Here is a 72,089-nt window from a genome sequence, read left to right on the forward strand (position 1 = left end):
CCTCGAGAGAACCCTATGAGCCATCCAGTATTACCATCAAAGAATGCACGCTGAAGAACCATGTTACATATTACACTTCTAGGCAATGAAGTGAACCATAGATTGTATAAAGCCAGTAGTTATTTTGGGAGACTGTGTGTGAGGTTGAAAGGGACATTAATCTAGCAACAAAACTTTTTAACCTGCCAGGGCGGGACAGGCGTCACTGTACGTGAAAGTTAAAGAAGCAAAAAATACCAGTGGGTCAGAAACCCGGCAGGAACCTGCTGACTTCTGCATTTAACTGGTGCGTGTTTCTAAGCGTGCGGGAACACCTGCCCCATGGGACAGGCAGGTGTGAGATTTAAATATGTGACAGACCAACTGACTGCAGCTTTAACCTTGAATTCTGGTGTTAACTAACAGCGCAAGATTTTCTCAGGCTGTCTGAAACTCGCCAGCCTCAACAGGGCGAGATCATAGTGGGGATTGACAGAGCTGAGTAATTGACAGGCTGGAAAGCCTTTAAAATACAGAGTTACGACAGCTGCTTCTTTGCCTAAGTGAAAGACTTTGGTTCATGCTCCTGACTGTGTGCTTTCACTGCTTTGGGTGATTTCCAAGACTTTGGGAGGTCATTTCTGCTAACTTAGAGTTTTTTTGCCTTTGACCTGCGCTTCCTAGCAGTCAGCATTCACAGCAGCATGGAAGTCATCCTTCTCCTGCACTGGCTCCTGCATAACTCTGTGCAGCTCTACCTTAGACCTCTGATGAGGAACAAGAGGAGAAACAACAGCAACATCAGCAGAAGCAGGAACACCACCAGCAGAAGCAGCAGTTGCCTTCTCCTCAGCCACCTGGCACAGCAGAGAGTTGAACACAGGGCTCTAGCTCGTAGAAGATGATATCCCCAACACAGGGTCTGCAGGCAGAGGAGCAGCTATCAGTACATGACTGAGCACCAGTGACTCAGGAGGCTAAGACTTTCAGTGAAATTCATTGCTGATATTTGCAGCCTCCTGCAACAAGACCTTCTTCCAATAGGGCCAGGTGGGCTCCTTCCAGGGATATGCATGATTTCACAATCTGCTACACACAAGTGCATCACCCACGTGACTGATGCCATGTTTGCCAGAGCCGTCAATTCATCCACTTAGCCACTGATAAGGCCAATCAGAATAATAGGGCTCTTGGATTTACTACAGTGACTGGATTCCCACATGTACAGGAAGTCATAGATTGCACCTACATGACAATCAAGGTGCCTGCAGATCAACAAGCAATCTTTGTCATTCGGGAGGATTCTACTCTGTTAATGTTCAGCTGGTATATCACCACAGGAAGATGATGCATAGCTTTGCAAGATATCCTAGAAGCTGCCATGATTCCTTCATCCTGCACCAGTCAAGTCTTCATACCTCCAATCAGCCAGCCGATGGTTCCATGGAGGCACAGGCTACCCTCTAAGGACATGGTCAATGGCACCAACCACTGAGTAGCCCTACCATCGCTGCGCAGGAAAGGTGCAACTGGAGCCACATGATCACGAGTGGTCATTGAGCAAGCCGCTGGGTTGCTGAAAATGCGATTCAGGTGCCTGGACAGATGTGGGGACATCCGTCAACATGCACCAGCAGGGTGTCCAGAATGATAGTTGTCTCTTATGCTTTCTACAACATACCGCTGCAGAGAGGACTGGAGCTGCAGGAGGAAGTAGGTAATGGTTGCTCTCCATCTTCAGAGAAGGAGGTGGAGGAAACTGAGGAGCAACCGGGAGAGCAGGAGGATCTTGATGCGACCATGCTCCCTGTAGTCGTTCACCTCGCTACCAGAGATGGACACATACAGGCACGATTCAGCTACTGGTACACCAATACTGAACCCACTGGATGCCCTCCCATCTCCAACACACAGCATTCCCAATCCTTCCATCCCACTGACACCCACTGCTCATCTTCTACTCTTGCCATACCATTTACCTCAAGGCTGATGGCCACTTGGCAGGTGAGAAGTCATGATGGAGATGACTGGACACTGGAGATTTGAAATAAAGTTTATGGTGCGTAAACATTGGCAGTAAAAGTGACAATCAATAACATTTTTAACTGTCCAAATTATTTTCTCTGTGAAACTACAAATCCTTTCATTTCCTTTTCCTATAGCTCGAACATGATGCTACTCTTGTGGTTTCAGCAGAGCTGGAGGCAGGCTGCTCACTCCCCTGCTCTAACTGCTCCAATGCTCATGCCTGACCTCCTCTGGGAGTTGGAGCCTGTGAGGGTCCCATCAAAAACTGCCTCACTGCAACTGTGCAGGGGCACACTTGGTCATCAGGGCAGGAGAACCATGCTGGGCTCTGACTGTGGTAGAGAGGAGCAAGGATGGAGGAGTGGGAGTGCCTTGAGAAGAGATTCTACTTCCATGTGCCCTTTGTCCATCTTCCCTCTCATGGTCCATCTGCACATCCCTGCTGACCAAGAGTTGGAGAGCAATTTGTTGCACTTCAGTGAGGCTCTGACGACCAGAGAACCAGGGTAAGGCTTTCCTCCATCCTAATTAAACTGGCAAACTGAGTGTGCAGGCTATAGGTGACGGCCAGCATGCACTTGATTGCCTCCTGCAAGTGAAGCTCCATGCAGGTGGCCAATCTTTCCATGGAGGCGGATATCAGCACAAAGGTCTGAGACATTATGGCACTGATGCTAGAGACGGATCCTTCCAATCTCTCTCCGATGGTGTGCAGTGCCTCTGGAAATACTAACAGAATCTCACACATTTTCTACTCCTTCTCCAGAGTAGTCCTCTTTGTGGATGGCCCCGAGGATCAGCATCTGTGTCCAGCTGAGCAGAGCGGAGGGTCCTGTGCCTTCCAATGGGGACTCTCCACTGTTGTCCCTTTCGCTGGCACCTGCTCCTGTTCAATTGTGATGTGTCACTTACCATGTGACAACCAAGCTACCTGCTTTGAAGGTCCCGCCAAGGTGTGTGTATTTGAGAATGCACATGAGTCATGTGGCAGTGCTTCCTCAGAGTGCCTGGCCGCCTCTGAGAAATCTTCACCATCCTGTGTGACGCTTGAAGGAGAGATGAGAGATAGAACATAGAACATAGAACATTACAGCACAGTACAGGCCCTTCAGCCCTCGATGTTGCGCCGACCTGTGAAACCATCTGACCTACACTATTCCATTTTCATCCATATGTCTATCCAATTACCACTTAAATGCCCTTAAGGTTGGCGAGTCTACTACTGTTGCAGGAAGGGCGTTCCACGCCCCTACTACTCTCTGTGTAAAGAAACTACCTCTGACATCGGTCCTATATCTATCACCCCTCAATTTAAAGCTATGTCCCCTCGTGTTTGCCATCACCATCCGAGGAAAAAGGCTTTCACTATCCACCCTGTCCAGCCCTCTGATTATCTTATATGTCTCTATTAAGTCACCTCTTCTCCTCCTTCTCTCTAACGAAAACAACCTCAAGTCCCTCAGCCTTTCCTCGTAAGACCTTCCCACCATACCAGGCAACATCCTAGTAAATCTCCTCTGCACCTTTTCCAAAGCTTCCACATCCTTCCTATAATGCGGTGACCAGAACTGCACGCAATACTCCAGGTGCGGCCGCACCAGAGTTCTGTACAGCTGCAGCATGACCTCGTGGCTCCTAAACTCGATCCCCCTACTAATAAAAGCTAACACACCATATGCCTTCTTAACAGCTCTATTAACCTGGGTGGCAACTTTCAGGGATTTATGTACCTGGACACCAAGATCTCTCTGCTCATCTACACTACCAAGAATCTTCCCATTAGCCCAGTATTCTGCAATCCTGTTACTCCTTCCGAAGTGAATCGCCTCACACTTTTCCGCATTAAACTCCATTTGCCATCTCTCAGCCCAGCTCTGCAGCCTATCTATGTCCCTCTGTAACCTACAACATCCTTCGGCACTATCCACAACTCCACCGACCTTAGTGTCATCCGCAAATTTACTAACCCACCCTTCTACACCCTCATCCAGGTCATTTATAAAATGACAAACAGCAGTGGCCCCAAAACAGATCCTTGCGGTACACCACTAGAAACTATACTCCAGGATGAACATTTACCATCAACCACCACCCTCTGTCTTCTTTCAGCTAGCCAATTTCTGATCCAAAGCACTAATTCACCTTCAATCCCATACTTCTGTATTTTCTGCAATAGCCTACCGTGGGGAACTTTATCAAACGCCTTACTGAAATCCATATAGACCACATCCATGGCTTTATCCTCATCCACCTGTTTGGTCACCTTGTCAAAAAACTCAATAAGGTTTGTGAGGCACGACCTACCCTTCACAAAACCGTGCTGACTATCTCTAATTAACTTATTCTTTTCAAGATGATTATAAATCCTATCTTTTATAACCTTTTCCAACATTTTACCCACAACCGAAGTAAGGCTCACAAGTCTATAATTACCAGGGCTGTCTCTACTCCCCTTCTTGAACAAGGGGACAACATTTGCTATCCTCCAGTCTTCCGGCACTATTCCTGTCGACAATGACGACATAAAAATCAAGGACAAAGGCTCTGCAATCTCCTCCCTGGCTTCCCAGAGAATCCTAGGATAAATCCCATCTGGCCCAGGGGACTTATCTATTTTCACACTTTCCAAAATTGCTAACACCTCCTCCTTGTGAACCTCAATCCCATCTAGCCTAGTAGTCTGTATCTCAGTATTCTCCTCGACAACATTTTCTTTCTCCACTGTAAATACTGACGAAAAATATTCATTTAACACTTCCCCTATCTCCCCCGATTCCACACACAACTTCCCACTACTATCCTTGATTGGCCCTAACCTATCTCTAGTCATTCTTTTATTCCTGATATACCTATAGAAAGCCTTAGGGTTTTCTTTGATCCTATCCGCTAATGACTTCTCGTGTCCTCTCCTTGCTCTTCTTATCTCTCCCTTTAGATCCTTCCTGGCTAGCTTGTAACTCTCAAGCGCCCTAACTGAGCCTTCACGTCTCATCCTAACATAAGCCTTCTTCTTCCTCTTGACAAGCTCTTCAACTTCTTGAGTAAACCACGGCTCCCTCGCTCGACAACTTCCTCCCTGCCTGACAGGTACATACTTATCAAGGACACGCAGTAGCTGCTCCTTGAATAAGCGCCACATTTCGATTGTGCCCATCCCCTGCAGTTTCCTTCCCCATCCTACGCATCCTAAATCTTGCCTAATCGCATCATAATTTCCTTTCCCCCAGCTATAATTCTTGCCCTGCTGTATATGCCTGTCCCTGCCCATCGCTAAGGTAAACCTAACCGAATTGTGATCACTATCACCAAAGTGCTCACCAACTTCTAAATCTAACACCTGGTCGGGTTCATTACCCAGTACCAAATCCAATGTGGCATCGCCCCTGGTTGGCCTGTCTACATACTGTGTCAGAAAACCCTCCTGCACACACTGGACAAAAACAGACCCATCTAAAGTACTCGAACTATAGTATTTCCAGTCAATATTTGGAAAGTTAAAGTCCCCCATAACCACTACCCTGTTACTTTCGCTCCTGTCAAGAATCATCTTTGCTATCCTTTCCTCTACATCTCTGGAACTATTCGGAGGTCTATAGAAAACTCCCAACAGGGTGACCTCACCTCTCCTGTTTCTAACCTCGGCCCAGACGACCTCAGTAGATGAGTCCTCAAACGTCCTTTCTGCCGCTGTAATACTTTCCTTGATTAACAATGCCACACCCCCCCCTCTTTTACCCTCTTCTCTGTTCTTAGTGAAACATCTAAATCCCGGAACCCGCAACATCCATTCCTGTCCCTGCTCTACCCATGTCTCTGAAATGGCCACAACATCGAGATCCCAGGTACCAACCCATGCTGCAAGCTCACCCACCTTATTCCGGATGCTCCTGGCGTTGAAGTAGACACATTTTAAACCAAGCTCTTGCTTGCCAGTGCCCTCTTGTGTCCTTATAACCTTATCTTTGCCCTCACTACTCTCAACATCCTGTACACTGGAACTACAGTTTTGGTTCCCATTCCCCTGCTGAATTAGTTTAAACCCCCCCAAAGAGCACTAGCAAATCTCCCCCCCAGGATATTGGTACCCCTCTGGTTCAGGTGAAGACCATCCTGTTTGTAGAGGTCCCACCTACCCCAGAAAGAGCCCCAATTATCCAGGAAACCAAAACCCTCCCTCCTTACACCATCCCTGCAGCCACATGTTCAACTCCTCTCTCTCCCTATTCCTCACTTCGCTGGCACGTGGCACAGGCAACAACCCAGAGATAACAACTCTGTTTGTTCTCGCTCTAAGCTTCCACCCTAGCTCCCTGAATTTCTGCCTTAAATCCCCATCTCTCTTCCTACCTATGTCGTTGGTGCCTATGTGTACCACGACTTGGGGCTGCTCCCCCTCCCCCTTGAGGATCCCAAAAACACGATCCGAGACATCACGTACCCTGGCACCTGGGAGGCAACACACCAACCGTGAGTCTCTCTCGTTCCCACAAAACCTCCTATCTGTTCCCCTAACTATGGAGTCCCCAATGACTAATGCTCTGCTCCTCTTACCCCTTCCCTTCTGAGCAACAGGGACAGACTCTGCGCCAGAGACCTGTATCCCATTGCCTACCCCTGGTAAGTCGTCTCCCCCAACAGTATCCAAAACGGTATACCTGTTGTTGAGGGAAACGGCCACAGGGGATCCCTGCACTGCCTGCTGGTTCCCTCTCCTTCCCCTGACGGTAACCCATCTACCTTCTTCTTTTACCTGAGGTGTGACTGCCTCCCGATAACTCCTCTCAATAATCCCCTCCGCCTCCCGAATGATCCGAAGTTCCTCCAGCTCCAGCTCCAGTTCCCTAACGCGGTCCTCGAGGAGCTGGAGCTGGGTGCACTTCCCGCAGATGCAGTCAGCAGGGACACCCTTGGCGACCCTTACCTCCCACATTCTGCAGGAGGAACATTCAACTGCCTTAACCTCCATTCCCACTATTCTAAATTCCCAAGTTTTTAACCAATCACACGATAAAACAAGAAGAGAAATAGAAAAAGCCTTACCTTACCTACACACAACCGAGTCCTTTTTTTGGTAAGAGGAGGAGGGCGGGTGGGAGACACTACAAGAGTAGTGTCTCGGGTTCAGAAACAGCCCAAATATATAGGTTTCTACTTACCCAGCAGTCCCTGATCCACCGAAACTCCCGATGCAATTGACTTCCCAGCTGTTCACTCCTCGCTCGCAATGCCTGTGCTCCTGGAAAAGCTGCACAACGAAAAGGTAAGAGAATTTACACAGCCCAAATATATAGGTTTCTACTTACCCAGCAGTCCCTGCTCCACCGAAACTCCCGATGAAATTGACTTCCCAGCTGTTCACTCCTCGCTCGCAATGCCTGTGCTCCTGGAAAAGCCAGCAGTCCCTGCTCCACCGAAACTCCCGATGAAATTGACTTCCCAGCTGTTCACTCCTCGCTCGCAATGCCTGTGCTCCTGGAAAAGCCAGCAGTCCCTGCTCCACCGAAACTCCCGATGAAATTGACTTCCCAGCTGTTCACTCCTCGCTCGCAATGCCTGTGCTCCTGGAAAAGCTGCACAATGAAAAGGGGATGAAAGACATGAATTAGAACTGACAAAGTGAAAGGGGTTAAAGTCATCATTGTGCAGAGGATCATATTTCATTGGCTGCTGACATCAAGTCAACAACAGTGAGTGTTGTGTGCCATATAGTTGTATGATATCTAATTCTGTCACCAAGTATCTGGGAGACCCCCATCTCTCCATAAGAACATAAGAACTAGGAGCAGGAGTAGGCAATTCAGCCCCTCGAGCCTGCTGCACCATTCAGTACGATCATGGCTGATCTCATCTCGGCCTCAACTCCACTTTCCTGCCCGTTCTCCATAACCCTTAAACCCATTTCTAATTAAAAATCTGTCTATCTCCTACTTAAATTTACCCAATGTCCCGGCATCCACCACACTCTGGGGTAGTGAATTCCACAGACTCACGACCCTTTGAGAGAAGTAATTTCTCTTCATCTCTGTGTTAAATCTCCTACCCCTTATCCTAAAACTATGACCTCTTGTTTTAGATTGCCCCACAAGAGGAAACATCCTCTCTATGTCTACTTTGTCAATCTCCTTAATCATCTTATATACCTTAATTAGATCTCCTCTCATTCTTCTAAATTCTAGAGAGTAAAAGCTTAAACTTTATTTATTTATTTAGAGATACAGCACTGAAACAGGCCCTTCGGCCCACCGAGTCTGTGCCGACCAACAACCACCCATTTATACTAACCCTGCAGTAATCCCATATTCCCTACCATCTACCTACACTAGGGACAATTTACAACAGCCAATTTACCTATCACCTACAAGTCTTTGGCAGTGGGAGGAAACCGGAGCACCCGGCAAAAACCCACACGGTCACAGGGAGAACTTGTAAACTCCACACAGGCAGTACCCAGAATCGAACCCAGGTCTCTAGAGCTCTGAGGCTGCGGTGCTAACCACTGCGCCAGTGTGCCGCACTGCTCAATTTCTCGTCATAAGACAAGTCTCCCATCTCTGGAATCAATCTAGTGAACCTTCTCTGAACTGCCTCCAATGCAACTACATCCTTTCTCAAGTAAGGGGATCAAAATTGTATGCAATACTCCAGGTGCGGTCTCACCAATGCCTTGTACAATTGCAGCAACACTTCCTTACTTTTATACTCTATTCCATTAGCAAAAAATGCCAAAATTCCATTTGCCTTCCTTATCACCTGCTGTACCTGCAAACTAATTTTCTGCGATTCATGCACGAGGCCACCCAGATCCCTTTGCACCGAAGCACTCTGAAGTTTCTCTCCATTTAGATAATAATTTGCCTTTCTATTCTTCCGAACAAAATAGATGACCTCACACTTATCCACATTATGCTCCATCTGGCAAATTTTGGCCCATTTATTTAATCTATCCATATCCATTTGTAGATTTCTTATTTCTTTATTGCAACTTACTGTCCCACCTATTTTAATGTCATCTTCAAATTTAGCTATAGTACCTTCTATCCCTGCATCCAAGTCATTTATATAGATTGTAAATAGTCCACCTTCAATGGTATTGCAATCACCACTCTGCTGATCTCCAGTGTGTTGTCCTCCACAGCGATCAGGTTGGCAAAGACAGGAGAGCCACCTTCCAGTTATCTGTCTCTCCCTGGTGTTCTGCGCTATGTTCTACTGCAGGGAAAGAAGGAAGAAAGCCACGAGTGTGAGAAATGGAATGTGCTGAGAGGACAGAAGGACAACATTTGTGAACGGTGACTGTGAGGGAGGAACGTGAGATGTCAATAAGATGAGGGTCAGTGTGAGTGTTGGCTGTTCAGATGGAGATGTGAGGAGGTGCCTCAAGAAAGAGGAATGGATGAAGCTCGAAGGTGTGTTGGTTTGAGGAGTGCTGTGCAGAAGAAGGCTGGGGAGGTCAGTGTGAGGGGGTTGGCACTTGAATGTGGCATGCCACTCACCTTTCCTGCCCTGATGAGGTAATTGAATCTCTGGCTCACCTCCTCTGCCACTTCCAGCCATGGCTGCTTGGTTTCAAAGATGGGTCTCTTCCTTTCATTCATTGGGAACAAAGTTTATCTTTGGGCCCTTACAGCGCACAAAGCAATCTTCAAGGATACCTCAGAGAACTGCAGGGGGAGCAACCTTCCAACAATTAGAATCCATCAGGACAATTGTCGAATGCATCAATTCTGTGCCTTACTGGGGTCCCTTTAAATACAGAGGTTTGAGCAGTCAGGTGCAGGTTGTGATGAACTGATTGGAAAACCTGGAAATGGAAAGCTAATGCCGGGGCTGAGTTGAAGAACCATAGCAACAATGCCAGGCATTGAGGCAATGATACTGCAGGCCTAGCTAAAGTGGGCCGGTCACTCAGTCCGAATAGTAAACCCAACAAGGTATTTTATGGTGAACTGTAACTTGGTAAATGGTTTCATGGTGGGCATTTCAAAAGATAGAATGATTGCCTTATTTCAAAAAATGCAGCATCTTAACTGACAAGTGACGCTTGTGACTGGAAAGAGCGGGGGAAAAAAATGATTCACAGTGGCAGGATAAAGCTGGAAGCAAATCCCATCAAACCAACTGAAGAAAGGAGAGCCCATCTGACATCCAATGTCCTGTGTTTGGAAAAACATTCCTTGCCAAAATTGGACTTTCCAGTCATATGAGGAATGCAGAAGAGCAATAGTTATAGGGGATTCTATAGTCAGGCGCACAGATAGGCACTTCTGTGGACGTGAAAGAGACTCCAGGATGGTATGTTGCCTCCCTGGTGCCAGGGTCAAGGATGTCTCTGAACGGACAGGGGGCATTCTGAAGGGGGAGGTTGAACAGCCAGAGGTTGCGGTACACATCGGTAACAACAACATAGGCAGGAAGAGTGACGAGATCCTGCAGGGGGAGTTTAGGGAGTGAGGTAGAAAGTTAAAAGACAGGACCTCTAGGGTTGTAATCTCGGGATTACTCCCTGTGCCACATGCCAGTGAGGCTAGAAATAGGAAGATAGTGCAGCTAAACACATGGCTGAACAGCTGATGTAGAAGGGAGGGTTTCAGATATCTGGACCATTGGGATCTCTTCAGGGACAGATGGGACCTGTACAAGAAGGACGGGTTGCATCTAAACAGGAGGGGCACAAATATCCTGGCTGCAAGGTTTGCGAGTGTCACTCGGGAGGGTTTAAACTAGTGTGGCAGGCGGATGGGAACCAGAGCAGTGGAACAGCAAGTGAAATAAATGAGGGGGAGCTAGTAAATAAGGCCAGTAAGACTAAGAGGAAGAGCAGGCAGGGAGATGTTGCGGAGCACAGCAGGACTTGTGGTCTGAAGTGCATTTGTTTCAATGCGAGAAGTATAACAGGTAAGGCAGTTGAACTTAGAGCTTGGATTAGTACTTGGAACTATGATGTTGTTGCTATTACAGAGACTTGGTTGAGGGAAGGACAGGATTGGCAGCTAAATGTTCCAGGATTTAGAAGCTTCAGGCGGGATAGAGGGGGATGTAAAAGGGGTGGGGGAGTTGAATTACTGGTTAAGGAGAATATCACAGCTGTACTGCGGGAGGACACCTCGGAGGGGTCATGCAGCGAGGCAATATGGGTGGAGCTCAGGAATAGGAAGGGTGCAGTCACGATGTTGGGGGTTTTCTACAGGCCTCCCAACAGCCAGCGGGAGGTAGAGGAGCAGATATGTAGACAGATTTTGGAAAGATGTAAAGATAACAGGGTTGTAGTGGTGGGTGATTTTATCTTCCCCTATATTGACTGGGACTCACTTAATGCTATGGGCTTGGATGGGGCAGAATTTGTAAGGAGCATCCAGGAGGGCTTCTTGAAACAATATGTAGATAGTCCAACTAGGGATGGGGCTGTAGTGGACCTGGTATTGGGGAATGAGCCCGGCCAGGTGGTCGAAGTTTCAGTAGGAGAGCATTTCGGGAACAGTGACCATAATTCCGTAAGTTTTAAGGTACTTGTGGATAAGGATAAGAGTAGTCCTCAGGTGAAGGTGCTAAATTGGGGGAAGGCTAATTGTAACAATATTAGGCATGAACTGAAGAATTTAGATTGGGGGCGGCTGTTTGAGGGTAAATCAACATCTGACATGTGGGAGTCTTCCAAACGTCAGTTGATTAGAATCCAGGACCAGCATGTTCCTGTGAGGAAGAAGGATAAGTTTGGTAAGTTTTGGGAACCTTGGATAACGCAGGATATTGTGTGCCTAGTCAAAAAGAAAAAGGAAGCATTCATAAGGGCTGGAAGACTAGGAACAGACAAATCCCTTGAGGAATATAAAGACAGGAGGAAGGAACTTAATCAAGGAGTCAGGAGGGCTAAAAGGAGTCATGAAAAGTCATTGGCAAACAGGATTAAGGAAAATCCCAAGGCTTTTTATACGTATATAAAGAGCAAGAGAGTAACTAGGGAAAGGGTTGGCCCGCTCAAGGACAGAGAAGGGAATCTATGTGTGGAGCCAGAGGAAATGGGCGAGGTACGAAATGAATACTTTGCATCAGTATTCACCAAAGAGAAGGACTTGGTGGATGATGAGCCTGGGGAAGAGAGTGTAGACAGTCTCAGTCATTTCATTATCAAAAAGGAGGAGGTGTTGGGTGTCTTGCAAAGCATTAAGGTAGATCGGTCCCCAGGGCCTGATGGGATCTACCCCAGAATACTGAGGGAGGCAAGGGAAGAAATTGCTGGGGCCTTGACAGAAATCTTTGCATCCTCATTGGCTACAGGTGAGGGCCCAGAGGACTGGAGAATAGCCAATGTTGTTCCTTTGTTCAAGAAGGGTAGCAAGGATAATCCAGGAAATTATAGGCCCGTGAGCCTTACGTCAGTGGTCGGGAAGTTATTAGAGAGGATTTTTCGGGACAGGATTTACTCCCATTTGGAAACAAACGAACTTATTAGCGAGAGGCAGCATGGTTTTGTGAAGGGGAGGTCGTGTCTCACTAATTTGATTGTGTTTTTTGAGGAAGTGACAAAGATGATTGATGAAAGAAGGGCAGTGGATGTTATCTATATGGACTTCAGTAAAGCCTTTGACAAGGTCCCTCATGGCAGACTGGTACAAAAAGTGAAATCACACGGGATCAGAGGTGAGCTGGCAAGATGGATACAGAACTGGCTCTGTCATCGAAGACAGAGGGTAGCAGTGGAAGGGTGCTTTTCTGAATGGAGGGATGTGACTCGTGGTGTTCCGCAGGGATCAGTGCTGGGACCTTTGCTCTTTATAGTATATATAAATGATTTGGAGGAAAATGTAGCTGGTCTGATTTGTAAGTTTGCGGACGGCACAAAGTTGGTGGAGTTGCGGATAATGATGAGGATTGTCAGAGGATACAGCAGGATTTCCATTGGTTGGAGACTTGGGCGGAGAAATGGCAGATGGAGTTTAATCCAGACAAATGTGAGGTAATGCATTTTGGAAGGTCTAATGCAGGTGGGAAGTATACAGTAAATAGCAGAACCCTTAGGAGTATTGACAGGCAGAGAGATCTGGGCGTACAGGTCCACAGGTCACTGAAAGTGGCAACGCAGGTGGATAAGGTAGTCAAGAAGGCATACGGCATGCTTGCCTTCATCGGTCGGGGCATAGAGTATAAAAATAGGCAAGTCATGCTGCAGCTGTACAGAACTTTAGTTAGGCCGCACTTAGAATATTGTGTGCAAATCTGGTCGCCACACTACCAGAAGGACGTGGAGGCTTTGGAGAGGGTACAGAGGAGGTTTACCAGGATGTTGCCTGGTCTGGAGGGCATTAGCTATGAGGAGAGGTTGGATAAACTCGGATTGTTTTCACTGGAACGACGGAGGTGGAGGGGCGAGATGATAGAGGTTTACAAAGTTATAAGCAGCATGGACAGAGTGGATAGTCAGAAGCTTTTTCCCAGGGTGGAAGAATCAGTTACTAGGGGACATAGGTTTAAGATGAGAGGGGCAAAGTTTAGAGGGGATGTGCGAGGCAAGTTCTTTACACAGAGGATGGTGAGTGCCTGGAACTTGCTGCCGGAGGAGGTGGTGGAAGCAGGTACGAAAGCGACGTTTAAGAGGCATCTTGACAAATACATGAATAGGATGGGAATAGAGGGATACGGTCCCCGAAGTGCAGAAGGTTTTAGTTTAGGCAGGCATCAAGATCGGCGCAGGCTTGGAGGGCTGAATGGTCTGTTCCTGTGCCTTACTGTTCTTTGTTCTTTGTGTATTAATTGGAGATGAACCATAGCCTGTCGTCATCGACAACAAAGGACAAACCATCATTATCATATATCTCAGGAATCTGATGCCAACAAATCTTGGTGGCCTTGTTTAAGATTTACCTCCTCGTGTGGTGATGGTGCTATGATGTTTCAGTGCTGTATCTCTAATCTAATCTAATAAACAACTGGGCATGCAAAATTCAAACAAGACAAAGAAGTGAGTTGGAAGTATAAGCAGATTTGCTTGAGCTTTGAAAGCTTGATTGTCAAGTTGTTCTGAGATTTCAGGTTAAAGCACATTCTTCGGAGAGTTGAATGAAGCATTCACTCCACATTAAAGCTGCCCTTAGTGTCCTTGACGTTGACAGTAAGCCAAAATTAGAAATAAATGATCTACTGGTCAGCATTAACACCCCTTGAATGTAACATGGACATGTTTTAGTTGATAAAAAGGAATTCAGAGGTATTCTACTTTCAATACAGTTATTGTTTTTTATGTAAGAGCTTAGTCATTAAAAATCACAGCAATACCATTTTATTAAGGAGAGCTGGGCAATAAGGTGAATCATTCTCCTTTACCCCAGTTCCTTCATTCAGATCAAAGGAAAGCTAAAACATGAATTCCACAGTCTACAGCTTTCTGCGCTCAATATTGAGTTCAGTAATTTCAGACCATGAGCCTCATTATTTTTTGTTAATCTATTTTTTCTATATATTCTTATTTATTTATTTATTAATCATGTGCTAGTCTTAAACTTATTTTTCATGTTTTTGCTTTCATTCAGATCTGATAATTATTCTGCCATTAGCGCTCTCTCTGGACTCATGCTTTGTCTTTTGCTACAACTATTTAGCACACCATTTGCATTCTGTTCCATGACACCTGTCATTTAATCTCTACCCCCTCCATCCTTTCACAGCCCTTCCTTCTTGTTCTTCTTCCCCCTTCCCCCTTTCACTTACTCAAAGACTGTTACATTTTCAACTTTTGTCAGTTCTGATGAAGGGTCGCAGACCTGAAACATTAACTCTGTTTCTCTCTCCACAGATGCTGCCAGACCTGCTGAGTATTTCCGTCGCTTTCTGTTCTCATTTCAGGGTTCCAGGATCCGCAGTATTTTGTTCTTATTATATGAATTCCTGAATTCCTACTTGCTTTTGGATTTTCCCCACAGATTTCTGAACCACACTAATTGGTTTTAAACATTAATTATCTATGGATTTACCTTATTAAACCATCTTGAAGAGCTTCACACAATTATGTTCTTGAATCCCCGGTGACTGTTATGTAGTCAGATCAGATAGTGTAGTCTATAAAGCGTTAACAAAAGCAGTCAAGAGTTAATCACCATAGGACACAAACAATCAGCTTCTGGCTCAATTCATCTGCAAAGTATGTAAATAAAAAATATTCCAAGATGATACAACAGGAAGTCAGTATTGGAACGGTATCATCAAGACTCTCACATTATTTCATGAAGGCCTATCAGCCACTGGCACCTGCTAAAGTTTAATTGCATAGCTGATACATGTCTCTCAGGCTGCTAATAAAACCAAGCTGGGGGGATGTTTTCATTAAGAAAATTGGCCCACGTATTTCTATATATCTCTGTGGCTGGCTCACACACATTGGCCCAGTTAGTGCTTTCTGACTGTGACTGCAACCTGATTTCTTTATGTGCTGCTTATCATCAAATTAACATATTAATTACAGCAACCAACTTGCAGTAGCTGCTGTCTATTGGACACCCTCCTTCTCCCACCAGCCACGTTCCACTCCCCACCGTCCAAAAGAAATCCCCGGTGTGGATTCATCAGCATTAATCAGATACATGGATGACCTGTCACAAACTGATTAGGCTTGATTATAGCGATGCATTTTTAACTCCTGGTGTTACCATTAAAGTGATATATTATTAACATTCTCTACATTTATATTATTATTGATGCTATTGATTACCACAGAATACAGCCAGCAGCCTGCTAGAAGGTCAGTTAGCTTCAAGGCCTAAGGAACCTATGTTAGTGTCTAATAACAACCTATACAAACCTATTACCAACACAAAATTCAGGGCCCACTCCCAATTCTGTTCTGTGCAAGACAGAAGCAAATCAATAACAGCAACTTACATTTATACAGCACCATTATCATAGGAAAATGTCCCAAGGCTCTTCACAGGCATGCAATCAGACAAAAATGACAGTGAGCCAAAGAAGCAGATATTATAACATAAGAACATATGAAATAGGAGCAGGAGTGGACCATACGGCCCGTTGAGCCTGCACCAACTTTCAATACAATCATGGCTGATTTTCTGCCTCAACTTCTGCCCATTTCCATATCCCTTGATTCCCCAAGAGACCAAAAGTCTGACTATCTCAACCTTAAATATACTCAACGATGAATCATCCACAACCCTCTGGGGGTAGAGAATTCCAAAGATTCACAACTCTCTGAGTGAAAATAGTTTTTCCTCATCTCAGTCCTAAATGATCAACCACGTATCCTGAGATTGTGTTCTATATTCCCTAGCCAGGGGAAACAACCTCACAGTGCCTACTCTGTCAAGCCCCTTCAGAATCTTGGATGTTTCAGCGAGATCACCTCTTATTCTTCTAAACTCCAGAGAGTAGAGACCCAACTTACTCAGCCTCTCATACCAGGAACCAATCTAGTGAACATTCGCTGTACCACCTCCAAGGCAAGTATATCTTTCCTTACTTATGGAGACTGAAATTGTGCAAAGTACTCCAGGTGTGATCTCACCAAAGTCCTATACAATTGTAGTAAGACTTCCTTGTTCTTATACTCCAATCCCCTCGCCATACTGACCAAAATGCCATCTGCCTTCCTAATTGCCTATTTACCTGCATGCTAATTCTTTGTTTTCCTTGTATGAGTATACCCAAGTCTCTCTAAACATCAACAATTAGAATTTTAGCACCTTTTTAAAAAATTCTGCTTTTCTATTCTTACTACCAAAGTGAATAACCTCACACTTCCCCACATTATAGTCCAACTGCTACCTTGTTGCCCACTCACTTAACCTGTCTATATTTCTTTGCAGCCTCTTTGTGTCCTCCACAGAGCTTACATTCCCACCTAGCTTTGTATCATCAGCAAACTTGGATACATTGCTTTTGGTCTCTTCATCTAATTCATTAATATAGATTGTAAATAGCTAAGGCCTTATCACATTGCTGTTTATGGGAATTTACTATGTGCAAATTGGCTGCTGCATTTCCTACATTACTACAGTGACTACATTTCAATGGCTGTCAATCAATTTGGGATGTCCTGAGCTTGTGAAAAGCACTATATTGAAAAAAAGGAAGACTTGCATTTATATAGCACTTTTCAGAACTATCAGAAGTCTCAAAACGCTCAGGGATAAACAGGGCAGGCTGTAACTAGTGGAGTGTCACAAGGATCAGTGATGTGATAATGATCTGTTCTTTTGTATTGGTCAGGGTGAACTCCTCTGCTCTTCTTTCAAACAGTGCCATGCAATTTATTTTATGTCCACCTGAGAGGGCAGATGGGGTCTTAGTTTAACTCCTCATTCAAAAGACGGCACCAAGAAGAAGAAGAATAGTGATAATTAATAGGATGAGACCAAGGATAAATCCTTGGGGGACTTCAGAAGTAACAGTACTGAGGCAGGAAGAAAAGGCATTGCAGGAGAATATTTGGCTACAAGTAGATAGAGGACCTAGGTAAGAGCAGTTCCACTCAGCTGGCCAAAGGAAGAGAGACATTGAGGGAGGATGGCCTGGTTGACCATGTCAAAGGTTACAGAGTGGTCGATGAGGTGGAATACTGTATACAATTTGGTCTCCTTACCTAATGAAGAATATATTTGCCTTTGAGGGGGTGCAATAAAAGTTCACTAGATTGATTCCTGAGTTGAGCAGGTTGAGGAGAGATTGAGTAGAATGGGCCGATATGCTCTGGGGTTTAGAAGAATGAGAGGTGATCTCATTGAAACTTATAAAATTCGTAGAGAGCTTGACAGGGTAGATGCTGAGAGATTGTTTCCCCTGATTGGAGAACAAGGGGGTCAAAGCCTCAGCAATTTAGAACTGAGATGAGGAGAAATTTCTTCACTCAGACCGTTGTGAATCTTTGGAATTCTTGACCACAAATTTCTTCACTCACCACCCCTCCAGTTAAACCAAGGGTCTCTTACTCCCTCCTATTACCACCGCCCCTCCCCACCCACACCTTCAGCAAGCCATAATCGCAAGCTTCCTCACACCTCCCGATTGTCAATGACTATCCCCAAGGATCAGTTTAGCCGGTTGCCAGGCAGGAAACAGAAGAATTATAATGTGGTCCTGCCTTTAATTTCAGCAGCAGCTGTTCTATTCCTTATAGCCAGGCAGTGAAAGTTAGAACTGGAGCCTAATTTATTGCCTTTTGTTTACAGAGATACACATTCCAAATATGCACCTTCAAACCCAACCAGCACAGTTTCAGTCTACTACTTTATATAGGAGCACAAGTGAATCTCCAGTTAATGCCCCCACTCGAATACAATTAACAGCAGCTCCACCTTCTGGCCTTGTCATGTTTTCACCGTGCTCTTGCTCATCCGTCATCTCCCCACCTCCCTGTAAATATTGGAACCCATCCTTGGCTGAAGTTGCCAAGAGGAAGCATGTAGACGAGGATGAGAGATCCAATAATACTTAACATGCTAAATGACTCCTAAGTGAAAAAATTAATTCAAGAAGAGGCTAGTAGCATTGTACCCATTATTGAAGTGTCTCCAACTGAACCTTGATTGCACTGGCCTAATACAGGCCTACTGACACAATGGGCTGGATTTTATAGACTCAGGATCTGTGGTGGGGCAGGAGGGCCTGAAGATGGCCCCGGATGCGACCCTCCACAGACCTCATCGCCAGCAATGCCTGGCCCGATATTGCCGATGGGACGAGGCCTTGTGGCAGCTCCCCCGCCACTTGGTGATGGAAATGCAATTTACATATTTAAATAAATTTAAATATTTGCATTAATGAATCTCCCATCTCCTCCTGACATCCCGCTGTGATCGTCATCCTGGCGGCCGGCACTGCCACGCCTTCGGATCCCCGTTCAGGGAAATGAGGCACAACACTGGTGGGGAGGGAGAAGGAGATAAGTTTCGCAGTATGGAAGGGGGGGAATGGGGTCAACTTAATGTCATGGGTGTAGGAGATGATGGGAAGGGTTATAGTGTAAAGCTTCTGCAGTTGTGAGGGGGAAGATCAGACAGTAAAGGTCAGTCAGTAATTTGGGGGGGAAAGGCAAATAAATAATTTAATTGTTATTGGGGGGGGGCGGGAGAGTGACAAAGGCAATGTATCTTTTTAATTTCATTTAACATTCTTTAAATATTTAAATTTGTTAGTAGGGCTAACAGCCCTTTAAAAATGGCATCAGCGCCTGCGCACAGGCAACGTGCGTCCCGCCCCGGCTATTTAAATTTTATTCAAATTAAATTTAGCTTGAAATCGCGTGGCTCTTTGGTGTGCAGCCTGCATGGACGGGCTGCCATTTTTTTTCGGCAGCAGGCTTATATAATTCAGCCCCAAGTCTACTCCAAATAATTCAGTCATTTTTTTTTTGTACTGAAATATTAGAATTATGCAGTAATTTGAATTCAGAAAGCTAAATAACATAGAAAAGTGGACATTTCGCAAAGTAAATTTGAATTACTTTGGATTGAATTGGCTTTGGAATAAGAGAAGTTAGCTGTGTACCTGAAGTGTTAAGTGACGGGATAAAGTTACGATGATAATCATGAAGGAGTCAGTGAATGTAGCTACCAAGCCATCTGGTATCTATTTTCAGGAAAGGCAATAAAGCAAGTCTGTTATTAGAAATAATAGAAGAAAGGAACTTGTCTTTTTTAGGGTGAAATCTTTCACCAAGCTGAGTGATAATGGAGCTTGGAACATTTCTCCATTCCATTAGCACCATTAAGCACTCTCAAATCAGGTTAAGGAGCAGAATTAAACTCCCTCTGCTCTATCCAACAGTATGTCAGCCCCACTCTCAGAAGATTACCATTCATGCACCTGTTTGACATTTGCTTTATAATTCCATATGGGCTCCCTCTTAATGGCAATTTAACGTCCATGTCCCTATTGGACTAAGAAAGGCAGTGATTAAAGATACAAACCAAAAATAAAAAAATAAACTACGATATTTTACCTGCTCCACAGCAAATCAAATTTTTACATTTCTCAATTTCCCAATTAGCTTTTTACTCAGTGAAAGCTGTTACTTGAACTTCAAACAGTGACAGTTAATCTTAAAGAAGCATAAAATCCTTTTGATGTAAAGAAGGAGCTTGGAATTCTTTTCCCAAACCCTTGTTGCATCTCTCCCCACTTTCAAAAAACCTTCTCAGAACTGCTGGACCTTCATAGGGTAGGCTTCCCCTAGGGACTGAGATGAGGAGAAATTTCTTCACTCAGAGGTTTATGAATCTTTAGAATTCTCTACTGCAGAGGGCTGTGGATGCTTAGCTGTTGAGTGTATTCAAGACTGAGATCAATAGATTTTTGGACACTAAAGGAATCGAGGCATATTGGAATATGCAGGAGAGTGGAGTTGATGTAGAAGATTAGCCATGATCTTATTGAATGGAGGAACAGGCTCAATGGGCCATATGCCCTATTTCTTATCTCCTTATGATTGCCTGATCTTCCAGTGTAACTGTACAACTAACCATTGGTGCCGTTTCTCCAGGGCACCTGCCAATCTCCTGCCAAAGTGATGGCGGGGACCAGCGGGGAGGGAAAAGTCCACAGAAATTACTGGCAGGTATTTATCACAAACTGGGCAGTTGCTTTGTCTCTCAGCCCTGTGCACCACTTCTTCAATAATATTTTATCCAGTATATGGAGTCTTGGCACAGTTACAGTGCGACAGTGATTATGTTACCAGACTACTAATTCAGCAGGCACGGACTAACACGCCAAAGAATGTGAGTTCACTTTTGAGAATTTTAATTCGGTTTGGAAAATATCTGGAGATGTAAATATGGTGGTACTAATGCCCTTGAGGGAAGGAAGCCTGCTATCTTTACCATTCTGGTCTATTACTGAGTCCAATCCCACACCAACCTATTTGACTCTTAACTGTTGTTTGTCTAGAAAGCTGCTGAGTTGTATCCAAGGCAATGAGGGATGGATAATAAATATTAGCCTTGCCAGTGATGTTCACATCCTGATGCTGAATAAAAAATAAGCAGCTTTTTGCAGTCAGTTATTATGTTTTTGATATTTTTTGTTAGATAAAAGCTAGTATTGGATAAATGCAAGTTTCTGTTATGTTCAGACTTTCAAGTTGACCCACATTTTATACTCTCTTCTGAAAGGCACAAAGATGGTAAATTCCTTTTACTCAAACCATACCAGTTACTAAATCTTGTTTCTGAAGATCAAGCAAACCAATTCAATAGTCACTTCTACAATAGCTTCAGCATCAGCTGTTTGATCTATCCCAGGGAAGGGACTAACAGATAAACCAGAAAGGATCGGACAGAGAGCATAAGTTATATAGAGCTTCTAGCCAACCCTCTCCAGCTTTCACCTCTCCAATTTCCAACTCACTCTCTCCCAGCCCACCCTCTCCAACCATAATCCCACCCTCTCCAACTACCAACCCCACCCTCTTCCAATTTATACTCTCCAACTGTCAACCCACCTTCTCTGACTATCAACTACCAGAGAGGGCTCAGAGGAGATTTACTGGAATGGTACCAGGGATGTGAAACTTCACTTACAGGGAGAGACTAGAGAAGCTGGAGCTGGTCTCTTTTCAGAACAGAGTATTAAGAGGAGAGTTCAGAGAGGCGATCGTGAATGGTTTTGATAGAGTAAATAAGGAGAAATTGTTTTCAGTGGCAGAAGGGCCGGTAACCAAAGGACACAGATTTAAGGTAATTGGCAAACTAACCAGAGGTGACCAAAGGAAACATTTTTTTACATAGCAAGTAGCAAACTGAACTGCATTGCCTCAAAGGATGGTGGAAACAGATTCAATAATAACTTACAAAAAGCAATTGGATAAATACTTGAAGGGAAAAAATTAGAGTTACGGGGATTAAGTAGGGGAATGGGACTAATTGGATAGCTCTCCTAAAAAGCCAGCACAGGAATGATGGGCCGAATTGCCTCCATCTGGGACAAACTGTTCCCAGTCATGAAAAGATCGAGAACGAGCGGGCACAGATTTAAAATAATTGGTAAAAGAAGCAAAAGCGACATGGGGAGAAATGTTTTCACGCAACGTGTGGTTAAGGTCTGGAATGCACTGTCTGCGAGTGTGGTGGAGGCAGGTTCAATTGAAGCATTCAAAAGGGAATTAGACTATTATCTGAAAAGGAAGAATGTGCAGGGTTACAGAGAGAAGGTGGGGGAGTGGCACTAGGTGAAATACTCATTTGGACAGCCGGTGCAGACACGATGGGCCAAATGGCTTCCTTCCGCGCAGTAACAATTCTGTGATCCTGTGATTTTGTGCTGTATCATTCTATGATTCCATATCTCATTGCTGAGGGATCTATCGTAGTTCTCAAGGCTGAACAAACAGAGGCAAATTAGGGCCTGTACTGAATCTCCTTATTAACTAAAACACTGGCTGACTGGAATCCCTTTTTCTAACCAAACATTGCTAACAGAGACTCACTTAAAAGCTAAAGGTAATTTTTTTTAAATTCATTCATGGGATGTGAGCATTGCTGGCCAGGCCAGCATTTATTGCCCATCCCTAATTGCCCTTGAGAAGGTGGTGGTGAGCTGCCTTCTTGAACCGCTGCAGTCCATGTGAGCTAGGTACACCCACAGTGCTGTTAGGAAGGGAGTTCCAGGATTTTGACCCAGTGACAGTGAAGGAACAGCGATATAGTTCCAAGTCAGGATGGTGTGTGACTTGGAGGGGAACTTGCAGGTGGTGGTGTTCCCATGTATGTGCTGCCCTTGCCCTTCTAGTTGGTAGAGGTCACGGGTTTGAAGGTGCTGTCTAAGGAGCCTTGGTGCATTGCTGCAGTGCATCTTGTAGATGGTACACACTGCTGCCACTGTGCGTCGGTGGTGGAGGGAGTGAATGTTTGTAGATGGGGTGCTAATCAAGCGGGCTGCTTTGTCCTGGATGGTGTCGAGCTTCTTGAGTGTTGTTGGAGCTGCACCCATCCACACAAGTGGAGTGTATTCCATCACACTCCTGACTTGTGCCTTGTAGATGGAGGACAGGCTTTGGGGAGTCAGGAGGTGAGTCACTCGCCTGAGGATTCCTAGCCTCTGACCTGCTTTTGTAGCCATGGTATTTATATGGCTACTCCAGTTCAGTTTCTGGTCAATGGTAGCTCCTAAGATAGTTGATAGCGATGGTAATGCCGTTGAATGTCAAGGGGAGATGGTTAGATTCTCTCTTGTTGGAGATGGCCATTGCCTGGCACTTGTGTGGCGCGAATGTTATTTGCCACTTATCAGCACAAGCCTGGATACTGTCCAGGTCTTGCTGCATTTCTACACGGACTGCTTCAGTATCTGAGGAATCACGAATGGTGCTGAACATTGTGCAATCATCAGCGAACATCCCCACTTCTGACCTTATGATGAAGCAGCTGAAGATGGTTGGGCCTAGGACACCCATCTTAATAGACAGCACTAACCCTTTTGTTACATTCCCTTTGTAAAAGCCTCTATTATGGATTATGAATTACTGCAGGGAAATTCCCATATCCCTCTGTAATTTCAGCAGGAGATCAACAGAACCCATGGAGCAATGTTAAAATCAACTTAAAGCAATCAAAGCTAATCAGTCTACAGGGCTAGGGCTGGTGTGGAGTGGTCTGGTGAAAATAACGTCTGAAGACAATAGAATTAGGAGATGAGAGTAAAAGACTGACCAAGAAATGGAACAAGGGTAACATAAATGGTCAAGGAACAAATACCATTATTAAATAGAAGTATAAAAGGACTGTTAAAATAAAATAAATGTAACAACTATTAAAAAGGAATTAAACTGCCTGTCCAGCCATGTACACAGCATCCAAATCAAATTGGGGAATTGGAGGCAATAATCCATAGCGAGGAACCTAATGATGGAAAGGAGGTGGAGGAAAAAATAAGTAAGCAGATATGTGAAATGAGTAAAGGGCACAGAATTAAAATCATGGGGCATTTTAACTACCCCCAAATAAACTGGAAAGGAGAGGTCGTAGAGGGGGTACAGGAAATGCAGATTTTACAATGTGCGCAGGACTCCTTTCAAACCCAGTAAGTAAAAGGCCCAACAACAACTTGCATTTAGATAGCACCTTTAACATAGGAAGATGTCCCAATGTGCTTCACAGCAGTGTTATCAAACAAATTTGACACCAGACCACATTACAATATATTAGGGCAGATGGCCAAAAGCTTGGTCAAAGGGGTCGGATTTATGGAGCGACTTAAAGTGAGATGGGGAGGCAGTGAGGTTTAGGGAGGGAGTTCCAGGGCTTAGGGACTTGGCAGCTGAAGGCACGGCCACTAGTGGTGGAGCAATTAAATCAGGGATGCTCAAAAGGCCAGAATTGGAGGAGTGCAGATATCTCAGAAGGTTGTAAGGCTGAAGAAAGCTACAAAAATAGGGAAGGTAGAGGCAATGGAGGGATTTGAACAAAAGGATGAGAATTTTAAAATGGAAGCTTTGGTTAACCGAGAGCCAATGTAGGACAGCGAGCAACGGGATGATGGGTGAATGAGACTTGGTGCAAGTTAAGATAGGGGCAGCCGAGTATTGGATGAGCTTTAGTTAATGGAGGGTGGAAGATGTGAGGGCAACCGTGTCTTTAAGATTGTGAAAGGGTTTGATAGGTCAGATTATAGAGAAAATGTTTCCATTTGCAGGGGAGACCAGAACTAGGGGTCATAAATATAAGATAGCCACTACAAAATTTAAAAGGAAATTCAGGAGAAATGTCTTTAGCCAAAGAGGGGTAAGAATTTGGAACTTGCTACCACATGGATTCATTGAGGCAAATACCATTGATGCATTTAAAGAGAAACTAGATAAACACATAAGGGAGAAAGGAAAAGAATACATTAATAGCATTAAATGAAGAGGAGGCTCATGTAAAGCATAAATATAAATGTTGGGCCAAATGTCTTGCTTCTGTGCTCTAATGTAATTTCCCAAAGGGGTGGGGGTTTCTCAGATCCCCTGCTGGACCTTCAGCAAGAGATCGGCAGAAAGACCGGAGAAGCGGCATAAGTGACTGCTTATCGAGGGTTTCCGCTGGTCTGCTGATAAAGTTATGGTGGCCAATTGGTCGGGACAACCCCCTTAGATAAAGCTGGCAAGTAGTCTAACTGCAGCATTACCAATGATTTGTATATGTTTAGCATCAAAACTCCTCATAATTTTGAATGTGTCTATTAAATCTCCCCTTAACCTACTCTGCTCAGAGGAGAACAATCCCAGCTTCTCCATTCTCTGCACCTAACTGAAGTTCCTCAGCCCTTGTACTATTCTGGTAAATAGTCTCTGCACCCTCTCCAAGGCTTTGACATTCTTCCTAAAGCGTGGCGACCAGACTTGGATACAATACTCAAACTGAGGCCTAATTTTTTACAAGTTGGGTTCCTGTTCCTGTGGGGGCAGTGGGGTTGCGGGGAGGTGGGGGGTTGGAATAATTACTGGCACTGCAACTTCAAAAAAAAAAATGACAGTAACACCACAACAAAAATTCTTTGGGAAACAGATTTTAATTGCAGAAGAAATGATATGTATCTTGGAAGGCAATCTGGAATAGGGCCAACTCAGGTCTTATTTGTAACTGTATTAGAGAGAAGTGATTTATAATTATATACAGATTCTCCTGTAGGCAGATAGTCAGAGCAAACTGTCACCTCAAGCAAGCCTTAATTGATGAAGATGGGAAACCAGTGAGGGATCCTCATAAGCTTTCGTACTGCCCTGGAATTAAATCGGAATTTGGAGAGACTTTTCTCAGATAATATGACACCTTAATATAATATTCCGATTAGGCACAGTTCTTTCTCAATCAGGACTCCTTTTTTAATATCCATAGAAAATTGTTTGCCATCTGTCTGACTGATTCATTGCTTTTTGCTGCTGAAAAATGTATTTTGGTGTCGGAAATCTATAGAACCGCTGTGCATTAATTTATGGCCCAAAACTGTAATGAATTTCACAGCTGCAGAAAAATGAGATTATTCATGAAAATCAAAACAAGCACACCTCTATAAATTTGGATGCTGTTTCTCCATTATGTCTGGAATGCCATTCGGGTTTGGAATGATAGATGTTTCACCTTGTCAGCTTGAAAACACATTTTCTTGTTTGGTTTGAAGAATTTGGTGTTGGTAACCATCTGAAGTATTTAATTATCTGCAGTACTCGTCTGACATCAGTCCAATTGGATTTCAGTAGACTATGAGTGCAAAAAGAAAGACAACCATTTTATAAAAGTGAAACAGGAGACCTTGAGATCCCATTCAATATGGTGATTATCCCTTGAGTCATCACACTTTTCTTGTTATAAGAGCAAAATACTGTGGATGCTGGAACTCTGAAATGAAAACAGAAAGTGCTGGATATTCTGAGCAGGTCAGGTAGCATCTGTGGAGAGAGACACAGAGTTAACGTTTCAGGTCAGTGACCTTTCATCAGAAATGGCAAAGGTTAGAAATGTAACAGTCTTTGAGCAACTGAAAGTGGGATGTGGGGGGTGGGGTAAGTCTTCAAAAACACAGCAGGCAGGAGAGATTAAATGACAGAGATGTCATGAAATGAAAGGCAAATGGAGTGCTAAGTAGTTGTAGTTAAAAACAAAGCATCGTCCAGACAGAGTGCTAGTGGCACAATAATGAACAGCTCTGTCTGAAAGGAAAAACACAAAAAACAAATTTAAGACTGGCACACGGTTTAAAAAAAATATTTGTTTGCGGGATGTGGGCATCGCTGACTAGGCCAGTATTTATTGCCCATCCCTAATTGTCCTTGAACTGAGTGGCTTACTTGGACATTTCAGAGTCAGCCATATTGCTGTGCATCTGGAGTCACGTGTAGACCAGACCAGGTAAAGATGGGTTTTTACAACAATTAATAATGGTTTCATGGTCACCATTAGACTAGCTTTTTAAATTCCAGATTTATTAATTGAATTCAAATTTCATTATCTGCCATCGTGGGATTCGAACCCACATCCCCAGAGCACCAGCCTGTGCCTCCAGATTACTAGTCCAGTGACATTTCCACAACGCCACTGCCTCCTTAAACAAGTAAATAAATAATGAGGCTTATAGTCTGAAATTATTGAACTCAATATAGAGTCCAGAAGGCTGTAGAGTGTTTAATCAGAAGATGAGAAGCTGTTCCAAGAGCTTGCGTTGAGCTTCACTGGAACACTGCAACAGACCAAGGACAGAAGTGTACACATGAGTGCAAGGTGATGAATTAAAATGTCAAACAACCAGAAGCTCGGGGTTGCACTTCCAGAGCGAGCAGAGTTGTTCCATAAAGCTGTCAGTCAATCTGCATTTGGTCTCCCCAATGTAGAGGTGACTGCATTGTGAGTAGAGAATACTGTCTACTAAAGAAGTACAAGTAAATCGCTGCTTCAACTGGAAGGAGCGTTTGGGACCTTGGATGGTAAGAAAAGAGAAGGTAAAAGGGTAGGTATTACACCTCCTATGATTGCATGGAAAGGTGCCAAGGGAAGGGGACTTTTCTTGCTGTTGTTGCCAGGAGTCTGTATATTTTTACATTGTAATTGTAGATTCAGTACTGAAGGGACTTCACATATATCAGGTCTACAGCACAGAAACAGGCTATTCTGCCCAATTGGTCCAAATGAGCCTCCTCCCAGCCCACTGCTACAAAGTCTATAAAAAGGAATGAAACCGGACGGACCACCTGGCATCGACCGAGGCACCGGAAACGACAACGGAAAACCCAGCCCTGTCGACCCTGCAAAGTCCTCCTTACTAACATACAAAGAACAAAGAACAAAGAACAAAGATAATTACAGCACAGGAACAGGCCCTTCGGCCCTCCAAGCCTGCGCCGATCCAGATCCTCTCTCTAAACATGTCGCCTATTTTCTAAGGTTCTGTATCTCTTTTCTTCCTGCCCATTCATGTATCTGTCTAGATACATCTTAAAAGACTCCATCGTGCCCGCATCTACCACCTCCGCTGGCAATGCGTTCCATGCACCCACCACCCTCTGCGTAAAGAACTTTCCACGCATATCCCCCCTAAACTTTTCCCCTTTCACTTTGAACTCGTGTCCTCTAGTAATTGAAACCCCCACTCTGGGAAAAAGCCTCTTGCTATCCACCCTGTCTATACCTCTCATGATTTTGTACACCTCAATCAGGTCCCCCCTCAACCTCCGTCTTTCTAATGAAAATAATCCTAATCTGCTCAACCTCTCTTCATAGCTAGCGCCCTCCATACCAGGCAACATCCTGGTGAACCTCCTCTGCACCCGCTCCAAAGCATCCACATCTTTTTGATAATGTGGCGACCAGAACTGTACGCAGTATTCCAAATGTGGCCGAACCAAAGTCCTATACAACTGTAACATGACCTGCCAACTCTTGTACTCAATGCCCCGTCCGATGAAGGAAAGCATGCCGTATGCCTTCTTGACCACTCTATTTACCTGCGTTGCCACCTTCAGGGAACAGTGGACCTGAACACCCAAATCTCTCTGGACATCAATTTTCCCCAGGACTTTTCCATTTACTGTATAGTTCACTCTTGAATTGGATCTTCCAAAATGCATCACCTCGCATTTGCCCTGATTGAACTCCATCTGCCATTTCTCTGCCCAACTCTCCAATCTATCTATATTCTGCTGTATTCTCTGACAGTCCCCTTCACTATCTGCTACTCCACCAATCTTAGTGTCGTCTGCAAATTTGCTAATCAGTCCACCTATACTTTCCTCCAAATCATTAATGTATATCACAAACAACAGTGGTCCCAGCACGGATCCCTGTGGAACACCACTGGTCACACGTCTCCATTTTGAGTAACTCCCTTCTACTGCTACTCTCTGTCTCCTGTTGCCCAGCCAGTTCTTTATCCATCTAGCTAGTACACCTTGGACCCCAAGCGCCTTCACTTTCTCCATCAGCCTGCCATGGGGAACCTTATCAAACGCCTTACTGAAGTCCATGTATATGACATCGACAGCCCTTCCCTCATCAATCAACTTTGTCACTTCCTCAAAGAATTCTATTAAGTTGGTCAGACATGACCTTCCCTGCACAAAACCATGTTGCCTATCACTGATGAGCCCATTTTCTTCTAAATGGGAATAGATCCTATCCCTCAGTATCTTCTCCAGCAGCTTCCCTACCACTGACGTCAGGCTCACCGGTCTATAATTACCTGGATTATCCCACCTACCCTTCTTAAACAAGGGGACAACATTAGCAATTCTCCAGTCCTCCGGGACCTCACCCGTGTTTAAGGATGCTGCAAAGATATCTGTTAAGGCCCCAGCTATTTCCTCTCTCGCTTCCCTCAGTAACCTGGGATAGATCCCATCCGGACCTGGGGACTTGTCCACCTTAATGCCCTTTAGAATACCCAACACTTCCTCCCTCCTTATGCCGACTTGACCTAGAGTAATCAAACATCTGTTCCTAACCTCAACATCCGTCATGTCCCTCTCCTCGGTGAATACCGATGCAAAGTACTCGTTTAGAATCTCACCCATTTTCTCTGAGTCCAAGCATAACATTCCTCCTTTGTCCTTTAGTGGGCCAATCCTTTCTCTAGTTACCCTCTTTCTCCTTATATATGAATAAAAGGCTTTGGGATTTTCCTTAACCCTGTTTGCTAAAGATATTTCATGACCCCTTTTAGCCCTCTTAATTCCTCGTTTCAGATTGGTCCTACATTCCCGATATTCTTTCAAAGCTTCGTCTTTCATCAGCCGCCTAGACCTTATGTATGCTTCCTTTTTCCTCTTAGCTAGTCTCACAATTTCACCTGTCATCCATGGTTCCCTAATCTTGCCATTTCTATCCCTCATTTTCACAGGAACATGTCTCTCCTGCACGCTAATCAACCTCTCTTTAAAAGCCTCCCACATATCACATGTGGATTTACCTTCAAACAGCTGCTCCCAATCTACATTTCCCAGCTGCTGCCGAATTTTGGTGTAGTTGGCCTTCCCCCAATTTAGCACACTCCCTTTTGGACCACTCTTGTCTTTGTCCATGAGTATTTTAAAGCTTACGGAATTGTGATCACTATTCCCAAAGTAGTCCCCTACTGAAACTTCAACAACCTGGCCGGGCTCATTCCCCAACACCAGGACCAGTATGGCCCCTTCCCGATTTGGACTATTTACATACTGCTCTAGAAAACCCTCATGGATGCTCCTTACAAATTCTGCTCCATCTGGACCTCTAACACTAAGCGAATCCCAGTCAATGTTGGGAAAATTAAAATCTCCTATCACCACCACCCTGTTGCTCCTACATCTTTCCATAATCTGTTTACATATTTGTACCTCTATCTCACGCTCGCTGTTGGGAGGCCTGTAGTACAGCCCCAACATTGTTACCGCACCCTTCCTATTTCTGAGTTCTGTCCATCTTTCCTCACTGCTCGAGTCCTCCATAGTGCCCTCCTTCAGCACAGCTGTGATATCCTCTTTGACCAGTAATGCAACTCCTCCACCCCTTTTACCTCCCTCTCTATCCCGCCTGAAGCATCGATATCCTGGGATATTTAGTTGCCAATCATGCCCTTCCCTCAACCAAGTCTCAGTAATAGCAATAACATCATACTCCCAGGTACTAATCCAAGCCCTAAGTTCATCTGCCTTACCTACTACACTTCTTGCATTAAAACAAATGCACCTCAGACCACCAGTCCCTTTATATTCATCATCTGCTCCCTGCCTGCTCTTCCCCTTAGTCACACTGACTTCATTATCTAGTTCCTTACAGGCTTTTGTTACTACCTCCTCACTGTCAACTGACCTCAATTGGTTCCCATCCCCCTGCCACATTAGTTTAAACCCTCCCCAACAGCGTTAGCAAAAGCACCTCCAAGGACATTGGTTCCAGTCCGGCCCAGGTGTAGACCGTCCAATTTGTAATAGTCCCACCTCCCCCAGAACCGGTCCCAATGTCCCAAAAATCTGAACCCCTCCTTCCTGCACCATCTCTCAAGCCACGCATTCATCCTGACTATTCTTTCATTTTTACTCTGACTATCACGTGGCACTGGTAGTAATCCTGAGATTACTACCTTTGAGGTCCTACTTTTTAACTTGGCTCCTAACTCCCTAAACTCTGCATGTAGGACCTCATCCCGTTTTTTACCTATATCATTAGTGCCTATGTGCACAATGACAACTGGCTGTTCACCCTCCCCCTTTAGAATGTTCTGCAGCCGATCTGAGACGTCCCTGACCCGTGCACCTGGGAGGCAACATACCATTCGGGAGCCTCGTTTTCGACCACAGAACCGCGTATCTACTCCCCTTACAATCGAATCCCCTACGACTATAGCCCTTCCACTCTTTTTCCCGCCCTTCGGAACAGCAGAGCCAGCCACGGTGCCATGGACCTGGCTACTGCTGCCTTCCCCTGGTGAGCCATCTCCCTCAACAGTATCCAAAACGGTATACTTGTTTTGGAGGAAGATGACCGCAGGGGACTCCTGCGCTGCCTTCCTGCTCTTTCTCTGCCTTTTGGTCACCCATTCCCTTTCTCCCTCAGCAATCCTAATCTGCGGTGTGACCAATTCACTAAACGTGCTATCCACGACCTCCTCAGCATCGCGCATGCTCCAAAGTGAGTCCATCCGCAGCTCGAGAGCCGTCATGCGGTCTAACAAGAGCTGCAGCTGGACACACTTCCTGCACGTGAAGGAGCCAGGGTCATCAGCCATGTCCCTGAGCTCCCACATTGAGCAAGAGGAGCATGATACGGGTCTGAGATCTCCTGCCATTTTTAATCTTAAGTTTAATCTTAGTTAAATGAAAAAGGAACGAAAAGTTTTTACCAATCACAATAAAACCAGAGAAATCGAAAAAGCCTTACCTTATAAACACCCCACCGAGTCCTTTTTTTTGGTTAGAGGAGGAGGGCGGGTGGGAGACACTACAAGTGTGGTGTCTCGGGTTCAGAAACCGCCCAAATATATAGTGTTTTACTTACCCAGCAGCCCCCTGGCCTCCGCCGAAAAACAAAAGGAAATTAAATTTACTTTCAAACGGACTTTCCCAGCTGCTCACTCGCTCACACGCTGCTCCCGAAAAAGCTGCTGCACTGAAAGGAAAGTTATTTCAAACCGCCCAAATATATCGTGTTTTACTTACCCAGCAGCCCCCTGGCCTCCGCCGAAAAACAAAAGGAAATTAAATTTACTTTCAAACGGACTTTCCCAGCTGCTCACTCGCTCACACGCTGCTCCCGAAAAAGCTGCTGCACTGAAAGGAAAGTTATTTCAAACCGCCCAAATATATCGTGTTTTACTTACCCAACAGCCCCCTGGCCTCCGCCGAAAAACAAAAGGAAATTAAATTTACTTTCAAACGGACTTTCCCAGCTGCTCACTCGCTCACACGCTGCTCCCGAAAAAGCTGCTGCACTGAAAGGAAAGTTATTTCAAACCGCCCAAATATATAGTGTTTTACTTACCCAGCAGCCCCCTGGCCTCCGCCGAAAAACAAAAGGAAATTAAATTTACTTTCAAACGGACTTTCCCAGCTGCTCACTCGCTCACACGCTGCTCCCGAAAAAGCTGCTGCACTGAAACATCTGGGGGCTTGTGCCAAAGTTGGGAGAGCTGTCCAATAGACTAGTCAAGCAACAGCCTGACATAGTCATACTCACGGAATCATACCTAACAGACAATGTCCCAGACACTGCCATCACCATCCCCGAGTACGTCCTGTCCCACCGGCAGGACAGACCCAGCAGAGGTGGTGGCACAGTGGTATACAGTAGGGAGGGAGTTGCCCTGGGAGTCCTCAACATCGACTCCGGACCTCATGAAGTCTCATGGCATCAGGTCAAATATGGGCAAGGTAACCTCCTACTGATTACCACCTACCGCCCTCCCTCAGCTGATGACTCAGTACTCCTCCATGTTGAACACCACTTGGAGGAAGCACTGAGGGTGGCAAGGGCACTAAATGTACTCTGGGTGGGGGACTTCAGTGTCCATCACCATGAATGGCTCGGTAGCACCACTATTGACCGAGCTGGCCGAGTCCTAAAGGACATGGCTGCTAGACTGGGTCTGCGGCAGGTGGTGGGGGAAACAACACGAGGGAAGAACATACTCGACCTCGTCCTCACCAATCTGCCTGCTGCGGATGCATCTGTCCATGACAGTATTGGTAGGAGTGACCACCGCACAGTCCTTGTGGAGACGAAGTCCCGCCTTCACATTGAGGATACCATCCATCGTGTTGTGTGGCACAATCACCGTGCTGAATGGGATAGATTTCGAACGGATCTAGCAATGCAAAACTGGGCATCCATGAGGCGCTGTGGGCCATCAGCAGCAGCAGAATTGTACGCAACCAGAATCTGTAACCTCATGGCCCGGCATATCCTCCACTCTACCATTACCATCAAGCCAGGAGACCAACCCTGGTTCAATGAAGAGTGCAGGAGGGCATGCCAGGAGCAGCACCAGGCATACCTCAAAATGATGAGTCAACCTGGTGAAGCTACAACCCAGGACTACTTGCATGCCAAACAGCGTAAGCAGCATGCGATAGACAGAGCTAAGCGATCCCATAACCAACGGATCAGATCTAAGCTCTGCAGTCCTGCCACATCCAGCCGTGAATGGTGGTGGACAATTAAACAACTAACTGGAGGAGGTGGCTCCACAAATATCCCCATCCTCAATGATGGGGGAGCCCTGCACATCAGTGCGAAAGATAAGGCTGAAGCATTTGCAACAATCTTCAGCCAGAAGTGCCGAGTTGATGATCCATCTCGGCCTCCTCCTGAAGTCCCCAGCATCACAGATGCCAAACTTCAACCAATTCGATTCACTCCACGTGATATCAAGAAACGACTGAAGGCACTGGATACTGCAAAAGCCATGAGCCCTGACAATATTCCGGCAATAGTGCTGAAGACCTGTGTTCCAGAACTTGCCGCGCCCCTAGCCAAGCTATTCCAGTACAGCAACAACACTGGCATCTACCCTGCAATGTGGAAAATTGCCCAGGTATGTCCTGTACACAAAAAGCAGGACAAATCCAACCCGGCCAACTACCGCCCCATTAGCCTACTCTCAATCATCAGTGAAGTGATGGAAGGTGTCATCAACAGTGCCATCAAGCGGCACTTGCTTAGCAACAACCTGCTCAGTGACGCTCAGTTTGGGTTCCGCCAGGGCCAGTCAGCTCCTGACCTCATTACAGCCTTGGTTCAAACATGGACAAAATAGCTGAGCTCAAGAGGTGAGGTGAGAGTGACTGCCCTTGACATCAAGGCAGCATTTGACCGAGTATGGCATCAAGGAGCCCTAGCAAAACAGAGGTCAATGGGAATCAGGGGGAAAACCCTCCGCTGGCTGGAGTCATGCCTCGCGCAAAGGAAGATGGTTGTGGTTGTTGGAGGTCAATCATCTGAGCTCCAGGACATCACTGCAGGAGTACCTCAGGGTAGTGTCCTAGGCGCAACCATCTTCAGCTGCTTCATCAATGACCTTCCTTCAATCATAACGTCAGAAGTGGGGATGTTCGCTGATGATTGCACAATGTTCAGCACCATTCGCAACTCCTCAGATACTGAAGCAGTCCATGCAGAAATGCAGCAAGACCTGGACAATATCCAGGTTTGGGCTGATAAGTGGCAAGTAACATTCGTGCCACACAAGTGCCAGGCAATGACCATCTCCAACAAAAGAGAATCTAACCATCTCCTCTTGACATTCAACGGCATTACCATCGCTGAAGCCCCCACTATCAACATCCTAGGGGCTACCATTGACCGAAAACTGAACTGGAGTAGCCATATAAATACCGTGGCTGCAAGAGCAGGTCAGAGGCTAGGAATCTTGAGGCGAGTAACTCACCTCCTGACTCCCCAAAGCCTGTCCACAATCTACAAGGCACAAGTAAGGAGTGTGATGGAATACTCTCCACTTGCGTGGATGGGTGCAGCTCCAACAACACACAAGAAGCTCGACACCATCCAGGACAAAGCAGCCCGCTTGATTGGCACCGCATATACAAACATTCACTCCCTCCACCACCGATGCACATTGGCAGCAGTGTGTACCATCTACAAGATGCACTGCAGCAATGCACCAAGGCTCCTTAGACAGCACCTTCCGCGACCTCTACCACCTAGAAGGACAAGGGCAGCAAATGCATGGGAACACCACCACCTGCAAGTTCCACTCCAAGCCACACACTACCCTGACTTGGAACTATATTGCCGTTCCTTCTCTGTCGCTGGGTCAAAATCCTGGAACTCCCTTCCTAACAGCTCTGTTGGTGTACCTACCCCACATGGACTGCAGCAGTTCAAGAAGGCAGCTCACCACCACCTTCTCAAGGGCAATTAGGGATGGGCAATATATGCTGGCCTAGCCAGCAACACCCACATCCCATGAATGAATAAAAAAAAGAGACCAGGAGGGATTGGATGCATGAAAGGGTATTGAAGCCTGAGAGCAGGAGATAGGAGGCCTAAGGGAAGGATCAGAGGCCTGGAGTTGTTGTAGGCCTGTTGCAGGTTGTATGTGGTGGGGGTACAAAGGCCTGAAGTTGGGGGGAGGGGTGGGCAAGTTTTTTGAGGCCTGGAGTAGGGATTGGAGGTCTGGTTGGAGTAGGTGGAAAGCTGGGGGCTGGGGATTGGAGGCCTTGGGGAGCAGAGGTCAGAGCCCTCAGGGGCTGGCAGATCAGAAAGGTCAGGGGGAGTTCACATTGTGGGGTGTTTTCAGGCAGGCCCTCTGGATCCAGTCGGTAAGTGAAATGGCACTTACCTCCTGATCCAGCAATCCCTCACCTGGGATTAACTGGCAAGTTTCCCCGAGCCCAGTAAACCTGGCCGTCCTGCATCAAATGATGAATTAAAATGAGGCTGGGAAGCCTCATTATAATATTTAAATTGCCAGTCTCCCTGTTTGGATCTTGTTGGTCACACGCAACCCTCCCCACCCCAACTCTGTTGAAACTGGCAGTGGGCTGGATGGAGGCGAGTGGGGTCCGGATTCAGATTTTTAACACTTTAACCCTCCACCTGACACAAACCTGCCCATTTTCGGGGGTTAACTATCCTCCTTTACTGACCAAGTAGCATGTGACCTCTTTAGTCTTCTTACCAAAAAGCCTGAATCTTTGCTTCAGCTGCCAAAGGATTGACTGGTTGTGCAGCATGGTTGCAGAGCATAGCATCAATCTTATATCCTGATGGAACCAGATTACCACTCAAAGCAGGTCTCATCTTCCACTGCCTTCAAGCAATATTTAGCTGACCAGTCAGGTGATCTCATTCGGGTTTTTGACATCCATTAAAGCAAACACTAGACAAAGTGACAAGTGTATGTGTCATGATGACAAGCCCCAAGCATTTGAGTGGAAAGGCTGGGCTGAGCTGTTAAATCTCATTGGCATTGCTGAAGGATGAGTGCTGGTGAAACTAACACCATAGTCATTCACTTATACAGCTTCTTACAAAAAAAACAAGAATTTGTACAGTGCTCCATATTCCAAAATAAGAACCAAGTAAATTCTTTTACTTCGTCACACATGTTTTGTGATGAATTTTACACTCATCAAGGAGTGGGCCACCATTGTTGTAAAGTGAAGCATTATGGACACTAAAGGGCAATTTTCCAAGCATGCACTGTGGGAGGAGAGCCTCCCCTGCTTATGCAACCCCAATTTCTCAATTTAGGCTGCCAGCGTTTATGGTTCTAATAGCCATCACACTCAGGCCAGGATTTTATGTGGCCCCCTAAGGCAGGATTGGAGCCAGGGGGCACTGAGTATCGCGATGGGTGGCAGGGGGTGAGAGGGGCGGAGGGTCCGTCACCTCCTGTCTCCAAGCGATCTTCCTGGGGCTGGGATAGGCTGACGATGGTCTTCCCGCCCAAAGATCAATTAAGGCTTTTAAGTGGCTTATTAACAGCCAATTAAGGGCATCGACCCACCGCCACTGGGATCTTACCAGCAGAAGGGTTCCTCTGCCATGTGTGGAGGATGCCTTGGATCATGAGGCATCCTCCCTGCGGGTTTGAGGGGTGTCTCTCCTTTGTGGGCAATTTGTGGCCCACAGAGGACCCCCACTGGGAACCACTTTACTCCCTGGGCCCCCTCTGCCCCTGCACTGCACATTCACCACCCACGCCCCCCCCACCCCTACCCCCGTCACCGCACTCCCTCACCAGGGCCTTCCGGACCACACCACACCTACCTCTTGTCCGGGGTTCTAGCACCAGGCCTGGTTCAGAGGCCCCTGCAGTTCCGGCAGCAGCCACCGACTTTAAAGAGATGGGGATCCTGGCTTGTGAAACTTCGAATTAAAAGATTGGAGGATCGCTCTGGGATGACGCGAAAAGGCCGAGGCGGGGATCCCCTGCCTTTTCAGCCTGGCGTTGGGAGCCCATCCCCCCCACCACAGAACCCAGTGTCAGGCTAGGAACGAAATCCAGCCCAAAGAGAGGGAAAGAAAGATTGGATTAAGAGAGAAAAGAGAGAAAGAATAGGTGAGAATAAAATTTAAAATTTAAAATTTGACATTTTTAATATCATTTAAAACAACTCTCATCTTGAAGGAACGAGACTCCAGATTTAGAATAGTTAATTTTTGGTGCCTGAGAGATTTATTGGCAGTCATTGACTGTTATCACATCTTTAAAAGGGTACTTACATTTATAATTACCAAACCTAAATATCTGCTGTGAGCTTAGTTCATGTCTACCGTGTAAATACAGAAACCTTACACTCGTCAATGCATGTCAATGTTGAGGCAGACGATGAGTGGCCGAATTCACAAAGCTAACAGGGGGGCAGCGAAACTCAGCCAGCAGCTTCTCGATTTGGTGTTTAACCTTGCATCTGCCCCTCACCTGAAGGAGCCATACCAGTTATGCATCAGTAACGGGCAGCAATATTAGCCTCAACATTATTTTGACAGCAAATTCTGGCCCATTATATTAAAGAAGCAAAGAGTGGGAAGGGGACTGACAGGAAATTGGCTGAAACTCAACAGACTAGCCTGTGCAACTTTTTCATTCATTTCTTCGAAGGTTGTAGGCAATACTGGCCAGGCTGCATTTACTGCATTATTAGTTACATTGAGAATAAATTTGAGCTACATAAGAATTCAACCTCAAGTTGGGAGGGGCCAGTGGAGAGAGTGATAGACCAGAAGGGTGTGGACTTCAGCCTCAGCAAGAGTTCAATTTTGAGGTGTAGTTGGACAAAATATTATTTCCCTAAAATTAATACTCATATCGAGTATGAGGAATTTGATTCTAGTGAGAGCTTGGTGCTAGTGGGAGTCTGGGTTGACATTATCTACATTTATTAAGTTCAACACAATGCAATAACTGTGCAAAAAACCTTCTTGATGCGTGTGGAATGTGATATGTGGAACATCATTGATCCAATTTACACTAAGGGAGTAATCTTAACCTAACCTGCCTAGTGGGAAGCTGATAGAATTGGATCAGCCGCCGTTTCCATTGACTTCAGTAGAGTACACTTCAGACAAGTGTAAAACGATCTGATATTGTTGGTTTCCCGCTGGGTGGGTTAGGTTACAATTACCCCCAAAGTGCCGGAATGCTCTGGGCAAAATTTTATGGGGCCTATGGTGACAGGCTGGGAGGCAAAGGGACAGACAAAATGGCATGAGGTGGCATCGGGTGGTGTGCCCAAAGTTGTCCATCCCCCATGCCATTTTGCCCACGGTGTGCACCGTGGAAGACAGTAAGTCCCGGGAGGCCAATTGAACTACTTAAGCGGCCCTTTAGGTGCTTCTTAAGGGCTGTAACTCGCCTCCGATGGCATTTAGCCAATGTTGGAGGGGCCCACCACCATGTGGAAACACTGCCAGGTGAAACCTACTAAGATCAGTAGGGTTGAGGGTGGGTGGGGGAGCCCTCCTGAGCAGGCTCCCTGTGGCCCACTGGGGACCTCCCTGTTGGCAAGGACCCCTGCCCACTGGTGGTGCTGCTGGTACTGCTGAGTGGACAACTCTCTGATTGGCCGGCAGCTCTTGGGGCAGGATCCTGTCCCGTAAAGGGGATGGCATCCCAGACAGTGGGCAGGTAATTGCCTGCCCAGTTTTGAATTTGGCTGAGGGTCCGATAAACAGCCAAGGCAGGGGCACTCTCCCATCTTGCAGCCCGTCACCGGGACACCTGCTGCTAAAATAAAATCCAGCCCGGAGTCTCTGAAACACAAGATCTCTGTGATCAAGCAGCAATTGATCACAAACTGCATATCAGAAAACATGAAAAGTTTCTACTGTAGTCTGCAGAATATTCTCAGCAAAGAGCCAAAGAGGCAATGCTAGACAGTTCAAGACATAGGGATAGTGTAGAAAGAGAGAGATGCGGTGACCATCCACGAGGAACAGCTTTATACATCTTAGATCAAATATCTAATAGGAAGGGATGCATGTCAACTCTCATCCAATGCCATTAAGATTTTGAAGGGAAAATTCCATGTTGTATTTCTACATTCATATGTTTGAAGACAGATTTGATTACCAATAACCACAAACCAACCACACTACAACCTGAAATCCAAATGTTTCTCCATGGTGCAGTTGGACTGTCTTCTTGATTCCATTGATCTTTGCAATATGTTAGAATGTACCATGTGGCTGCCTTGTAGGATTGGGTTTGAAGAAATGGGGGCACAGGATAGAATTGTCCTCTTCATTCGCACATCAGCATGTATAGTGAGGGGACACTGTTAGAGGTGAAGCCTTCTGGATGAAGCAGTAAACTAAGGGCCAGTCTGCCCTGTTGGTTGGATATAAAAGATACCATGGCCCATTTAAAAAGAAGAGCAGAGGCTTTGTCCCAGTGTCCTGGCTAATGTTTGTTACTCAATATCACTGAGGGAGATATGTAATTATTTATCTCATTTCTATTTGTGAGACCTTGGTGTGTGCAAATTGATAACTGCATTTGCCGAAGTTCCAACATTGACTACACTTCAAAAGTACTTCATTGGCTGTGAAATACTTTGGGATACGCTAAAAGCAAACTCTTTCTTTCTGCTTGTGTTTAATTCAGTGCAAAGCAATCGTACTTAATAAATAAATGCAACAGCTGAGTCTCTGACATGGTGAGTTCAGTGATTTTAATTACAGTATAAAGCTGGGAAAATAAGATAAGAAAGAGTTAAACACTGTAATAATAACATATATATAAAAACAGCAGGAAAACCTTGAGTGCTCAGAATCAGATCAAGGCTGCCATTATGATTTTTAGCTTGTTTCAATGACATCAGTTTAATCATTGTAATTTCATTTGGTTGACAGCCAGCCCATCAACATTTAAACTATTAACCAGATTATAGTATGTGGCCAAGCAGCAGGAATAACTGCGACTGCACTGTCGCTAGAAACTCATGCTATTGTTTTAGGAAAAGTTGCCTTGTTATGTTTAAGAGCTTGTTTTGATCTTTATGGAAGAATTTTAATTTTCAATTAGTCTTTATAACTCATTTATGTAAAGAGTAAGTTCATCTGTGCCATCTGTCACCATGCACCTGCTTCCATAGTAATTATCAATTCAGAATCCGAGAAAGGCACAAATTCCAGTCTGGTGTATTACCAGCTTCAACTACACCAACAACTCCCAGTTATATAGCACCGTCAACACAAATAAAACTCTTCTCATTTTAGACCTTCAGCCACACATTTGCCCCAACTGAGGCGATCCTTTTCAAGCTAATGGGAAGCAGCAACTTGCATTTATATAGCACCTTTAAAGTAGTAAAACGTCCTAAAACATTTCGTCAGAGTGTTCTCAAGCAAAATCTGACACCAAGACACATAAGGACAGGTGGTTCAAAACTTATTCAAAGAGGTAGGCTTTAAGGAGGAGAGAATGCCCAGCACAGAACCAGGCCATTTGGCCCATCTGGTCCATGCCAGTGTTTTTGCTCCACACAAGTCTCCATCCGCCCCTCTTCATCTAACCTGATTAGCATAATGTTGTATCACTTTCACCCTCATGTGTTCATCTAGTTTCCATGGTCCTTCACCCAATTTCTCAGTTGGGGAGTGGCAGCTGATAAGAGGCAAACTGAAGGAAGCAAGAAAAGAAAATCATTGTAAACGCAAACCATAAAGTGGAGGATGTAATCGCAGCTAAGGACAACGATGTTCAGGTTTGCAATTCCATTGAAAGGTGAATGATTCAGGATTGAATTTTAAAAAGGTTTAAATGGCAATTCCTCAGTTATAGAATGAGGAAAGTACGAAGCAGTCTGGATCCCTTCCAAAGAAGCTTGCCCAATGATCAAAACAAGACAAAAGCGTGAAAGTGTAATCATTGTTTGTGCAAGGTGAGATTATATCATTTTTTGACATAAGGAAATTGTTCAGTGCTTCAGGTTCAGTCTGTTACTGAAGCTGTGGATGAGGAATTTAAAGGGTTGCCTTGCCAGACTCCCCGTCCCACGCACATGCAATCTCTCAAAAGGGAAGTACCAAAACAGACAATAAAATCACAGCATGATTTGCTTTGAGAAAATGCATCAGCACCAATATGTTAACCGACCTTAATTAAAGACATTTGTAACTTGATGGTTAACCATGAAATGACAATTTTTCTGTTTGGATTTGTCATTTGTTTACTCACAATGACTGGCTTCTTAATCTAAGATTAATTTAAAACCTTAATGCAGATGTATCTTTCAATGCGGGGTAACTTTTAGGCAAATATCTGGCAACTTAGCAATCAAATTGATGTGTGCAGCTGAGTTTCTTACAACAACAAAAAGAAAGACTTGCCTGTATATAGCGCCTTGCATGACCTCAGGACATCACAAGGCTATTTACAGTCAAAGAAAATCTTTGACTTCCACCTGAAAGGTCAGCCAGGGCCTCAGTTTTGCATCTCATCTGAACAGCGGCACCGCTGACAGTGCAGCACTCCCTCAGTTCTGTCAGCCTTTTTCGTTTGTGGCTGTTGTTTGTCATTAGTTAGAAGCCACTTTTTCCTTTAAGAAAGGACCAGAGATATAAGATTCAAAGTAAGAAATGGGAACGGTAGCATAGCAGTAATGTTAGTGAACTGGCAATCCAGACACTTGCACTAATGATCCAAGGACATGAGTTCAAATCCCAACAGGGCAGCTGAAGGAATTTAAGTTCAATTAAGTAAATCAGGAATAAAAAGCCAGTCTCAGGAATGGTGACAATAAAGCTACCAGGTTGTTGCAAAAACCCATCTAGTCATCTCATTATCAAAAAGGAGGAGGTGTTGGGTGTCTTGCAAAGCATTAACCTAGCTAAGTCCCCAGGGCCTGATGGGATCTACCCCAGAATACTGAGGGAGGCAAGGGAAGAAATTGCTGGGGCCTTGAAAGTAATCTTTGCATCCTCATTGGCTACAGGTGAGGTCCCAGAGGACTGGAGAATAGCCAATTTTGTTCCTTTGTTTAAGAAGTGTGGCAAGGATAATCCAGGAAATTATAGACTGGTGAGCCTTACGTCAGTGGCAGGGAAATTATTAGAGAGGATTCTTCGGGACAGGATTTACTCCCATTTGGAAACATATGGATTTATTAGCAAGAGGCAGCATGGTTTTGTGAAGGGGAGGTCGTGTCTCACGAATTTGATTGTGTTTTTGAGGAAGTGACAAAGATGATTGATGAAGGAAGGGCAGTGGATGTTGTCTATATGGACTTCAGTAAAGCCTTTGACAAGGTCCCTCATGGCAGACTGATAAAAAGGTGAAGTCACATGGGATCAGAAGGGAGCTGGCAAGTTGGATGCAGAACTGGCTCGGTCATAGAAGACAGAGGGTAGCAGTGGAAGGGTGCTTTTCTGAATGGAGGGATGTGACTAGTGGTGTTCCGCAGGGATCAGTGCTGGGAACTTTGCTCTTTGTAGTATATATAAATGATTTGGAGGAAAATGTAGCTGGTCTGATTAGTAAGTTTGCGGACGACACAAAGGTTGGTGGAGTTGTGGACAGTGATGAGGATTGTCAGAGGATACAGCAGGATATAGATCGGTTGGAGACTTGGGCGGAGAAATGGCACATGGAGTTTAATTCAGACAAATGTGAGGCAATGCATTTCGGAAGGTCTAATGCAGGTGGGAGGTATACAGTAAATGGCAGAACACTTCGGAGTATTGGCAGGCAGAGAGATCTGGGCGTACAGGTCCACAGGTCACTGAAAGTGGCAATGCAGGTGGATAAGGTAGTCAAGAAGGCATACGGCATGCTTGCCTTCATCGGTCGGGGCATAGAGTATAAAAATAGGCAAGTCATGCTGCAACTGTACAGAACCTTAGTTAGGTCACACTTAGAATATTGTGTGCAATTCTGGTCGCCACACTACCAGAAGGACGTGGAGGCTTTGGCGAGGGCACAGAGGAGGTTTACCAGGATGTTACCTGGTCTGGAGGGCATTAGCTATGAGGAGAGGTTGGATAAACTCGGATTGTTTTCACTGGAACGACGGAGGTGGAGGGGCGACATGATTGAGGTTTACAAAGTTATGAGTGGCATGGACAGAATGGATAGTCAGAAGCTTTTTCCCAGGGTGGAAGAGTCAGTTACTAGGGGACATCAGTTTAAGGTGAGAGGGGCAAAGTTTAGAGGGGATGTGCGAGGCAAGTTCTTTACACAGAGGGTGGTGAGTGCCTGGAACTTGTTGCCGGGGGAGGTGGTGGAAGCAGGTACCATAGAGACGTTTAAGAGGCATCTTGACAAATACATGAATAGGATGGGAATAGAGGGATACGGACCCCGGAAGTGCAGAAGGTTTTAGTTTAGGCAGGCATCAAGATCGGCGCAGGCTTGGAGGGCCGAATGGCCTGTTCCAGTGCTGTACTGTTCTTTGTTCTTGTTCGTTGTTCACTTATACCTTTTGGAGAGAGGAATCTGTCATTCTTGCAAAATCTGGCCTTTATGTGTCTCTAGGCCCACAGCAACACTTAACTGACCTCTGAAATGTCTAGAAACTAATTGTATCAAACCACTCAGAAAAATCAAATATGAATAAAACAGGACAGACTGCCTGGCATTGACCTCAGCACTGGAACTGAGAAAGACATACCCAGTTCACATTGCAAAGTCCTCCTCATTTGTGGACTGGTGCCAAAAATGGGAGAGCTGTTGCACAGACTAGTCAAGCAACAGCCTGATGCATGCTCAATGATGGCAGAGTCCAACACATCTGTACAAAAGACAAGGCTGAAGCATTTTCAACCATCTTCAGGCAGAAGTGCTGAGTTGACGATCCACTTTGACCTCCTCCTGAGGTCCCCAACATCACAGAGGCCAGTCTTTAGTCAATTCGATTTACTCCATCAAGAAATAGCTAATGCATTGGACACACCAAGGGCTATGCGACCAATAACATCCTTACTGTACTGCTGAAGACTTGTGCTCCAATACTAGCCATACCTCTAGGCAAGCTGTTCCAATACAACTAAAATACTGGAAAATTGTCCAGGTATGTCCTGTCCACAAAAAGGCGGACAAATCCAATCTGGCCAATTATACCCCATCAGTCTACGCTCGATCATCAATAACGTAATGAAGGTGTCATCAACAATGTTATCAAGCGGCACTTACTCACCAGTAACCTACCCACTGATGCTCAATTTCAGTTCCGCCAGGGCCGTCCAGCTCCAGACGTCATTACAACCTTGGTTCAAATATGGACAGAAGTGCTCAATTCCAGAGGTGAGGTGAGAGTGAATGGCTTTGACATCAGGTGACATTTGATCAAGTGTGGCATCAAGGAGCCCTAGCAAAACTGAAGTCAATGGGAATCAGGGGGGAAACTCTCAATTGACTGAAGTCATACCTCGCACAAAGGAAGATGGTATTGTTTGTTCGAGGCCAATCATCTCAGTCCCAGGACATCACTGCAGGAGTTGCTCAGGTTAGTGTCCTAGGCCCAAACACCTTCAACTGCTTCATCAATGACATTCCTTCCATCATATGGCCAGAAGGGTGGCACAGTGGCGCAGTGGTTAGCACTGCAGCCTCACAGCTTCAGGGACCTGGGTTCGATTCTGGGTACTGCCTGTGCGGAGTTTGCAAGTTCTCCCTGTGACCGCGTGGCTTTTCGCCGGGTGCTCCGGTTTCCTCCCACAGCCAAAGACTTGCAGGTGATAGGTAAATTGGCCATTGTAAATTGCCCCTAGTGTAGGTAGGTGGTAGGGAATATGGGATTACTGTAGGGTTAGTATAAATGGGTGGTTGTTGGTCGACACAGACTCGGTGGGCCGAAGGGCCTGTTTCAGTGCTGTATCTCTAAATAAATTTTAAAAAATTAAAAAATTGGGATGTTCGCTGACGATTACACAGTGTTCAGTCATATTCATAATGCCACAGATAATGAAGCAGTCCATTCCTGCATGCAGCAGGACCCGGACAACATTCAGGCTTGGGCTGAAAAGTGGCAAATAACATTTGTGCCACACAAATTCCAGGCAATGACCATCTACAACAAGAGAGGACCTAACCATCACTGTATCCCCCACAATCAACATCCTGGGGGTTATCATTGACCAGAAACTTTACTGGACCAGCCACATAAATACTGTGGCCAAAGGAGTAGGTCATAGACTCGGAATTCTGTAACTCCCCTCCTGACTCCTCAAAACCTGTCCACCAACTACAAGGCACAAGTCAGAGATGTGATGGAATACTCTCCACTTGCCTGGATGGGTGCAGCTCCAACAACACGCAAGAAGCTTGACACCATCCAGGACAAAGCAGTCTGCTTGATTGGCACCCCATCCACCACCTTCAACATTCACTCCCTTCACCGCCGACGCACAGTGTGTACCATCTGCAAGATGCACTGCAGCGACTCATCAAGGGCAACAGATGCATGGGAACACCGACACCTGCAAGTTCCCTCCAAGCCACACACCATTCTGACTTGGAACTATATCACTGTTGCTGGGTCAAAATCCTGGAACTCCCTTCCTAGCAGTACTGTGGATGTGCCTACACCATATGAACTGCAGTGGTTCAAGCAGGCAGCTCACCACCACCTTCTCAAGAGCAATTAGAAATGGACATTAAATGTTGGCCTGTGATGGAATATAGGTATGATAGGCATGATTAAGTAGAATTTGGAAATAGTTAGTGCATTATGCCTTTTAGATTGAATGGATGGTCAGTTTTCAGACCTCACTGAAATTCCCCTTTAAGAAGTTAGAACATTTCAAAAGTCCCTGTTAGAATTTCTATTGCCAGGGAATTGGAAGGTAAACGCACACATTGAAATGTCCTGTGTAAGAGGTAGCAATAAACTTAATTAGTTTATGGGTTTGCTGCTTCAGACAAATTGGCTCCAGAGGTTGAGTTAAGGTACCATAAAAAAGGCAACTAGAGAAAATGGACACACAGGAACAAGAGGTCAAGTAAACACAATTGTAAACATTTTGACCAGATAAAGGCTCACAACTTCAAATCCCAGTAAAACATTAAGTGGAAATGGTAATTAAAAACATGGATTTTAAAAGGAACACAGGAAGGTCACATAAATTCTGGAAGTCTGATGACACCTTCAAAATAGTATTAAAATGAGAGGTTTTGAAAGCAAAGTTTAGGGGTGTTGTATCCTCAAACAACAGTTCTCATCCCATGCCTTGCTTGGGGGATTTAAGGTAAAAGTTTACTTTAAATTCTGATGGATATTCTGGATATTCTAAGATAATTTTGCTGTAACATTAACAAGGTTAAACTTTTGCATTCTATGTTAGAAATAAAAATGTTTGTTATATGTCTCAGTAATATTTGATATTGTGATATACTTATCCACTTAAGAAGTTTATTACGTGTTCAATTATTTAATAAATATATAAAGTTTAACAAATCGTCTCATGTAGTATTCTGTATACAATTACAAGAACCCCCTCTCTGTGTCTCTTTAAGTGGAGAGATACATATTGAAGAGAGTTTCCCAGACTCTTATAATATGTGGGATATTTATGACTTAGCCATAATATTAAAATAGGCTATCCGAAAGATGGTAATCATTTCTGTTGGTTTTCTTTCTTTGAGGGAAAGCTAGTACAATTCTTTGGACCCAAATAAGCATCTGAGAATTTGGCTGCTTTGAACTTGATTAAAGGAGATCTATAGGGATGTAGTCCTGATTTGGTTTAGTCCCTATGAGGGGTTAAAGTCATAAATCACTTCAGGCCTTGCCAATTATGCCCACAGCACAAACAAATAAAAAATAGTTTGAAGACAGAAAGCATAAGAACTTTGTTTTATACAGAGTTTGAAAGGCTGTGAAATTGACTTCCAAGGTTAGTAGATGAGACAGAAACTATAGGGGGAATTTTAATCTAACCTGCCCCGGGATAAAACTGACTCAATCAAGATCAGCCACCTATTGGCATGTCATACGATTTTACTTTGCTGCAATGGGCTGGCTAGGTTAAAGTGACCATATCTGTTAACATTCAAGACTAGATTGGATTGGCGGATAAAAGGTTGAAGGGCTTTAAGGGATATGGGAATACGGTGGGTAAATGTGGTTTGAACTATTTGCTCGATGGAGGTTAAACATGGATATGGGCTGGCTGTGCCAAATGGCCTGTTTCTTTGTTATAAATTCTATATATTCTTTTAGTTGTACTCTTTATCTTGGACTTCCCTCCTTTCCCCTATTTGGACTAATAAAACCTCTGTGAGGGAGGCAGTACCATGGGTCGGCAACATGTCCTGGACACCCAGTATCCGTGGTAAAAACATTTTGAGGTCCGTGACTGGTAACTGTCAGTTTCACAGCTGACAAGTGCTGAGAGGTTTTTCCAACAGGTTCTGATTTTTTTTCAATGCACGCCGGAAAACCACAAAGCTGTCCAAAGTTCGGAAGCAGCTGTCCCTGCTCTCAGCACCTGTCAGTTGTGAAAATTACTGATTTTTTTTTAAGGTGGCCAACCGCAAAGATGACTGTTGTCAGTTCCCGCTCTCAGCAACTGGCAGACAGAGCAGGGGAAGAGAGAGAAAAGAGGGGGATAGAGACAGAGAGGAAGGGAGACAGAGAGAGGGGAGGGAGCACAGAGAGGGCGGATGGAGAGATTGAGCGGGGACAGAGAGAGAGTGAGGAGCGGACAGAGAGAGAAAGGCTGGATAGAGTGAGAGGGAAACAGAGCAAGAGAGGGGGACAGGCGGAGATGGGGCGGGGGGAGAACAGGAAGAGAGACGGGGACAGAGAGAGAGTGGGAAAGAGAGCGGGGGGACCAAGAGAGGGGAGAGGGGCACAGCAAGTGGTACAGGAGGGGAATCAGGGTGTGAGAGAGAGAGAAAAACAGAGAGAAAGGTGGGCAGAGAGAGGGGAGGAGGACAGAGAGAAAGAGTAAGACACAGCGAGGGACGACAGTGAGGGGGAGGCAGAGAGAGGGGGAACAGAGAAGGAGACACAGAGAGGGGGACAGAGAGAGAGGAGGGGCACACAGGGGGAGAACAGAGAGCGAAAGGTGGACAGAGAGAAAGTGGAGGACAGAGAGAGAGGGGAGGGGAACACAGAGATGGGGACAGAGAGAAAGGGGGAACACAGGGAAGGAGACACAGAGAAGGGGACAGAGAGAAAGAGGGGTCAGAGCGAGAGGAGGGGCACACAAAGGGAGAACAGAGAGAGGAAGGTGGGCAGAGATATTGGTAGGGGGACAGAGAGAAAGTGGGGACAGAGAGAAAGTGGGGGACAGAGAGAGGGGAGGGGAACAAAGAGGGAGACACAAAGAGGGGGGACAGATAGAATGAGGGGGACAGAGAGAGAGAGGGGGGGAAGAGCGAGGGGAGGAGGACAGAGAGAGAGGGGAGACAGAGAGAGAAGGGAGACAGAGAGAGAGAGTGGAACGGGACAGTGGGAGAGAAAGGAGACAGAGAAAGGGGGCAACAGAGAGAGGGGAAGAGGACAGAGAGAGAAAGGGAGACAGAGAGAGGTGTCGGGGCACAGAGAGGGGGAAGAGGGGGAGGGGACAGGGAGAACAGGGACAATAGAGAGAGGGGGGCAACACAGAAAGGGGGGAATGAGACTGGGGGGGGGGGTGGGGGAATGGAATGGATGGGATGACATAGAGGGTTAAATGGTCTTGTGACAGCAGCAATGTGAGAAATTGTCCACCTTCCTATTGCTGATGTTTCTACTGCCTCTCTTCAATAACCACAATAACAAGCCTCTCCTTGAGTTTCATGATTTATTGGATGAATTTGCACTCCTAACACAATGTGAATCCACAGAGGTCATCCGATAAGGTCCATCTACCAACCCATGACATGGTGTAGCTAGCTCTATTCTGTCAACAAAAGTAATCCGCATTGGCTTTGCATACTAGCTAGTTTTTCTTGCTAGCTAGCTAATACAGTTGTGCTGCTCTCCATTGATATTTGTATGCTCAGCTACTTTATTTATGGAGAGAAATGCATTTTACATCAGACTGCATTTTGATGGCATTAGATTGGCTATACACTTTATATTCAGATTAATTCCACCCTGATATGCTAATGATCACATTCTCCCAACTGGGAATGTAGGATGGGGCCAGAGCAAAAGCACACTGATGATCAAAAGTCTTGCTTCAAGTAGGAACACTATCGCAGGAGGAAAATCTAGGCTTTCAAACAAAGAGTTCCCTCATCCCTCTCAGTAAACTCATTAAAATATTTAGTCCATATTTTTTAAAACAAGCCTTACACTTTAGTGGGATTCAGCATGCCTCTTTGATTCTGTTATCAACAGCAGGAATAATGCTTGACTCATTAACAAAGGTCAAGTGGCTCATTTTCTTGTTGTTAAGCTGCTTCATTTGCATGATTACATCCAACAGTCCTTTCCACGGTTTTGTTTGCTGCAAATTAAACTGCAGAGAAAGGAGCAAATTGAAAACACAAGAGAGGATGGAATAAGAAAAGGCTACTTGACCAATCAAGCCTAATACTCACATTGCCCACATATAATCAATTCCTCGTATATGCTCTACCACACCCATTTCAAGGGAAAGTTTGAACAGTTATTCCCGATAGGCTATCCATTTCCCAAGACAGCATCTGGCTCATTGCCGTTCATACATAATGGGCTGGTTTTTATCCAGCCTTTGGAGACAGCTTCTAGTTGGTAGAGGTCGCAGGTTTGGAAGGTGCTGTCTAAAGAGCCTTGGTGCGTTGCTGCAGTGCATCTTGTAGATGGTAGCCTGGATGGGTGCAGCTCCAAAAACGCTCAAGAAGATCGGCAACATCCAGGACAAAGCAGCCTGCTTGATTGGCACCCCATGCACCACCTTCAACATTCACTCCCTTCACCACCAATGCAGAGTGGCAGCAGTGTGGACCATCTACAAGCTGCATTGCAGCAATGCACCAAAGCTCCTGAGACAGCACCTTCCAATCTTGCAACCTCTACTACCTAGAAGGTCAAAGGCAGCAGATGCATGGGAACACCACCACCTGCAAGTTCCCCTCCAAGCTACACACCATCCTGACTTGGAACTATATCACCGTTCCTTCACTGTCACTGGGTCAAAATCCAGGATCGCCCTTCCTAACAGCACTGTGGCTGTACCTACACCACATGGACTGCAGCAGTTCAAAGAAGCAGCTCACCACCACCTTCTCAAGGGCAATTAGTGATGGGCAATAAATGCTGGCCTGGCAGAGACGCCCACATTCCCTGAGCGAATAAAAAAATCATTCTTTTCTTTGCCCTTTTTTAAGCAAGTAATTGACAAATTGGCACTGATGTGTGCAGCTGGGTTTATTGCAAAATAACAAGAAAGAAAAACTTGCATTTTATAGCGTCTTTCATGACCTCAGGGTGCATCAAAGCACTTTACAGCCGATGAAGTTTTTGAAGTGTAGTTACAGTTGTAAGATAGAAAATGATGCAACCAATTTGCACATAACAAGCTCTCACAAACAGAAATGTGATCACCTGTTTCTAGCTGTGGGTTGAGGAATAAATATTGGCCAGGACACCCTGGAGATTGCTTTGAATAATACCTTGGGATCTTTTAATTCCACCTGAGAGGCTATTCAGCCCATTGTGACTGTACCAGCAATTTGAAAGAGCTGCTCAGTTAGTCCAACTCCCATGCTCTTCCCCTGTAGCCCCAAAATATATTCCTTTTCAAATATATCAAGTATTCCTTTTTGAAAGTTACTATTGAATCTGCTTCCAACAACTTTTTGGGCAGTGCAATCCAGATCATCACAACTCACTGTATAAAATAAAAATCTTCTTATCTCCCCCTAGTCCTTTTTCCAATTACTTTAAACCTGTGTCCTCGGGTTACCAACACTCCTGCCATTGGAAACAGTTTCTCCTTACTTACTACTTCAAAACCCTTCATGATTTTGTAAGGGTAGGGTTAAACTTGCAAATGCAACTCCTTTGGATTTTTGAATGGATGTATCAAATCCTACATAAAACCCAGAAAACAGCTGCCAAAGAAAGAGCCACATATCAGAAATTCTAAATTCATTATGAAATGAGTTCTCTGTTTTGAGCTCAGAGCCAGCATAATAAGCCAGTATCATCAGGGACCCAGACAATGTATTTCTCTTTGCGTATCATAACCTTGGGTGATTATAATTCGCGATTATAATCGACATGCGCGATGCCAATATCATCACCCTCTATAAAAACAAAGGTGACCGCGGTGACTGCAACAACTACCGTGGAATCTCCCTGCTCAGCATAGTGGGGAAAGTCTTTGCTCGAGTCGCTCTGAACAGGCTCCAGAAGCTGGCCGAGCGCGTCTACCCTGAGGCACAGTGTGGCTTTCGTGCAGAGAGATCGACCGTTGACATGCTGTTCTCCCTTCATCAGATACAGGAGAAATGCCGTGAACAACAGATGCCCCTCTACATTGCTTTCATTGATCTCACCAAAGTCTTTGACCTCGTCAGCAGACGTGATCTCTTCAGACTACTAGAAAAGATCGGATGTCCACCAAAGCTACTAAGTATCATCACCTCATTCCATGACAATATGAAAGGCACAATTCAACATGGTGGCTCCTCATCAGAGCCCTTTCCTATCCTGAGTGGCATGAAACAGGGCTGTGTTCTCACACCCACACTAATTGGGATTTTCTTCTCCCTGCTGTTTTCACATGCGTTCAAGTCCTCTGAAGAAGAAATTTTCCTCCACACAAGATCAGGGGGCAGGTTGTTCAAACTTGCCCGACTAAGAGCGAAGTCCAAAGTACGGAAAGTCCTCATCAGGGAACTCCTCTTTGCTGACGATGCTGCTTTAACATCTCACACTGAAGAGTGCCTGCAGAGTCTCATCGACAGGTTTGCGGCTGCCTGCAATGAATTTGGCCTAACCATCAGCCTCAAGAAAATGAACATCATGGGGCAGGATGTCAGAAATGCTCCTTCCATCAATATTGGCGACCACGCTCTGGAAGTGGTTCAAGAGTTCACCTACCTAGGCTCAACTATCACCAGTAACCTGTCTCTAGATGCAGAAATCAACAAGCGCATGGGAAAGGCTTCCACTGCTATGTCCAGACTGGCCAAGAGAGTGTGGGAAAATGGCGCACTGACACGGAACACAAAAGTCTGAGTGTATCAGACCTGTGTCCTCAGTACCTTGCTCTATGGCAGCGAGGCCTGGACAACGTATGCCAGCCAAGAGCGACGTCTCAATTCATTCCATCTTCGCTGCCTCCGGAGAATACTTGGCATCAGGTGGCAGGACCGTATCTCCAACACAGAAGTCCTCGAGGCGGCCAACATCCCCAGCTTGTACACACTACTGAGTCAGCGGCGCTTGAGATGGCTTGGCCATGTGAGCCGCATGGAAGATGGCAGGATCCCCAAAGACACATTGTACAGCGAGCTCGCCACTGGTATCAGACCCACCGGCCGTCCATGTCTCCGCTATCAAGACGTCTGCAAACGCGACATGAAATCCTGTGACATTGATCACAAGTCGTGGGAGTCAGTTGCCAGCGTTCGCCAGAGCTGGCGGGCAGCCATAAAGACGGGGCTAAAATGTGGCAAGTCGAAGAGACTTAGTAGTTGGCAGGAAAAAAGACAGAGGCGCAAGGGGAGAGCCAACTGTGTAACAGCCCCGACAAACAAATTTCTCTGCAGCACCTGTGGAAGAGCCTGTCACTCTAGAATTGACCTTTATAGCCACTCCAGGCGCTGCTTCACAAACCACTGACCACCTCCAGGCGCGTATCCATTGTCTCTCGAGATAAGGAGGCCCAAAAGAAAAAAAAAGAAGGGTTAAACTTGCAAATGCAACTCCTTTGGATTTTTGAATGGATGTATCAAATCCTACATAAAACCCAGAAAACAGCTGCCAAAGAAAGAGCCACATATCAGAAATTCTAAATTAATTATGAAATGAGTTCTCTGTTTTGAGTTTAGAGCCAGCATAATAAGCCAGTATCATCAGGGACCCAGACAATGTATTTCTCTTTGCGTATCATAACCTTGGGTGATTATAATTCATTCACATTGCTGCATATTCCAGTTGAATGCAAAATAGTAGCAAGTAATGTATATATTAAAGCTTTGGTTGATTGTATATACTTTGCAGATCATTTGTATGCTATGCAAACAACAGAATCCCTTTCATGTGTCCCAACCCTTGGGCAACCTTGACTTTTACACTCAATCACACAAGTCAGACTTAATCACAGACCAGAAAGTAATCCTGAGACTAAAAGGTGAATTAGGAAATTCATGGTCCACAGTATCAGTTATTTATTCCCTTTTACTTATGAACTGGACCCTATTTGAATGGCCATGATCCATAGTGCAGGACACTGCAAGGTAAAAGATGGTAGGAGAGAAGATTAAATAAATTAAGTCGTTGTTACGACCAGGTGAGAAAGGTGTCTAGGGGTCTCTTTCAGCCTGCACCTGTTCTTATTGTAACAGGATTTAATTTTCAAACAAACTGTTTTTAGCTCCCCCCTTGGTGAATCCATGTTTACTGCTTTCCAATTATAAGGCAAAGAAAACAGCACACCAGGTTTTCTCAGGTTTAAAGAAGAAAAGTGAAATTTATTAAAACTTAAACTTAAACTCTAATTCGGTTAACGCCTACGGATACATGCCGTGCCCTACGCTAGCATGCATACGCGATGCGTACAGGCAAATAGAGAATAGAAGAAAAATAAAGTGGAGAGGTTTGAGGCAATATCAGAATAGTTTCTTGTTACTGTGCTTCGAGCTCACTGTAGTCATTTTATCGGTAGTTATTGCTTGGAGATAATTCTTGCTTTTCGTTGGGGTCCAGTATTCTTCTTAAACCTTGTTCACTATGGGAGACTTTTCTCTCTTGGGGTTACTGTGTCTTCAATGGGTCTTCAGTTCCATGAGAAAGAGATGGGAGCAGACAGGAGAGAGATCTTTTCAGTGCAGGAACAAACAGCTTTCTGAGTTCAAATTCTCTGTGGCAAGTTCAAATTCAAAAAACTCTAACTGCCAGTTATGTGACTAAACTGGTCAGACCACATCTGCTTGTGTATTCGGCCATTTTAGCAGTTAACTTGGAATGTTGGCCTCTCCAACTTCAACATCTGGTAATCAGAAGTCCATTGTGAATTAAATTGGAGCAGGGTGTGGTCCCTTTGTCCTTTCCTTGTCTGTTACTATGCAAATGTATTTCCAGTAAAGGGTCTGGCGCTTTCTTAAAAAAAACACAAGTTCTTTCTTTACTCCAGTAACAGTTTAAAAATCAATGTTTGTCTGGTGAAATTAATGTCTCTCATTCTTGGCAGGTGGGGGCCTGCCTGACATCGTGGTTAGGTAAAGCTAATCTTATGCTTTAAAAGCCTACAGCCAGAAAGGGCCTTCTCTACAAAGATTTGCAAATATAATCCTTTAGAAGAGTTCACGTTTCGGGTTGATGACCTGAAACATTAACACTGGTTCTCACTCCAGAGATGCTGCCTCACCTGTTGAGTATTTTCAGCATTTTCTATTTTTACTTCAAAAGTACTTGATTGGCTGTGAAGTGCTTTGGGATATCATGAAGCGCAGTCCATAAATACAACTTAGCATCTTTCAGAAACATCCCAATACTCTTCAAACTTTGAGTTATTTTGATGTGAATTGACTATTGATCTGTATACAGACAGCAGATAATTTGCACAGAGCAAAGTCCTACGAACAGTAATTGTATGAATGGTTAGTTCTCATTCTTTTGTCAGTATTGCAAAAGAGATGTTTGCAGAGACACACCACTGCTCTTTTAATCAAGGATGTTGGGATCATTAACATCCATCTCAACTAGAAAAACAGGCAAATGGAAACTCAGTTTAACATCTGATGATGCAGCACTCTCTCAGTATTGTACAGGAATTTCAACTGCTCAAGTCTTGGAGCAGAAGCTCTTGAATTCACAACCTCCAAACAGGTGAGCTGATCCATGCATTCCCTGGAATTTGGAAGTTTGGTGGTTGGGGGGTGATTTGATTGGGATTTTCAAGATATTAAGAGTATATAAGAGTATATTAAGATGGGAGTATAGAGAGAGGTTGTTTCCATTGGTTGGCGAGTCTAAAGAGCTGCTCAGGTCAGGAGAAAAAACCCGACCCGTACCCGACAGAACCACATCGGACCTGAGCCCGACCTGGCCCAAGTCCTTCCATTTTTTCCTGCGCCCGACCCAACCCAAGCCCAACCTGACCGCCGGAATGTTCACTTTACCTGCCTTCTGATTCCGAATCCGTTTTTCACGTTTTCAATTTGTGCAGATAAGCAACAAAAACAGTAATTGGACTTGAAAGGTTGTTTAAAAAGATGAAGGTTAGAGCCACGAAGTTAGTGATTGTTTCATCATGAGTTAAAAAGAAACCCATGGAATTGTGCCCAGACAGAGTTGTGCCACACTGTACCAGTATTGCTTGAAATAAACACAGCAATTGACCGATGGCTCAGAAAATATCATCATACATTACCTAGACTCCTGCTTTACAGGTTGAAACACTTGCTGCAAGTTTATCCAGTGAGCAGCTAAGATGCAGGGACCAGGAAGGTGATTAATTATTATAAAATATACAGTATTTATATCAAAACTATAAAATGATCACTGTCAGGACTCAAGTCTACACACATACAGTACTGTATTAGACTAGAGTCCTGACAGTGATCAGTGGGATATCGCTGTGACTAGTGGGATACTGCAGGGATCAGTGCCTGGGCCCCAGCTATTCACAATCTTTATCAATGATTAATGTGGGGACCAAATGTAAGACTTCCAAGTTTGTTGTTTCGCAAAAGTGCAAAGAGAAATGCAGACTGGTTTCAATCTCATAATGAAGAGCTGGAACCTGTCATAGCCGCTAAGCGCATTGCACTGTTGAACTACAAGAAAGCCCCCAGCGATTTAACATCTGCAGCACTTAAAGCAGCCAGAAGCACTGCACAAAGAACAGCCAGGCGCTGCGCAAACGACTACTGGCAACACCTATGCAGTCATATTCAGCTGGCCTCAGACACCGGAAACATCAGAGGAATGTATGATGGCATGAAGAGAGCTCTTGGGCCAACCATCAAGAAGATCGCCCCCCTCAAATCTAAATCAGGGGACATAATCACTGACCAACGCAAACAAATGGACCGCTGGGTTGAGCACTACCTAGAACTGTACTCCAGGGAGAATGCTGTCACTGAGACTGCCCTCAATGCAGCCCAGCCTCCACCAGTCATGGATGAGCTGGACATACAGCCAACCAAATCAGAACTCAGTGATGCCATTGATTCTCTAGCCAGCGGAAAAGCCCCTGGGAAGGACAGCATTACCCCCGAAATAATCAAGAGTGCCAAGCCTGCTATACTCTCAGCACTACATGAACTGCTTTGCCTGTGCTGGGACGAGGGAGCAGTACCACAGGACATGCGCGATGCCAATATCATCAACCTCTATAAAAACAAAGGTGACCGCGGTGACTGCAACAACTACCGTGCAATCTCCCTGCTCAGTATAGTGGGGAAAGTCTTTGCTCGAGTCGCGCTGAACAGGCTCCAGAAGGTGGCCGAGGGCGTCTACCCTGATGCACAGTGTGGCTTTCGTGCAGAGAGATCGACCGTTGACATGCTGTTCTCCCTTCGTCAGATACAGGAGAAATGCCGTGAACAACAGATGCCCCTCTACATTGCTTTCATTGATCTCACCAAAGCCTTTGACCTCGTCAGCAGACGTGGTCTCTTCAGACTACTAGAAAAGATCGGATGTCCACCAAAGCTACTAAGTATCATCACCTCATTCCATGACAATATGAAAGGCACAATTCAACATGGTGGCTCCTCATCAGAGCCCTTTCCTATCCTGAGTGGCGTGAAACAAGTGTTCTCGTACCCACACTTTTTGGGATTTTCTTCTCCCTGCTGCTTTCACATGCATTCAAGTCCTCTGAAGAAGGAATTTTCCTCCACACAAGATCAGGGGGCAGGTTGTTCAACCTTGCCCGTCTAAGAGCGAAGTCCAAAGTACGGCAAGTCCTCATCAGGGAACTCCTCTTTGCTGACGATGCTGCTTTAACATCTCACATTGAAGAGTGCCTGCAGAGTCTCATCAACAGGTTTGCGGCTGCCTGCAATGAATTTGGCCTAACCATCAGCCTCAAGAAAATGAACATCATGGGGCAGGACGTCAGAAATGCTCCATCCATCAATATTGGCGACCACGCTCTGGAAGTGGTTCAAGAGTTCACCTACCTAGGCTCAACTATCACCAGTAACCTGTCTCTAGATGCAGAAATCAACAAGCGCATGGGAAAGGCTTCCACTGCTATGTCCAGACTGGCCAAGAGAGTGTGGGAAAATGGTGCACTGACACGGAACACAAAAGTCCGAGTGTATCAGGCCTGTGTCCTCAGTACCTTGCTCTATGGCAGCGAGGCCTGGACAACGTATGCCAGCCAAGAGCGACGTCTCAATTCATCCCATCTTCGCTGCCTCCGGAGAATACTTGGCATCAGGTGGCAGGACCGTATCTCCAACACAGAAGTCCTCGAGGCGGCCAACATCCCCAGCTTGTACACACTACTGAGTCAGCGGCGCTTGAGATGGCTTGGCCATGTGAGCCGCATGAAAGATGGCAGGATCCCCAAAGACACATTGCACAGCGAGCTCGCCACTGGTATCAGACCCACCGGCCGTCCATGTCTCCGCTTTAAAGACGTCTGCAAACGCGACATGAAATCCTGTGACATTGATCACAAGTCATGGGAGTCAGTTGCCAGCATTCGCCAGAGCTGGCGGGCAGCCATAAAGACAGGGCTAAAATGTGGCGAGTCGAAGAGACTTAGTAGTTGGCAGGAAAAAAGACAGAGGCGCAAGGGGAGAGCCAACTGTGCAACAGCCCCGACAAACAAATTTCTCTGCAGCACCTGTGGAAGAGCCTGTCACTCTAGAATTGGCCTTTATAGCCACTCCAGGCGCTGCTTCACAAACCACTGACCACCTCCAGGCGCTTACCCATTGTCTCTCGAGATAAGGAGGCCCAAAGAATGTGGGGACCAAATGTAAGACTTCCAAGTTTGTTGATGACACAAAACTAGGTGGGAATGTGAGTTGTGAAGAGGATACAAAGAGGCTTCAAGGGGATTTAGATAGGCTAAATGAGTGGGTAAGAACATGGCAGATGGAATATAATGTGGAAAAATGTGAAATCATCCACTATGGTAGGAAAAACAGAAATGCAGAGTATTTCTTAAATGGTGAGATTGAGATGTTTTGATTTCCAAAGGGACCTGAGTGTCCTTGTTCATAAGTCACTGAAAGCTGACATGTAGGTGCAGCAAGCAATTTGGAAGACAAATGGTATGCTGCCCTTTATTGCAAGAGGATTTGAATACAGGAGTAAAGAAGTCTTGCTTCAATTGTATTGAGCCTTGATGAGACCACACTGGGAGTACTGTGTACTGTTTTGGCAGTTTTGGTCTCCTTACCAAAGGAAGGATATACTTGCCATAGAGGGAGTGCAACAAAGGTTCACCAGATGGATCCTTGGGATGGCAGGAATGTCCTATGAGGAGATTGAACACACGAACATACGAATTAGCAGCAGGAGTAGGCTACTCGGCTTCTTGAACCTGCTCTGCCATTCAACAAGAACATAGCTGATCCGATTGCAACCTTAAGTCCACATTCCCGCTTACCTCCAATAACCTTTCACCCCCTTGCTTATCAAGAATCTATCTACCTCTTCCTTAAAATATTCAATGACCTCGCCTCCACCACATTCTGAGGAAGAGAGTTTCAAAGACTCACAACCCTCTGAGAGAATAAATTTCTCCTCATCTCTGTCTTAAATGGGCAACGCCTTATTGTTAAACAGCAACCCCTAGTTCTAGATTCTCCTACAAACTGGGTCTATATTCTCTGGAGTTTAAAAGAATGAGGGGTGATCGCATTGAAAATTCTTACGGGGCTCGATAGGGTAGATGCAAGACGGATGTTTCCCCTGGCTGGGGAGATCTACAACCAGGGGGCATAGTCTCAGAATAAGAGGTAGGCCATTTAGGACTGAGATGAGGGGGAATTACTTCACTCAGTGGGTGGTGAATCTTTGGAATTCTCTATCCCTGAGGGCTGTGGAGGCTCAGTCATTGATATATTCAAGGCAGAGATCGATAGATTTCTAGATATTAAAGATATCAAGGGATATGGGGATACCGCATGAAAATGGCATTGAGGTAGAAGATCAGCCTCAGGGTAGTGTCCTCGGCACAACCATCTTCAGCTGCTTCATCAATGGCCTTCCTTCCATCATAAGGTCAGAAGTGGGGATGCTCGCTGATGATTGCACAATGTTCAGCATCATTCGTGATTCCTCAGATACCGAAGCAGTCCATGTCCAGATGCAGCAAGACCTGGATAGTGTTCAGGCTTGGGCTGATAAGCGGCAAGTGACAATCGTGCCACACAAGTGCCAGGCAATGACCATCTCCAACAAAAGAGAATCGAACCATCTCCCCTTGACTTTCAATGACATTACCATTGCTGAATCCCCCACTATCAACATCCTGGGGGTTACCATTGACCAACAACTGAACTGGATCAGCCATATAAGTGTTGTGGTTATTTTGAACAGGTCAGAGGCTGGGAATTCTGTGGTGAGTAATTCACCTCCTGACTCCCCAAAGCCTGTCCACCATCTACAAGGCACAAGTCAGGGGTGTGATGGAATACTCTCCACTTGCCTGGATGGGTGCAGCTCCAACAACACTCAAGAAGCCCGACACCATCCAGGACATTTGATTGACACCCCATCCACCACCTTCAATATTCACTGTCTTCACCACCGAAGCACAGTTGGCAGCAATGTGTACCATCTACAAGATGTAGTGCAACAACTCACCAAGGCTCCTTAGACAGCACCTTCTAAACCCGCAACCTCTACCACCTAGAAGGACAAGGGCAGCAGATGAATGGAACACCAATCAGTGGACCGGCAGCTCTCAGTCCCAGCAGTGCCAACGGGTGCGGTGGCCACCGCTGGGACTGCACCCAGCCAACTGCAGGATCGTGGACGTCGGCCTCGGAGGAGAGCTACATTTTGGTGCCTCTCCAGGGACAACCGGCTGGGCCCCGATGAGGCAAGGGGGGTGGGTTGGGTGGGGCAGTTGAGGATTCGGGGTGGTCCTCCATGGGGCACAGGGTGCCCGACCAGGAGGGTCCCCACCCCAGCCCACAAGGAGGCTGCCAGATTTTACCTGGCGGCCTCCTGCGGGAACATCAGCCACCTGTCTGCCACTGGTAAAATACCAGCTGCGGCGGGAAGAGGCCATTAATTGACCACTGAAGGGCTTTGATTGGCCTGGGGCAGGCGGGTCATTTCTCTCTGCCGCTGGTCTTGATAAAATTGCAGTGGGGGCGGGAAGACTTCGGGAACGGCACCCCTGTCTCACACTCAATTTTACGACTTCCCCACCACCAGCCCGCTCCAGTGGGGAGGGGGGGAGGGGGTGTAAAATTCTGGCTATAGTTGTTTATGGGAGCTTGCTGTGTGCAAATCAGCTACCCCCTGTTCCTGCATTGCAACAGTGTCCACTCTTCAAAATATACTTCATTAACTGTAAAGCACTATGGGCCATCCTGAGGTCATGAAAGGGGCTATATAAATGAAAGTCTTTTTTTATTAATGGTGATCCTGCAGTGTTTTGAATAATTGTCTTAGGTCTGGTCAGTGATGAACATTGGAATAGATAGGTCAGTGATCCCAGGATGATCATTCTGAATGTATTGCAGGGTATAATAGGACTCCAGTTGCTCTTTCTCCCTGTTTAGATTGTCTTCCATTCTGCCTTCCAGCTCATTTATCAGCCGCCTGAGGAAGAGACATTGCAATTTACCATCTTACTGCAGGCCAAATTATTTACTAATTATCCTATTGCCAAGATTACATGGATGGTTGAGGAAATTATAGCTATTGATCGGATAGAGGACTGTGTGTTTTAATTATTTCCAACCAAGAAATGCCAGATCATGCACATTTTTCATGTTTAGTTATTCCTGGTATTTGTCAAACTGTTTAAAAAATTGTTTTAATTAATACAAGATGTTGTAGGGCAATTCACTTTATCACTCGCATATGGCACAGTTTTGTACTCATTCCATGCACATTGAATTACTTTCTAACCATGTCTGCTGATTATCAGGGATTGCCATTATTTAGTGGCTTCTTGCTGTTAGATGAGCACAAAGTTGTCTATAGTGTCCTTGTTAAATAAGTGTATCTATCATAGGTACAAATTGCTAAAATATCATTGGAGATGAAATAATATACAGGATACATGCCAGGAAACAGTATTATAGAAAACTAACCATAAATTAATGTTGAATACATTATGAGTGGATACATTCCTGCAATTCACTGTTGCCTCAGTGTCTATTTTGGTTTACCCTCTCCTTTAATAAAGTACCACATAATAGACTTGTTAGAGAAATTCAAGCCCATAGGATTAAAGAAGCAGTAGCAGCCTGAATACAAAATTGGCTAAGCGACAGAAATCAGACAGTCGTGGTGAATGGTTGTAGGAACATATGAACAGGAGTAGGCCATTTAGCCCCTCGAGCCTGTTCCTCCATTCAATGAGATCAGAGCTGACCTGTGACCTAACTTCATATACCCACCTTTACCCAATGACCCTTTGGATACCAAAAACTTTTCAATCCCAGATTTTAAATTAACAATTGATCTAGCAGAACAGAGTACCAAACTTCTACCACCCTTTGCATGAAAAAGTTTCTTAATTTCACTCACAGAGTGGATACAGCTTTTGAAGGAACTGACCAGTCATTTCAATATCCACTGGGATTAATTGCTTGTTCCCTCCTGCATTTCAGGGTCTTTGGATGGTCAATGAGAGAATCTACACATGCTTTGAGCAACCGTAGGGTCTCTCAGGATGCTGGCTGGGCAGAATTCCCCCCAAATAGTCCAGGGCCTCCCCAACATCTGCCCAACAAAAACAACAACAGCCAAGGTGGTCTGTCTGGAATTTCATCACCTCTGAACAGGAGGGGGTTCTGCCAGAACCACGTATTGTCCTACTTACCACTTTCTTCCACCAGCACTCATGCTGGAGGTGTACTTCCACCAGAATGGCAGCTCCATTTTTTAAAAATTAGTTTACAGTGGCAAAAATAATTTGCTGGTAGGTCAACAATTACAGAAAGTTCTTGAGAAGCTATGCTTGTGATAACTGTGTAATATACCCATCCCAAATCTAAAGAAATCTGACCCCCTTAAAGGAATCTGAAGGGTCCCAGACTAAACTGCTTTCAAATCCCTCCAGGCCCCCAGCCCCTCCCTATCTCTGTAATCTCTTCCAGGCCCCCAGCCCGTCAAGATTTCTGTGCTCCTCCAATACTGGCTTCTTGAGCATCCCTGATTTTAATTGCTGCACCATTGGCAGCTGTGCCTTCAGGTGCCTCGGCCCCAAGCTCTGGAATTTGCTCCCTAAACGTCTCTACCTCTCTCTCTTCCTTTAAGATGCTCCTTAAAACCTAACTCTTTGACCAAGCTTTTGGTAATCCACCTTAATATCTCCTCGTGTGGCTCTGTTTCAAATTTTGTTTGATTACCCTTCTGTGAAGTGCCTTGGAATGTTTTACTACATTATAGGTGCTATAAAAATACAAGTTGGTGTCGTTGTTGTACTTTATAACTCAGTTTTGTCTCCAGTTTCATCCAGCAAGATCCAAAACTAGCTAACTTAATAATTAGAAACTCCCCTGAAGGTAGTCAGGACAAAAATGTCCAAAACTACAGAGAATTCAGTAAGTGAGCTTGCATGGCCAGTGAATTTCTCTGGAATAATTGCCAGCGAGATTCCTTTATGAAGGAATTGTGTCTTCAATGCAAGGTTAGTGAATAAAATAACTTAATAGAAGCTTTGAAAATGTCAGAAAGCTCAGGTAAAAAGTTGCTGATAATCAGCCAGTAGGTTGAGGAACTTAACAGCATCAACCACAGATGGGTCGCTATAGTAAGAAGTACTATGACCTAAGGTTTGTTAGGCATAAGGTAACTGTCCGGTAATGATAAAAATGAATAATAAATAATCAATGACTGAATCATATGCTATTCAACATGACTTAGAATCATTAAATTGTCTATTGTAGCTCTGCAATCTGTTGAACATCAGCCCAAGCAAGCCCACCTGGCTGCCTTCTCTCTCCAGAAATGTATTTTACTTGTCTCCTGAATCCTTTGCACTATTTCAATGACTTTTAATAGTAAATGAACTCCAATCCCTTTGGGTCAGAACATTCTAGCTGATTTTCCTTCTCACTACTAACTCCCTCATTTTCGTCCCTGTTATTCCAACCAGGAATGGCCTGCCCGGATCCATTTTATCAGTTCTCTGCATTGATTGCTTGTAGTCTCTGCTTTTTCAAAGAAAGCAAGCCGAATTTTTTTAACCTTTCATCATAATTTAAATTCCGGATACACTGGATGAATATTTCGAGTGAAGATGCGGGCTAAAAGCCGGCTCGAGTCTGGAAATGAAACCCAACCAGAGCCCAACAGAACCGTATCCGACCCGAGCCCGACCCGGCCCAAGTCCTTTCATTTTTTTCCGCGCCTGACTCGACCCAACCATCAGTTAACCTAGCTTCCATTTTTCACTTTGTTGCTTATCTGCACAAGTTTAAAAAAACTGTAACAAAACAACCTCTCAACTCCAAAAAAGTACATTAACATTGGAGCCACGCACCGGAGGTGGTGATAGAGTGTGTCCGACCCGGTCCGACCCGAGCCCGAATGCCGGACCCAGCTAAGCAACCTGACCCGACACGAACCCAACACATCGTTGGGTCCGGTCGGGTTTGGGTCTGGTAGCTATGCTCTAATGTGGGCTCCTCTTGGCTCACGAGGAAACTTAACAAAAATCTTTGGAGATTTTTCTCACCCTGCATCCACTTCCAACAGCCTCGGTCTGGTGGAGAAGCCATCACTGCTCTTCTGCTTAGGCCTCAGGCTAATATGGCAGTCAGGCTCTGATGACATTAATAGAGACCAGCATTTAAAGAAGGACCCCGCCGGCTTTAGGCAAGTGTCATTGCCACCCGCAATTTAAAATTGTAGTCAGCTAGATTGGGATGAGAAGCCAGTGATTAAATCCCAGCTCCATTTTATCTTCTTCCTGGCTCGATTTTCATTGGGTGCGGAGGGCAAGGTGGGGGGTTGTAAGTGTGGGGGTGTGTGAGGGGGCTGCGAGGCTACTATATGGATAGCGAATGATTTGAGGGATTTAACGCAAGGTTAGGCAGGTAGGGTTGATCTAAGGTGTGTTGGTCCTAGTGGCTTTTTTTCCATTCCCAAACAAAAATTATGTTCCTGTTCAAACAAATGAACAATTGAGCATTTACAATTTATGCCATGAAGAGTGAAACACATTCAAACTTACAAGGAAATGAACAGCCACAAGCAAAACATCTGGAAAGGTAAAATTCAGATTTCCCTTTGTTCCTGGACATCGAAACCAATCAAGCAAAACCTCTTGAACAGCCATGCAGCTTACATTATTCAAGCCTTCATTAGGTGGTTGCAATCTTAGGTTCCCAATAGGACCAGAACTACCAACAGTATAAGCGAATACAGTACAATGCAATGTCATCTGACAAATGTTCTGATCACTAGAGGCAACCAGTACTCGTATTATAATAATAAGTGTGGCAGGTATTAATTACAAACTGTGCAAATACTAGCAAATTTTCAATGATTGCTGAACAACTGACAGATGGTGTTGCATTATACCATGTTGTCTTGTACTCTATAACTCCAGTCCTGTGGGGACCATAGAGGTGTCACTTGCAGAATGCAACTACTTAATTAAGGATTGAATAATACATTGGAAGCCAGTGACTCATACAATCATGCAGAAGAAAGCCCTTTGGCCCATCGTACTATATCAGCTCTCTGAAAGAGCTATCCAACTCCTAAACTCTTTCCCCACAGCCCTGTAAATTTTTGCTTTTCAAGCATTTATCCAATTCCCTTTTGAAAATTGCCATTGAATCTGCTTGCACCGGCCTTTCAGGCAGTGCATTCCAAATCATAACAACTCCTCATCTCCCTCCCTGATTATTTTACCAATTATTTTAAATCAGTGTTCTATGGTACTGAAATAAAAGCAAAATATTGCTGGAAATATGAAATAAAAACAGAAAGTGCTGGAAATACTCAGCAGGTCTGGCAGCAGCTATGGAGAGAGAAACAGAGATAACGTGACAGGTCTGTAACCTTTCATCAGAGCTGGTACAGATTAGAAATGTAATAGGCTTTGAGTAAGTGAAAGGGGGGAGGGGGGAAGAAGAACAAAAGGGAAGGTGTATGATGGGGCAGAGGGCAGGAGAGATTAAATGACAAAGATGTCACGGAACAAGGGCAAAGGCATTTCTAACTTTTGCCAGTTATGATGAAAGGTCACAGACCTGAAATGTTAACTCTGTTTTTCTCTCAACAGATGCTGCCAGAGCTGCTGAGTATTTCCAGCACTTTCTGTTTTAATGTCCTATGGCACTGACCCCACTATCAGGGGAAACAGCTTTTCCTTATTTATTCTACCACAACCCTTTACAAATTTTGAACACCCTTACTAAATTTCCCTTTAACCTTTTCTACTTTAAGGAGAACAATTCCACTTTCCCCTGTCTCTCCAGATATCCGAAACTCCTCGTTCCTGGTACTAAGGGGTATGTTTTGTATTGTTCACCTTGTGACACCTACCAATTGGTATTGAGCAATATATTTTGTAATTCAGAGATGATTTGAATGAGGACATTTTGGATTCACATAATCCACACAATGGTCTGGTTTGGACTATTACTTTTTATGGGATTCAGCAGCCCTCCAGTATCTCCTACAAGTAATTTTTCATCACAGGTGGGCCTTGCAGAGAGTGACTGAACCCAAACCTGTAACTCATTGGTGTCAGCTGTGGCTCAGTTGGTAGTACTCTTGCCTCTGAATCACAATGTTCCTGTGTAAGTCCCACTCCAGTGCAGTTTTGGTCACCATATCTAAGGAGGGACATACTTGCATTGCAGGCAGTACAGTGAAGATTCACTAGGTTGGTCCCTGGGATAAGAGGGTTGTCCTGTGATGAGATGCTGAGTAAATTGGGCCTATATTCACGGGAATTTAGAAGAATGAGAGGTGATCTCATTGAAATTTACAAGATTCTGAAGGGGCTTGACAGGTTAGACACAGAGAGGTTGTTTCTGCTGGCTGAGGAATCTGAAATGCGGGTGCACAGTCTCAGGATAAGAGGACAATTATTTAGGACTGAGATGAGGAGAAATTACTTCACTCAAAGGGTTGTGAATCTTTGAAATTCTCTACCCCAGAGGGTTGTGGATGCTACATCGTTGAATATATTTAGGCTGAATGAAACAGACAGATTTTTGGTCTCTAGGGAATCAAGGGATATAGGGAGTGGGTGGGAAATTGGAATTGAAGCCCAAGATCAGCCAGGATCATATTGAATGGCGAAGCAGGCTCGATGGGCCGAATTGTCTACTCCTGCTCCTATTTCTCATGTTCTTATTATTGCAGCCACATGATGAGGGGTGTGGGTGGTTCCCACTGTTCAACTCCCACCTGACCATAGAAAGTGTTTTTTGTTATTAGGGTTTTAATCCCTTTATGTTTTATTTGTCAAATAAAGAGACAGCAACAGGTTTTCTTGTAGGTTTAAAATTATTTATTGAGCAACATGCCTTATCCCCAAATTGTCACAACGTTATCCACTCACGCATTCATTTACACACGCACACAAGGGACAGATAGGGAGAAAAAAGGGTAAGTTGTTTTCAAGTGAGGTCAGGTTTTGGGGTTCATGGTAAACCTTTTGAATTCTCACAGAAGTCAAGTTCTCATTGGTTGCAGGCTGAGGTGTTTGTAGGTTTTTTTTGGTTTGAAGTCAGAGGATCACTTTAAAATTCACTGCTGCATAAGTTGGAAATGTAGAATTCCAGCAGGTCATCTCCCTTCTGGTTTGCTGGATTTTCTCCCAGCTCTTAGCTGGACAAGCTTTTTGGTGATGCTCTTTTCTGGGTGTCTCTCCCTCAAGGGCTGCCTTTTTAAGGCAAAAGTTTGTCACATCATATTCTGCTAAGAGACACTTTGGTCTATCCCCTATGGTGATGACACAATGGCCCAGGATCTATGTTTCCACTTCATACCTTCTTTGTTTCAGTAGAACCCATTCAATTCAAGAATGTTACATGATGGGTGGAATTGATACCTCTCAACATAGTTAGAAATCCTTTGTTCTACAGACAGTGGGGAAATGTTTGAATATGTGACCATCTTTTGCAGCATCATCCATTTTTTAAAAGGTAAAGTCAATTTTTATAACTTTTCAGTTTGAGTCTGTATTTTTCATCATCGCACTTCTCGTAAGCATGACATTATGTTCTTATGCTCCAGAGCTTGAGCATAAAAATCAAGACTGACACTCCAGTGCAGTACTGAGGGAGCACTACATTGTCGGACGTGCTGTCTTTTGAATGAGACATTAAACCAAGACCCCCATCTGCTTGCTCAAGTGGATGTAAAAGATCCCATGGCACTATGTCGAAGAAGAGCAGGGGAGTTTTTCTTGGTGCCCTAGCCAATATTTATCGTTCAACCAACATTAGAAAAAACAGATTATCTGGTCATTACCACGTTGCTGTTTGTGGTACTTTGCTTTGTGTATACAGGCTGCCACGTTTCCTGCATTACAACAGTGACTAGTCTTAAAAAAAAAGATACTTCATTGGCTGTAAAGTGCTTTGAGACGTCCAGTGGTCATGAAAGGTGCTATATAAATGCAAGTCTTTCTTTTCTTTTCAATGTCTGCAAATGTGCACCTGACAGTAGTAGTCATTGAACAGAGACGAGGAACTGGAACCCTGGTTGTTTCTTTCTTTCACCTACACCAGAGGCATAGAAACCAATTGTAATGCTTTAATACTGGCCTACTGAGATCAGTAAACCCAACACAAAGCAGAGATCAAATCAGCTTTGTTCCACATTGAGCAGTGACTTTTTCTGAAGGCAATATAAAAAAGTCTGTATCATTTTTGTCACAGTAGGATATGAACATAGGAACAGTCGTAGGCCATTCAGCCCTCAAGCCTGTTCTATCATTCAATTAGATGATGTCTCATCTATTCTTCAACTCTATTTAACTGCTTTTGTTCCATGTCCTTTGATACTCTTACAGAGCAAAGATCTCTCGATTCCAGTCTTGAAAATTTCAATTGATTCAGCATCCACAGCTTTTTGGCATAGAGGTCCAGATTCATGCAGCTTGTCCTCATAATTTAACTCTTCAAACTCTGGTGTTATTCTGGTGACTCTGCACTGTACCACCTCCAATACCCAACACTGAAGCAGTACTCCAGATGCGGTCTGAACAAGAATCTATATAACTGAAGCATCACTTCCTCACTGACCTGTCAACTCGTTTTAATGATTTGTGTAGACAGACACCCAAATCCCTTTGCTCCATCCTGGACTCTCATCATTGAGAAAATATTTCAATTTGTCTTTCACAGCTCTGTAGTCAATGGCCTTACACTTTGATATCATTGAAGAATGCCAGGTGAGCTGTGCAAGTAGCAGTCTGCGGCACTACCTGCCCCCGAGGAATCAAGGTAAATGTGTGTAACATGGCTAAAAGGGCCACGCAAACGAATTTCTCCACCATAATCTGTTCATTATCACATAGCTGTTTGTGGAAACTTACTGTGTGAAAATTGGTTGCATGTTTCCTACATTACAGTGACTACAATTCAAAGGTACTTTCATTCGTACTTCAAAAGTGCTTTGGGGTGTCCTGGGGTTGTGAAAGGTATGATAGAAATGCAAGTCTTTCTTTTCAGATCCATGTTGACTCTCTTTAATCGACTGATACCTGTGCAAGTGTTCAATCACTCTGTGCAGAGTTTTAACTGCCAAGGGGAGGGGGCTTCAGAGGCAGGCAGGTGTGTTAGATCACCAAAAAATGCCGGCGTGTCGGAAACCCAACATGATTCTGTTCATTTCTGGCTTTCCAAGACTTGTGGGAAATGCTCATAGAGCAATCGTGTTAGATATTTAATATTCAATTAATTTTGCCTTTAACACAGAATTCTGGCTCTAATAACCAGCACATGGGTTTCCTGAACTGTCTGGAACCCACCAGGGCCAACATAGCGAGAGTACAGCAGAGAGTCATTGATCAATGAAACTGACAGACTGAAAAGACTTTAAACAGTGAAGCTGCATAGCTGCTTCCGTGGCTATGTGAAAGGCTTATGCTTACAGGATTCTAAATGAGAGTGTGCTTTCACTGCTTTACAGATGATTTCCAACTTTTTCAATTTCATTCCACCTCCCTTGGACATTGTCCACCTTGATCTGCGCTTCCCTGCTGTCAGCCTTGACTACAGCATGGGAGCAGCTTATGCAACAATACAATGGATCTCTGATGAGGAACAACAGGCACAGCCACACTAACACTAACAACACTAGCAGCAGCTGCAGCAATAACAACAACAGCAGCTGCCTTCTCTGCAGTCACATGCTACTCCAAGGCTACAGGGAATGGGCACAGAACTCCAGCTCGAAGGAGGCGATAACCCCAGCACAGGGGAGACAAGCAGAGGATCAGCTTTCTCGACATGACGGAGTAACAGTGCCCTGAGGAGACTTGGACTTTCATGGCAGGTCATTGCTGACATCTGCAGCCTCCTGGAACAAGAACTCTTTTCAAGAGGGCTGGGTGGGCATGCATTGCCAGTAGCCATCAAAGTCATCACAGTCCTGAATTTCTTCATCTTTGGTTCCTTTCGGTGATCTGCTGGTGACATCTGCAGGTTTGAACAATCTGCTGCACAAGTGCATCTCCCAGGTGACTAATGCTATGTTTGCCAAGGCTGCCACTTGAGTCCACTTTGATACTGACGAGGGTCAGTCAGACACAGAGGGTGCAGGGAGCCACAGAGCACAGATTTGGCTTGGAGAGTTCATCAATTGGAAAGGATTCCACTGTTCAGATGGTATGTGACCATCGGAAGGTTATCACGCATGTCAGTGCAAGATATCCTGGAAGCTGCCATGATTCCTTCATCCTGCACCAGTCACATCTCTGACAGGTATTCACACACCTGAACAGAGTAAGCAGATGGCACTTTGGAGATAAGGGCTACCTTCTGAGGGTGTGGCTGTGACACCTGTAAGGAGCCCTATTACTGAGGCAGAGGAAAGGTACAGCAGGAGCCAGATGAGCACAAGTGTGATCATTTTGCAAGCCGTTGGGTTGCTGAAGATGTGATTCAGGTGCCTGGACAGATCCTGGGCACCTGTCAGTTTGTACCAGCAAGGGCATCCAGAATAAGAGCGTGGTAATGGTCTGCTGTGCCTTACACAATATTGTGCAGCAGCGAGGACTGGGAGCTGCAGGTAGAGGAAGGTTCTGACTGCTTTGCTTCCTCAGAAAAGGAGGAGCGGGAGAAGCCTGATATGGCCAGGGTACCTGCGGCCACTCACCCAACTACCAGAGAAGCCCGTGACAGACACATCCAGGCATGGTTCAGATAACCTGAGTATTTCGTCTTTATGTTGTTTCTGGTTCCCAGATGTTGGAAAAGAATCACACTTTAAGCTTGGAAAAGGCTGGAGTCAGTCTGGCTAATTACAGCACCATGCTTTGTACTGTAGAACCTGGTTGAACTGGTTCTTGTGTTACATAAAACATGACTCCCTAGTGCAGCCGTGAATGTGGCCCCCTTCTGAAACATTTACACATAACAACTAGTTCCGAGCTAATTAGTTCCTAAAACTTTACAGATAGTCTTCTTCTTCTTCTTCTTCTTCTTTGGCATCCTTGTCTCGAGAGACAATGGATAAGCGCCAAGAGGTGGTCAGTGGTTTGTGAAGCAGCGCCTGGAGTGGTTATAAAGGCAAATTCTGGAGTGACAGACTCTTCCACAGGCGCTGCAGATAAAATTGAGTGTCGGGGCTATTATACAGTTGGCTCTCTCCTTGTGCTTCTGTCTTTTTTCTTGCCAACTGCTAAGTCTCTTCGACTCGCCACTCTTTAGCCCCGCCTTTATGGCGGTCTGCCAGCTCTGGCGATCACTGGCAACTGACTCCCACGACTTGTGATCAATGTCACAGGACTTCATGTCACGTTTGCAGACTTTAAAGCGGAGATATGGACGGCCGGTGGGTCTGATACCAGTGACGAGCTCACTGTACAATGTGTCCTTGGGGATCCTGCCATCTTCCATGTGGCTCACATGGCCAAGTCATCTCAAGCCCCACTGGTTCAGAAGGGTGTATATGTTGGGGATGTTGGCCGCCTCGAGACCTCTGTGTTGGAGATACGGTCCTGCCACCTGATGCCAAGGATGCTCCGGAGGCAGCGAAGATGGAATGAGTTGAGACGTCGCTCTTAGCTGACATATGTTGTCCAGGCCTCGCTGCCGTAGAGCAAGGTACTGAGGACACAGGCTTGATACATGCAGACTTTTGTGTTCCATGTTAGTGCGCCATTTTCCCACACTCTCTTGGCCAGTCTGGACATAGCAGTGGACGCCTTTCCCATGCACCTGTTGATTTCTGCATCGAGAGACAGGTTACTGGTGATAGTTGAGCCTAGGTAGGTGAACTCTTGAACTGC

The sequence above is a fragment of the Heterodontus francisci genome, chromosome 1 (assembly GCF_036365525.1).
Source record: "Heterodontus francisci isolate sHetFra1 chromosome 1, sHetFra1.hap1, whole genome shotgun sequence".
NCBI classification, from domain to species: domain Eukaryota; kingdom Metazoa; phylum Chordata; class Chondrichthyes; order Heterodontiformes; family Heterodontidae; genus Heterodontus; species Heterodontus francisci.